At 40.7% G+C, this 72,089-nt stretch overlaps 2 protein-coding genes across 2 annotated transcripts; both read right to left on the reverse strand.

The window, feature by feature from the left end:
* Positions 1-22,577: 22,577 nt before the first annotated feature.
* Positions 22,578-41,910, reverse strand: CAV1 (caveolin 1). The gene is made up of 3 exons (XM_015629105.3): positions 41,781-41,910; positions 40,870-41,034; positions 22,578-24,918 (listed from the first exon to the last, which is right to left on the reverse strand). Exons 1-3 carry the CDS (start codon positions 41,808-41,810, stop codon positions 24,577-24,579), a joined length of 537 nt encoding a protein of 178 aa, XP_015484591.1. The 5' UTR covers positions 41,811-41,910; the 3' UTR covers positions 22,578-24,576.
* Positions 41,911-48,129: 6,219 nt separating this feature from the next.
* On the reverse strand, positions 48,130-57,964 carry CAV2 (caveolin 2). Its single transcript, XM_015629285.2, has 3 exons — positions 57,754-57,964; positions 57,440-57,627; positions 48,130-50,425 (listed from the first exon to the last, which is right to left on the reverse strand). Exons 1-3 carry the CDS (start codon positions 57,904-57,906, stop codon positions 50,275-50,277), a joined length of 492 nt encoding a protein of 163 aa, XP_015484771.1. The 5' UTR covers positions 57,907-57,964; the 3' UTR covers positions 48,130-50,274.
* Positions 57,965-72,089: the final 14,125 nt, after the last annotated feature.

The following is a 72,089-nucleotide window of genomic DNA, read 5'->3' on the forward strand; positions in this document are numbered from 1 at the left end:
GATTCCAGATGCAATAGATTGGGCAGTAGATTACCACTAACCCACTCCTATTTAAGCTCAGCTGACAGACTATTCTTTTCCATTAATATGTTGATTTTTTTTATGCAAACAACAGAAGATGGAATATGGGAAGAAATAAGGAGGTGGATGTGGAAGTGCATTTTCTTTCTATCTCCAGCTAATTCACCTTTTAAAACCTATGTACAATCAGCAGTGGCTCTGAATATGGATTTACAGCATCGTGATTCCTGCCTCACATTTTGTCTGTTTGAATGTATTTATATTTAATCAGGGTATTGTGTATTTTTCCAGATATTACCTTGCCTGCAGCTATGGCAGCAGCCTTTTAGAAGAGTCTTTTAAATTGTAATTAAATAAAATAAATAGAAACAGAAAAAGTGCAGAAACATTTAATGGAGGATAAGAGCATTCAGGATGCAAGAGGTGCTATTTTTCTCTAATAATTTGCATAAACCACCTGCCTTAGTTTATCCAACTGTTAAATTGTTATAAGAGCACATTTTCCCCCCACCCCAAGGGTTGTGGACAGAACTCATTAATGTTTCATAAACACTTTCAAATACTTATCTAAGATCATCCTATTCATAGTGTGTCACATTAATGAGATCTAGTAATGAAAGGTAAAAAACAAGTATTATTATAATATTATTTATTCAATTACAAACACAAATATTTTGACAGGGTACAATCATCATGGCATCTTTACAATAATAAATTTATCATAATTTTTAATTTAAGCATTATTTCTAATTAAAACCGCATTAATTCTATACCAATAAGGTTATTTTTTCCAATAACAAGCCAATCAAAACTCTGACATTCTGTAATTAAATTCTTTATAACACAGCTTTCCCTCTGATTTTTATCCATCTCGGTGCACAGGGCTGCCAGTAGATTCCCACAATGACCTGATGATTTCTGAGAGAGCAGCCATTTTCCTCTCTCAGCCACAAATAAGAAGGTTATCACCTATTTCCAGTGGCTCCTGAAGCGGTCCAGGCGCACCCGCGTGCGGCAGGTGCTGGCCAGGGGTGTTTTCCATCAGGCCCCTTGGCTCTGCAGGTGAGGCAGCTGTGTGCCTCTGGAAAAGCTGGAAGGGCAGCAGCAGCAGGCAGGTGTGCTCAGCTACACCTCCCTCACCAGGTAAAGCTGCTAGAGTTGTTAATGCACAGGCACACACAGCACCTGGAGTTTGTCCCCTTCAGAAGTGTGGAAATTATAAAGATTTGCTACATTACTTAAGTTTTCCAAAGACCTATCTGCATATTCAAAGGTGAGGTCTCTTCCAGACAGATTCAAATATTTTTTCGTAGGATACTCTCAACTCTTCTTGAAAATGATCCCTGAAGGTAGTGCTTAGTGCCTTGTGGAGGAATGCTCAGCCCTCCAAATCTGGGCATGAGGTGCAGGCTGAATCTGCTCAGATAAAATTTAAGGCTGCTTTGGTCAAAGCTGGTGGAGTTATGGCAACCAGTACTTCATAAATACACAAAAAATATTATGTACTGTTTTCCAGGGGTTTTTTTTGTTTGTTTGTTTGCAGTCCTAGGATTGCCTTATAGATCAATTTGTTTGTTGTTACACAAGGTTCTCCAAAGAAGTGCCTTATGGACACAGGGATCTGTGCAAAGATTTCCTTTCTATTCTACACATATTTAAATCCAGCTCTAAAGCCGGCTAGACAAGGTAAGTCCTGCTCTGTAGGAATTAATATATTCTGAGTTGACTGATCCTAGTGAAACATTTGAGAAGGCATGTTATATGAGACAGAAAAGCTGAAATGATAACAGTGAATTGTTTCAACAGAGTAGAGACTAATTTGCAACAAGATTTTTAATTTACAGTTCCAGTGAAATTAATAAGTTGCTACTGAATATTTTGGTTTATCTGAAACTCTGCTTCCAGCTGGAAAAATACAATAGCAATTGGAATACTGAATCCTCCTGTCAATTTTTGAGGCTATTTGATTTTGAACCACCTCTCTTTAAAATACCTTTTTCAAGGAGGTTTTTTTGGGTGTAGGTAATGCACACAGCAGTGCAGAAGGACAATTCAGCTTGGGTGCATAGCATTGTCCTCTACTGAGTCCTTCTGCCCCTGGCAGGGTGCCTAGGAAAGACAGCCTGTAAATGCAAGCACCCAAATCAGAGGCTGTAAGGCTCCTCTTTACATGTAAATAAAACACTTCACCGTGGATTTTTCTCAGCTTCACATAATCAGTTCTTGCAATAGGAAGGAGATGATAAGCAAAGAAGCAGAGGATATTGTGTAGCAGAAAGAGCGTTGTGATTACCCAGTAATGTTTTCTTCATTAATTGCTTGGAAAAAAAATAAATCTCATGTTTACAAAGGTAAACAGGTTTTACTGGGCTACCATGTAGCCACAGGATATAAATACTTGAAAGACAAAAAATAAGTTTTAATTGTAGATGCTTGATGTGCACTGGAAGCAAGCAAATAAAGTCCAGAAAGAAAACTTTATTTGCCAGGAGCCTATATGTGAAGCACTGTTGAAAAGCTGTTTTTTATCCAACTTGAATTACAAATCTGTTACCTGTTAACCTGAAATAGCTTTTGAGGGTTCTGAAAGTAATAAGTAACATGGATTTTACTGTTTTACTAAAATTATTTAGGTCCTTAGGGTCTATGTGCTTTGCTACTGACCTACTGAATTACATGAAATTTAAAAATGTGGGCACAGCTGGCCTTTTTTTTTTTTTTTTTCCTGAGAGAGAGGTTGAAGGCTGGGAATTTTTACTAAGATGACCAGAAGAAAGTAACTTCTGCTTAAAGAAGAAAGAATGTAAGGGACATCTACAGACTTACAGACTGTGGAATATTAAAATCAAATAACCCACTTCTTCCTAGCCAGTTATGGTGATGCCCATGATAAGGAACTTACAAAGTGGGCCTTCCTTTCCAAACTTCTCCTTCTCTTGTCTCTAAAGTACATATGTTTTTTTCCATCTACATGGATGACTTTCTGAATGTTCATCTTTTAATGAGGCACAGAAGCAAAATGCTCCTTTGCAAGTCCCATGGAAAGAAGCATTTCTTGCAAGTTTTCCACTTTGCCCAAAGTGTTTTGAAGGTCTGCCAGTTGCATAAACAACATTGGACTGTGTTTAACAGAAGATAAAAATATGATGTGCCAGTCCCAGAAACCATGATCACATTGTTGACCACAGCTATGGCACAATTGCAATGAAACATATTTCCTTTGGCTACAGGAGGTCCACAGCTCCTACTGACAGCAGGAAATGGAAGTACCATGGATGGTAGTACACAGACATTGATCCAGATGCAAGGACATATCCACCAGAGCAATTGAACCCTGCTCTAATGAAGAGATGTGATGAGACAGTGAAGGGCCTTGACCTTGCTCATGGCACCCACAGAGCCTGAGCTCCCCAGTGAGCTGGAAGCTGCTGACCTGGCAAAGCACTGACAACCACAAGCGACAGCCCCTCCTGTCACATCTCATCTTTGCAGCTCAAGGACCAAAAGTAAAAAGCTCACTGGAGAGAAGATCTAGAGAGATTGTCTTCTGAGTCTTTGACAGAGCCTGGCTATTTTATTGCTATTTTACCAATACACTATAGAGGACACTAATAACACTTTTATGTCATTGAAACAATTTGGAATTCAGTTCTTCAAAAAATTGGAGACATACAGGCAAGATTTTGGTTTTATTCAACACATTGTACTCTCATTGTACCAGAATAGCACCAATGGATTTAACTGTGTGGGGGAATGTGGGACTCTGCAGCTTCCAGCATTGCTCTCTGCTATTGTGCACTGCTGGTTGCACTGTTGAGCAGCCACCTGAACTGCAGGCTCTGAACCAGCAGGCACACCTGGATGTGCTAGAGGAAGTTTGCCCCAGGTCTATGCCTAGTCCTTCCCTCTTCAACATCCACATATTGTGCTAAGTTCTTCTGAGATGATTATATCTTATTACCCTAAGCCCTCATTTTTGCTTAGCTGGAATGCATCATTACACACCTGATGATTTGGAAGCTTCACTGTAACGTTTCCAAATCCCACTCCTAATTAACGAAGGAGCAAGCCCAGCACAGAACTACTTATCATGCCACTTTCTTCTGCCAGCGAGTCCAAAATGAGTCTTATCTGAAGCTTACAGATGTAGCTTTGGACTTAGGACTGGCTTTAAAATTAATCTGAAAAAAAATATATAAGAAGACATTAAAACTGGTATCTAGTCTCGTGTGAGAATACTGATGCTAATTCACACACACCTAGAAATGTGTGGGCTGAGTGTACAGTGTTTGCACTGAACACATCCCTGGTTTTATAACTGAATTAAATGAATAAAACAGAAAGTGTTTTCTCTCTGTGGCACCCACTTTGCAAATGTTTTTAGAATCACCAGAGTCTTAAAGCACCTGTGGAGTCTTCAGGGCCCCAGTTTGCTGGTGTTTCAAGCAGACCTCCTACAGACAACATCACTGAAATTCCTCTAAGCATGAACCCATCCTGAAAACTACAATTTGCATTGAATTGTTTCAGTTCTGATATTGCAGAACATCTTATACCTTGGGAAGGTGAGGACATTATGAACAAAAGGGCTGGTCACAAGCTGCAGGCTTCATTGTGAATCAGTGCTGATGACAACTATTTGTCAAATGTGTTTTACACCTAATAAGAAACAACATAACATCCCAAACTGTCTGCTCATAGCTCACTGATCTGAATTTATTTAGCTAAATATTTCCTGTGATTTCTTTCAACATGGCCTTTAGTGCAATTCTTATCAAAGGAATCAGGCTCTTATTTCTCCCAAGCAGATTGAGTTCTCCTAGTTAACTAGGAGATCCCTCCATTGCCTTGTATTAATACTTCCAAAATCCTGTCAATGTGGTTACCTAAACCCAGTAAACGTGTACTAAATAACAATGCTAACAATTTGACAATCTAGTTACAAGCAGAAAGTTACAAAAGAAGTCATCTCTGCCTTTCATTTATTTTCCCCTTAATGGTCTCATTAGTTTTTGTAGCTGGGCACAGCAGTTAATGGCCTCAACAATAAATCCTGCAAAGTGAGATTTTAAAACTTCAAGGTAGATCTGTGCTACTGGTTCGTCTTGTTATTTCCTATGTTGACCTCAGCTACCTTTATTTAGGTAATTTCCCCTTAACTTTAAACTGTTTCAGAGTCTAACAAGTGATATCTAATTCTGAAATATTAACTCTGGACCACACATATGCCAAATGAGTGCTCCAGGCTCTACAAAATGATGTAGCAAGACCTACCAGGATTACAGTAGCTTAAAATCAGAAGTATTTGAAAACAGTGACAGTGAAAACATAGTTCCTTTTTATTTGTGTCTTGAACTTCTGAACTTTATTATTCAGGTCCTTCCAGCAGCCCTGTGAGGGCCAGAAAGCCCCTTTTAAAAAATAACAACACAAAGCCAACAGTTTTTATTTAATCATATGACTCCAGCACCTGGGAGCTTAAGGAAGAGCAACAAGGAAAACAAAAATCACAATCAGAGCTCAAGGCTGGTAGCAACGTGCCTGACACAAAGCCGTTTTCGCGACTTTGGGATCAGTGTACCACGATAATAACCAGATTAGTGATAAAGATCATTGCATTCTGTGTTTCCTTTCTCTTGAGAGCTTTCATATCTGATTCACTAGGGTGCTTATTGAGTCCAGGGGTGTTCAGCCAGTGTACAACTGGAATAAAACAGCCATGAATCATGTCCTCAAAGTGCTCTTTACCGCAGCCGCTAACACTTTATAATGTTGACTAGAAATCCAAAAGAATGATTTAGTCAAACCACGGCTTCTATTTCATTTTTATTAAACCTGGCTCTCTGCCTAAACTCTTGGCATTTTGAACAGTGAATAAATTGCTTTATCCATAACATTTGTAACCTTCATTGATCCGCTCAGGTAAAAGCACCGAGTAAAAGTCCTTTATTATTGATGTGAAAAATATTACTTCTCTATTGCTTTTTGTCCACAAACGTCTGTCACTTTTCCCTGACAGATCTCCTTAAGTCTTCTTTGTTCTGGGCCTAGGAATCCCATCCGTGGTTATTTTGTGGGATGCAGTTGTTTTTCCATATAAATCATAGCATACTTTAGTTTGAAAGGGACTGTCCAAGGTCATCTGGTCTAACCCTGAGCAGGGACATCTCCAGGTTCAACCTGACCTTGGATGTTTCCCAGGATGGGGCACCTATCACCTCTCTGGGCAACCTGTGCCAGTGTTAATTGAACTTCAAATGGCTAAATCAACACTGGTTCACGGCACTTTCTCCACTCCTCAGCTTTGAGTACAATCATTTTGTGCAAACACAGCTTACTCTAGTCACTCATCTTCTCAGAACAAAGCGGTCTTTTCTTACAGCTTTGGGGACCCCTTGCCAGGGACCCCTTTAAATTCAGTGCAGCAGCACTACCCCGGGGTGAGCATCCTTCTTGAGAGCACAGCAGGTCTGCAGCCTGCCCCTCCCAGTCTGTGCATATTTTCCAGAGAAAAGTAAATTGTCAGCATAGCTGACAATGTTCAGCACAGCTTTGTTTTCTGATTTTATCACCCCTGGTTTTATTGCCCCCTGCCCCTCCTCTCCTGGTGCCACAGGAGCTTCCCAGCAGTGGGAAGCATAACACCTGTACCTACCCCAGGAGCTGTGGGCATAATATCATGGCTAATGAATTTTTTTTTTCCCTGCATGATGTTTCTAGTCCCTGTATGTGACAGTTCCAGCAGCGTAAGCAATAATTTTCCTACCTGTCACAAATCCCATGACCCAGCTGCAGCCTGGGGAAGGTTGCTCTGTGCCTCTGCCCTACCAGGGCTGCTATTCCAGCACCTTTTTTGCTTTTATGGCTTCTGAGGCAGAAGCAGCCTCCCAAGGTTTTCGGTCAGTGCATGCCTGTCATATTTCATTTTGCCTAATACACATCAAAGTGATACCTTTGACAAGTACATTCTCCTATGCCATTTGTTGATTCCTTCTCTATAATTCCACCTGCTGGGATCCAAAGTGTCACCACATCAGTCACCAGGGCACAGAAAATTTCACTGGCTATTTTCTTTGTCAGTGTACAGTTAGGGTTTATATTACTTTTTAGCATTTAAAATTATTATAGCTTATTATTTATATATGTGTCTTCAGTGTGTATGAGTATGCAGTCAGTATTTTTATTATTTGTTTATTCCCATCTGGGCTGCATGTTAACTTTGTGTATATCGATTTGCATATTGAGGATGATATCATTCATCCCTGTACAAGCACCCTGTGTGGGTCTGTATGCATGCAAGCAGTTTATTCATCTCTTCATGCATGTGCAGCATGTTTCTGTCTGTGTTACACAAAGATGAGCCAATGTTGTGGTTTTTCTTCTGCACGCAGCACATCTCTGTCTGCATGTTAATATTTCTCTGCACCCTGATGATTTAATCATGTATTAATGGTAAGGAAGTCAGCATTACTTCCCTGTGGAGAATATTTGCTTTAGGTTTCCATTTTCAGAAATTATTTCAGGATGATGCTCCACCATTATGAAAGGGAACAAAAAGTAGTCCACTTGACTAAGGTATTTACTTGTATTGGGAGAAGGATTATCCTCCCGTTGTGCTAAAGAACATCTCCGGATCCAGTGGGGATGGATCCACCTTACCTGCTGATGGCCATTGCAAAGTCAGGCTACTCCAAGCTCATCCTTATGGCTCCTTCTGTAGTCAGTGAAAAAAACATACAGATATATAGACTCCTTCTGTAGACAACCCATCCTGCAACAGATGTCTACAGCAGTGAGAGGATCACTGCCTAGGGACAGGGGTTTGTAGTAGCCCATCGAAACCTGCTGGGTTTGCATTGCTTACGTAGGAGGAGAACTTAACTCACTTCTTTATTTGATGAGGTGAATCCTGGGACTCCAGAAAAGCAAAACTAGCTGAACTGAATGTGTCAGTTTTTATATGTTTCATGACCACAGTTTTTCTTGCAAGCAGGTTTTTCAAGTTTAGACACGAGCCACATTGGATGAAAGGCATTAAAGGGAGTGGACTAGAATATGTAACCTATAAACAGCAAAGGCATTTAATAGCATAGATCCTGGAGGGAAGTTTCAGCAGAGGAACTGTGGATGCAAGACTAACCCCAAAGCCAATGAAAACCAAACTCCTTGAATTTATGAGCTGGAGTATCATCCCATAGGTGAATGATGATTATCTTGAAAATGTAGAAATCATCTGAATTTTAGTGAAAGGCAAGACCACCAGCTAATGTTTGTATTACACTGTAACTGCTGGTCAAACAGGTCATCAGTACTGCAGCACTGGTGAGCTTGACAAGAAATTTATAGTTGCTATCCCCAAAGAAGCTTGAAGATGCTGAGTAAAAACAGTACAATCCAGGCAATGAACAATTAATAACCAATTTTGGATGAATTCTATGGAAAGAAGAAAGATCTGGGGAAAGATCAAAATCCAAGGTGAAACCAGCTGCATTTTGTAGCTATTAAAACATAAAACAGACACAGATTTGAACCTATCAAAACTACAAGATGTCTGTTATGCAGTGGAACTGGAACATCAAAAGTGTCTTGGAAGTCTAATAACATACTCAAATTTGAACAAAATGGAAAGATATGAGCTTTCTCTTTTTTGGCTTTGATACTCTTGAGACATCAGTCATTTCATGGATCTAGGGAAGCACACATTTATAGAACAGAAAGGTTTTTTATGAGTATAAGGTTGCTGATATACATAAAAATTTACAGAAGTGGGCTTCTATGTTCCAAACCTCTCCTTTTAAGTGGGTCTTTTAATGTGTGACCTGTTTACAGCTTATCTCTATGGAGGGTCCCAGAGTGATACAATTTGAGGAAAAATAACTGCCAACACCTAGTTTAAAGGGATGAGAATTTATTAATCTTAGTTTATTTTTTTTTTTTTTTTAGAATGTAACTGGACTTGGGTGGAGCTGAATCCAACTGTTTTAACAAGAGTGTATTCATTTACTATTGTAAATGTAGAAATGTTTCAGGTTATTACTTTTTTCCAGGGCAGTAATGGTTGATTGATGTTAGACATGCCTTACAGCTGTAGCTTTTCATTATACTTTTTGTTCCTCCCCTCCTCCAATATCCCATGACCCATGATTCCTCAGTGTCCCTGTCTTCAGAGATCTATAGCACTATATTTCCTTCCTACTGAGCAGCTCAATCTTCTGCTCTTAGAGTTGGACCTGAGAGTGAAAAAACGAAAGTGAAGAAACATAACCTAACAATTCTCTCTCTTCTGTTCTTCAGTGTCAGCAGTACCTCTGCTCTCTCTTCTATATCTTATCTTTAATGCTGTCATGCCTCACTAAGAGGGCTTGACTCACAGGTTGGACACTACTGCTGTCAGTGATGACTTGTTACTTTTTTTTCTCCTTCTGTTTATCACGTCTGAGTGAACTCAACAGCATTCAGGCACTGCCAGATTGTCAACACTGGACCCAGACATTCCCTGTGTTCAGAACAAATGTGGTCATATCTTTCCAAGTACAGCATCTAAAACCTACTTCTCTGCTTCTTTCCTCTCTCCACCAAATATGCCTCAGTTTTTTCCTGGAGAGATGACACTGGCACTGGGAAGGGGGGATTTGGCTTCTTTACTCACTTGCCGCGCTTCTTTTCAGTTGAGATGCCAGCCTGGGAGTCTGCAGTGATGCTGGTGTTGGGATGTGGCTTACAGCAGAACTGGAATAGCTGTTTCCCATCTGGTTCAGAGCAGCTGTCAGAGACAACGAATGCCAGTATCCGACAGCAGGAGCCTGGTTTTGTTGTGTGTATGTGTTTGTGTTGTGCACGTGAAACTTCTTAACCACCTCTGTGCTGGGAAGCAGCTCTTCTCTGCTAATGGATGCTCATATAACTCCGTGCTGTGGTCTGCAAACCATAGATTGTATTGCTCTGGCTCATTAGCTAAAAGACCAAGTTAATATGTAAGTTTCAAAGTAATCTAATGAACTATTAACTGGAAGTACACGTTATTTATATTTTGCAAAAGGATCTGGGAGAGAAGGCAACTTGATGTCTTGATTAAGAATCCAAAAGGATTTTGATAAGTCCTTAGTTTAAAATATAACATGACCCAATGGCTAAAATATCAGCTATGATGTGTATAAATGTGTATAAATGTGTTATAAATGTGTTTACATAGGAAGAATGCAAGGGAATCAGGCCACCTGCAGGGTAGTCTTTTTGAAAGGATACCATATTTTCAAGCATTGTAGAAACATTCTAAAGCCTGTAGCAAACCTAAAAAATAGGAACAGGTTTAAGACTTTCCCTAACAGAACATTTTCAAATAAATACATGTCTCTGCAAAGCAGGTCAGTTTGGATCCCTGCCTAAGGAAAAGTGAGGACTATTTCAAAACTGATTATGGGGGAGCAAAAACCCTGAATTGGTGAATTTAATTAAAAACTAGCACTGCTTGTCTGGAATTCTGGACAAGTCTTCTGTGAAGTTTTAGTTACTCCAAGTAGTGACTGGGTAACAGGACCAGCCTTCCAGCAGTTGCTCTTGCCCATCTGGCTGAGGCGCTCTGTGTGCTTGGCCAGAGCCTGAAAGCTTTCAGGACTGCTGGTGTGTGGCATTTAACCAAGGGGAGCAGCTGCTCCTTGTTGGAGAGACAAGTTCTTGCCCAGTCCCCAACTGAGAGCTTGTCATATAACACAGCCCCATAACGGAGATAATAATGCTTGCCCTTCTTTAGAAATTACTTTGTGATCTGCCAAAGAAAAAGGCCTATTCAAATGCAAAGCCTGATGCTTTTATTTATTAATAGATATTGTGCCAGAGTCACCAATCTGCTCCTGGTGCCTAGTGTAGCTTTGAAAACAGAGGATCTGCTTGCTCGATTGAACCCAGCCGGTGACTTGAGGCCTAGGGCTGTTTTGTGATATTGGAAGGAGAATGAAACAGCCAGATGTTAACCAGCAACTACTCAAACTTAGTGTTTTCATGCCTTGCTGTTATTCCTCTAAACCTAGAGGAGACATGGGAGTACCTAAGCTCACCCGCTGGCAGCACCGCTGCTTCTGATGCAGGGGACCAGGCTTCTCAGAACACTGCTGTTTCCTTAAAGGATCTTCACATGCTTGCAAAAAATAGCAGTTACAGGTAAAAATATTATCTCCCCTGGGAAATACACTTTATCTACTCCACAGGATCCCATGGGAATCCTGTGCTGTAGCAGGCTCCTGGCAGGACCCGCCCTATGGAAAGAGGAGCCCGTGCTGGAGAAGGGGAAGAGTGTGAGGAGTCTTCTCAGCAGAGGAGGAAAGAGTTGCAGGGACAACATGTGATGGCCTGACCCCAGCTCTCATTCCCCATTTGCCTGTGGTGCTTGGGGATAGGATGTAGAGAATTCAAAAATTAAGTTTCACCCAAGAATATGAAGGGGTGGAAGAAATATATTTTAAAAATTGTTTTTATTTCTTACATTTCTGCTGTGATTTGACTGGTAAGAAATTCAGTTAATTTCCCCAAGCTGAGTTTGTTTTGCCCATGACAGTAATGGGTGATCTCTCCCTGTCCTTAACCTGACCCATGAGCCTTTGGTTGTATTTTCTCTCTCTGGTCTAGCAGAGGAGGGGAGTGGTGGAGAGGCTTTCAAGGGTACCTGGCAGCCAGCCAGGGTTAACCCCCTATAGACTAAGAAGCCAAGCACAGTATTAAAGGGTTCACCTGATGCATTATCTTTACTACAGCACTACCTGGCATCTCTGGAGCCTCTAGCTCAGTTCAATCCCAACAAAGATTTTCAGGAAAGACAGGCAGGAAAAAAAAAAAAAAAAGGAAGAAAGCTTTTTTCAGTCTTGCTCTAGATTTATCTTTCTACTGTGAATGATTAACAGGTGGGAAGTCACCTTGTCTAAATTTGTGCCTTTTTTGCTTTGTTTTTGGCTGCACTTTCCTAGAGTAGAACCCTGGTACTGATTTCTGTCAATCCATGGTTCACACCGCTCAATTCATTTTTGCTATCCTCAAGGGAGTATTTCCACAGAATCATAGAATCACAGAATATCTTAAGTCAGAAGAGACCTTAAAGATAATAGTTCCAACTCCCCTGCCATGGGTAGGGACATCTTCCATTAGACAAGGTTGCTCAAAGCCTCATCCAGTGAACACTGCCAGGGATAGGACATCCACCAGGGAGACCTGTTCCAGTGTCTCACCATCCTCACAGTAAGGAACTTTTCCTAATATCTGATCTGAACCTCCCCTCTTTCACTTTAAAGCATTCCCCCTTGTCCTGTCACTACATGGCCCTGTAAAAAGTCCCTCCCCAGCTCCCTTGCAGGCCTCCTTCATGTGCGGGAAGGCTGCTCTAAGGTGTCCATGGAGCCTTCTCTTCTCAGGGCAGAACATCTGTGAGTCTCTTGGCCTGTCTTCATAGGAGAGGTTCTCCAGCCCTCTGATTATCTTCATGGCCCTCCTCAGGTCTTGCATCAAAAGGTCCATGTGTTTCTTATGTTGGGTTTTTTTCCTATTACTTTCCCCTCTACGCCTGCAGTAACAGATGACTTTTTGAAACAGTCCCATTAAAATGAAAGCAGAGGTTATATTTCTACCCACAAAGTGGTTGACAAACTTTACCAGATAAAATATAAACATCAATAACTTCACTAATATGCTTTTACCAAGCAGTTTCCTAAAGCCGATACATCACTTTAATTATTTTGATTTCTCATATTTAGAATTTATTTCTCACATTAGGATTTTTCCTGCAGCCACTGAAACATCCCAGACACATTGTAAAGTGATGGATAATTTTAAACGCTTCCTTACCACCTCATAAAGCTCGAGAGAGCACAGTAGAGCCCAGCTGCTAGATGATGTACGCCGGGTGTTTTGATCAATAAAGGAAAGGCTTCAGCAGGACGGAGTGGTTCCGTCCGGGAGCTCCGCGGGCGGGGAGAGCCGGGAGGTGGCAGCCTCGGCTCGGCACAGCCGCCTCGGCTCCGGGCGCTCCCGGCTGGAGTGGAAATTCCCCCTCCTTGGACACAAAAATAAAACACTGCGTTGCCATGGATTTAGAGGCAAACCGAAGGGGTATTGTCAGGGAAAGGCTCTGCCTTGCTGCCCGGGCGGTTCCTGCGGCCGCTTTCGGGGAGAGCTGAGGGCCGTGAGGAAAGCGGGACAGCGGCCGGGGGACCCCGGCGGGAAACGCGCCGGGCTCGGGCAGCTCAGTGGGACGGGTGAGGGGCTAATTTTCATCCAGTGCACGTCAGTGTCATTCATAAATGTAAGAAGAAGAAGGACACTGGAGAAAATCAGGAGAGAAAAAGAGCAAGCATTAAAATCAGTCCTGTTTGCTTTGCTCTCCGATTGCTAACACCTTTTAATGATGTTCTCTCTCACTGTGGGGTGGATTTTCATTGGCTTACTTCACTTTCCATTGAAGTAACTCGGAAAATTCCAACAGCTTTGGTGGAAACAAATTCCCATAATCTGGGATTCTCTGAAGTGTCCTTCCTTTCCAAGAAATATAATCCTTCTGCGATAGAGAGAGCTCTATCATTTGAAGAACCTTAATGCATCACTTTCAATGCTGAAAATGCACTGCATCAGAAATAATGCCCAGTGCAAATGCAATTATCCACAGAGCTCCCTACTCAGATTAAATTGCACATTTTAGATATCTTGCATTATTATTATTTGGTCCTTAATTTCACTTTTTTTGTCTGACATTTGAAATATATTGCACAGTCCTAGTTACACTCTATTTAATTCACTGTCTTCAATGACTTGACTACCATAGGGATTTTGGTTGTCCACCTTCAAACAGAGATTTCTAGTTCTTATTAGCAAATTCCTGGAGCTGTAAATGCTTTTCTTAATTTTCATACCTCCACAGTGCTTCTGTGAATTGGTAGAATCACTCAGAAAGCAAAACTATTTTCGGGTGTCTCCCTGGTCAATATGGAAAAATGTTCCTCTTGCAAAAGAAAACTGTTTCTCTTCTGCATGAGTCATGACTCTGCTTGTATGCACAGAGCAAAAGATTTCCAGCTTTTCAGGCCTCACTGGCATTCGGGGTAGGATTCAGCCAGCCAAGATTCACATGTGGAAACTAAATATGGTCATAGGGTTACACTCCCATTTTTTGCCCATTACTCAGGCTTCGGCATGGTGTATTTCAGTGCCTACTCCCTTTCTTCCTCTGTATATCTCCCTCTGCAGTGATAGCATACTCTGTGGATACAGCTGGTAAGATCTTAGCACCAGTTACAAATATGTAGCACCTTTCATCTGCTTAGAGTACTACAGAAAGAGAACCTGTAGTAATCCTGGGAGGAAAGCTAAAAGCTCAACACCTTTATAAAACTTCAGGGTAGAGGGTGCAATCTTAAGTTTTACTTGAGCTTTCAGCTGTAATAATCACCACAGTTTTCATGGTAGAACTTGCCAAAAATAGATTAACAGGAGGGAAAGAACATGTTGTTTTTTTGAAAACAAAATAGCCCATGTATTTTCAGCAACAAGAAGTCAGAGAGACGTTTTTATAATTATATACAACATCAGAATGGTTATGATGTCATGGAATTCAGAAAAATACATCCTAAATTGTACCACACTTCACTATGGAGGTTAATCAGCATGACAATGCCATTTTTAGGTTCCACTAAGGATGTTCAGCCCCTGCTTGGGACTGGCCAACAAGTGTGGCTGTGGAGGCACAGTGAGCACAAGTTCCTGGGGTCTCAGCTGTGCACTGCTCTGACCCGGAGACACAGCTCTCAGCAAAGCACTGGCTCCCTTCCCATCAGCTCTCCCAGGGGGCCTCATTCCCACCCCACAGGTGCTTTACAGAGTTGTCTGTGACTAGCAAGGGGTTTGATCTTAGACTCTGGGCTCAGCTTTGACTTCCTTAAGAGCTCTATGCTCTCCTTTCATCTTCTGAGCTGTTCTGTGCTGCCTGGAGCCACAAACTGCAATACATCCACAGTGGAGAGATGATGTCTGTGCAGGTCCCACTTTCCACCTTCAATATCCATTCAGAATTCAGTACAGAATAGTAATAGCAACATGACCAAAGATTTCTATGAATTAGGCCAGTTTTCAGCAAAGCTTTTACATAGTGTCAAATTTATAAATTCTCCCAGGAAATTATATGGGACCAGACTTGATTAAAATAGAATTATGGTCATGCTGGATTACCATTTGGTCAGGAGCTATTTTGTTACCTGATGAATTACACTTACCCTGTATAACCTCTATGTGCCTTTGTGGCTTGCTGCAATATTTCTGCTAGAAACAAAACCCAATTATGTTTTACAATAGCTGTGGTGACCACATGGATTAGAACCATTGAACTAGGAGTATCTCATACAAATTTTTTCAGCCAAGCATTTAACGTTACACTTATGCTTTTCTGCATTTTGTTGTGTTTAACTACAAAATAGTTACCAGTAGAAGAAATGAAAGATAAATTACTCTAATTTTAATTAGTTAAATAGAGCTTATTTCCACAAGAAATACTACACAGTAGAGAACCACTAAGTTTAAATTCATGTCTGGCTATGCAAAAAATTCCTGCATCTTATTTCTTTACCATGAGAACCAGCCTTTTGAAGAGACATAGGATAGACAGTGCTGTAGGGCAATATGGAAGTGCTTCTACTTATCTCATGTGTACCAATATTTGTTCTGGAAACAGACAACTTCTTTTGTGAGAACTATTTCATTTCATGCCCCTTTCCAAGGTTATTGAACTGGCTTTAGAAATATTCAGACATGCCTTATGCCAAGTATTTGCACCTGTTACATTCTTTATGCAAAATTAAGTCACTGACTGTAAAGGTCCTAAGGGACTTATGTTCTGCCTCAGAAAATCATTGGGTGTTTATACATGTGAAATTTGATAGTGTGTGTCATGAAAATCAATCAGCATGACTGCTCATCTGGGCCTCAACTACCCACCTATCCTTGGTTGACAGATAAACTGGTGCTTCTATATTCATATAAGATAAAAGTATTACTTTTAAACAGATTTTCATAAATAACAGTGTTGGTTAACCCAGAACAGCTTAGTTTTGAGAAGCAATTTAAAACTTGCGTTGGATGTGAGTCTTGGAGCCATGGCAAGTAGCACCATATGCTGAATAAACTGGATCTAATCCATCATTATTTGATCACATAACCATTACCTGATTTGAATTTAGAAAAATAGTCTCAGAACTCAAGACAGAGCAATAGAATGGTTATCTGTTACTTTTTTAGTCACATATTATCTGGTTTCCTCAAAGAAATAAAGGCTGTTTGCTTCTACTTGGTGTTTGTAAATGGAGACAAAAAAGAATGCCATCTCCACCTATGAGAAGCTTATGAAGTATTATTAAACAGGGAGAAGAACACAGTGCTTTTATTACCCCTGTACGTGGCACTGGTGAGGCCACACCTCAAGTGTGCCTTCAGCTCTGAGCCCCTCATCACAGGAAGGACACTGAGGTGCTGGAAAAGAAGGGCAATGGGGCTGGGGAAGGATCTAGAGAGTGAGTCACATGAGGAACGGCTGAGGGAGCTGGGGTTGTTTATCTGGAGAAGAGAAGGCTCAGGGGGGACCTTACTGCTCCCTACAATCACCTGAAAGGAGGCTGTAGCCAGGTGGGATCGGCCTCTTCTCCCACCAGAGAACCAGAGACAGGACAAGAGGAAATGGCCTCAGGCTGGGCCAGGGGAAGTTCAGGTTCAACATTAGGAGGAATTTCTTCACTGAAAGGGTGGTCAAGCATTGGAACAGTCTGTCCAGGGAGGTGGGTTCACCATCCCTAGAAGAGTTCAAGAAATGACTGAATGTGGTACTTAGTGCTATAATTTGCTTGATATGGCGATGTGTGGTCAAAGGTTGGACTCGGTGATCCTTGAGGTTGTTTCCAGACTAATTGATTCTATAATTCTATTTGCATGAGCTTTCTGTCCAGAGTCACCTACATAACTGCTGGAGGCTCATGCTGAAATGGAGGCAGACTAGAACAGAGATTAGAACAGAAGCGGAGCAAGGACTTTTTTAAGACTCCTGCAAATTGTAGACCTCCTTCAAGATGGTGATGAGCAAATACAGAGGTAACTTTGGAGGGAAAGAAATACCTTGAGCTGAAGCTGCTGAACAGAGCAGCATGGCTCTGTGAATTCTCTGTAAGTGTCGTGAAACAAGTGGGGTAAGGCTGAGCGTTCCTATCAGCCAGCAACATGTCTGTGAGAATGAAGGAGTTCCCAGATGTTGGGGTGGTGTAACAGGTGAAGGTGATGGTGAAACAGGGAGAAGGGCTAGCTGGAATCACAAGAGTGACCACAAAATGGCAATAGCTGAAGGAAGAACCATGGTTGTAATGGCTGTGAAACTAAGTAAAATGTTTAGTGCAAAAAAATAAAGATAGAGCCTTTAATTGTTGTTGATACAAATATATGATTAATTTATCTTTGTTAATTGTGCCCAAGTTTGTTTTACTTTTTCTTGTATCTACACAGGCTTAGTGCTCTAAATGAGAAATTTTGCTTATCAAGAGAGCCAAGGTTCAGCATCTCTAAGCTGAGGATTCAGACTGAAGGCTTTTGCTATCACTAAGAGGAATCCCTCTACATTTTCCCTCTAGTTCTTGTTGCCATCAGCAACACAGTTTTTTTGAGTTTCAGTTCTCAATAATCCATAAAGCAACAGGTCATTGACAATGAAGTTTGGTGTTTGTTATTGTTGTTTTGGTTTTTTTTAAAATTAATACTGTCTGAGTATCCACCAGCATAGTTTAATTGTAAATTTTTTAGTCTCTCAGCCAGGAAGGAGTAAACTGATACATGGAGAAGTCCAAGTTCTTTTGAGAAGTCTGCAACAGAAAGGCTTTCCTCACTATACTGAAAAGCTGGCCAGTGCTAGCTTTAACCTCCCTCTGCTGAATACACTAAGACAACTCTGCAACCTAGAGAAGTAAATCTGTGTTTTCAGTGGCCTCCTTCAAAGGATATTTGTTAGACGCATACAAATGCATTTTTATAACTACAGATATGATGCTCTAAAGATGCTCAGGTTCAGACCAAAATCCTACTGAAATATGACAAACACTGTTCCAAATTTTTCATCTCTAAGCATCCTTATTTCATGGGTTTCTTTGGACTGTTTCAGAACAAAACAAATGAAACTGGCAGAATTCTAGATGCTTCTAAATCTAGTTGAATCATTAATCGTTGTCTAGCAGAGAGTAAGAACACCTGCTTTTGTTAAGACAGCTGAATTGACAAATGTCTGTACCATTTGAATGGGAGTATACACATCACGAAATAAGGAGATAAAATACTGTACAAGCCAGAATATTAAGTCAGGAGTTGGCAAAGTATGAACAAATGTCAAAGACACTTGTCTAAACCTTCAAGAACTCATATGGTCTATTCAGTTGCCAGTTCCTATTATTGGGATATTTACTGTCCTGCAAAGAATCTAGACTACAACAGAAGATTTCTGTCTCAGTGAGTAGTCTGGAAAGGCAGCAAAGATTTATCACAGGAAACACACAGTAGGGATCACCCATCAACACATTTGGATTGTGTTTGGAATTGCATGCAGAGGGTTTTCATACATGAGTCTGACTGCTGCTGACAGCTCAGGGTCCCTAGCTGATCCCTTCTCAAGGATGGAAAGCAGCCACCAGGCCTGGCTCGGGTGGCTCCCGTTGTGGGAATCTGATCATACATACTGCATGCAAGATAAGTTCTGATCTTACTTATCAGTGCATTAAACATAAATCTACCTGGCCACAGCTATTTTGATTCCCCTTCAAGGCAACTCACACTTAAGTGCGAGTTTGCACATCCTAATGGTACATTAATGCCTTGGTTATTGCTGCCTCTTGGTGCCTGCTACTGCACTGCTCATATTTGCTGTTCTGTATGGTTCTATTTTGGTTTAGAATTTATCTGCAAGAATTTACCTGAAAAAAGGTATGAAAAGTCATCCCATTCCTTTTTTTTCTTTCAGAAATTTCCATCCCTTTCAGATGGAAGTGTGTCTGCTGTGCACAGCTTTGCATCATTGAATGAATACGAGAGGCAGATCTGAAATCTCTCATCCACTTGTTCTTTGTATAGAATATACCTGCTCCTTTTGATGAGATGATTTTATTTTTTTTTTCCATAGCACCAACTTGCTCATTTCCCTGCCAGTTTTTTCACTTGGGATTTTCTGCCAATAGGGTTTCTGGCAACATGGACATCTGGGCAAGCTACATCTGGTGCTTTGGTTGCTGGAGATCAGCAGACTGAATGTTTTGATGACTAATAGTCACAGATAAATGCCTATATTCTGTTAGTTGCCAAAAGGTTATGCAACTCTAGAGTCCTTCATCCTTTAAGGTTACTCTGAGCAAATCCACTGGTGTAAAATAATTTCTAGCTCAGAATAAATAGCCAGGAAAAGACTGCCAGTGCCCAGATGCACTGCAGGGGTACTCCACATCCTGGATAAAGGTTCAGAGATATAATCAACCAAGGAGGTCACGGTTATGATAGGCTTATATCTAAGTTAGTCTCTGGGCTCCAACAAAACTCTTGAGAGCTTCTGTCAGTCTGCAGAAGAGTCTTCAGCCTAGATTGCTAGTGCTTCAAGCTGGAAAACAGAATTACCTCTGAAGTAATAGAACTGAAGACGATAATAACTTTATTCCCCTTTGATAACCACAGATAACCACTTGATAGAAGGGAAAAACTGAAGATTTTAGATCAACAATGGTGTCACACAGCTCAGGCAGGGCCTTTAAGGTGACCTGACTCCTGTTGGAAGCCATCATACCGCATCAGGTGTCTGTGGCTAGTTCCTGAAGAGCACACCATCAGTCTTATAAAAATTGGATTCAGAGCAGTCAGCAAACTGAGAGGTGAGCTGCTTAAATTTACATCTGGGAGTGCAGTGAGAGGAGTTTAAATCTCCTATCTCAAGGAGAGAGATGTTAGACTACAAGCCTCAGAAAGACATAATTTCTCAGAACTTGTTAGGGATTCCTGAGAGCATTTATCATCTCCAGCTCCTACAGGAGAAGGTGCTCATTAATACCTCCCTGCAGTATGTATGTATGTATAACCTGAGCACCCTTTCAGAGAGTTTTAATGACCATAATGGGCCAAGCAAATTCAGGTTCTCAAAACAAAAGCAAACCACCTACTAGAAGTGAGCCTAGGCACTGTGGATTGTGATTCGAATCAATACTAAAATGTGCTTTGGCTGTGAGAGAAGGCACAGGCTTGTAATGAGTCTAATTACTGTCTTCCCACTTGTGTTGTCCTTAGAATCACAGAATCATAAAAGTTGGAAAAGACATCAAGAATCATTTGAGTTCAGCCATTGACCAAACACCACCACATCAACCAAACCATAGCATTAAGTGCCACGCTGTCATTTCCTGAACACTTCCAAGGATGGTGACTCTACCATCTACTTGGGCAGCCTGTTCCAATGCTTGACCTCCCACTGAAGAACACTTCAGTGAAGAAATTCCTCCTATGTCCAACCTGAACCTCCCCTAGTGCAGCTTGAGACCATTTTTTCTTGTCCAGTCTCTGGTTGCCTGGGAGAAGAGGCTGAACCCACCTGGCCATAGCCTCCTTTCTGATGGCAGCTGCAGAGAGAGGTAAGGTCTCCCCTGAGCCTCCTTTTCTCCAGGATAAACAACCCCAGCTCCTTCAGCTGCTCCTCATAGGACTCACTCTCTAGGTGCTTCTCCAGCTTCTTGCTGGAGAAGGGCTGGATTGCCCTTCTCTGGACACACTACAGCCCCTCAATGTCTTTCATGCAATGAGGGACCCAAAACTGGCCACAGAACTCCAGCTGTGGCCTCACCAGTGCTGAGTACAGAGGGACAATCACTTCCCTAATCCTGCTGACCACGCTAATTTTTGTATAAAGACTGCTTAGTAATAGCAGTTATAAATTTAGTGAGAATACTGCGCATTTATATTTTCACAGTTATCAAATGTACATTTTACCACTGTGCCTTCAGAAGTCCCTGACAGAGAAAAGCATCTTGGAGACAGGATGTGCTAGTTGTACTATATGATTGAAATTTTAATTAAAAGTTCTACAGAAGAGATAGAATAAAAAAACCCATGTCACACGGTGTCCCAGTGTCTAATAACACGACATGAAAAAGCCAAGGTTTGAAAGACAAAAATGAGGATAACAAAGGTTTTCTACCTTAGCAAAGACTTTTATTCTGTGATTTTTTCCTCCTCCTCAGGACATGAGGAAACAAAAGGATGCAGCAGACACAAGGCAATGAAAGCAAACAAGTGAACATGAAATAGCTCCAGTTAGACCTAAGCGAGGGTTAAAAGGTAGTTTAGGGGCAGATATGGAAATTTTCCATCATTATTAAAAGTGTAAGGTTTGTCTTTATATTTTGTTGCAACTTCATTTCAGTAAGTATATTTAAAAAACATATTTTGTACTTAGTTCTCAGCTAAACTGAGATGGATCAACCCCATAGCCAGACAGTTCACATGCTTTCAGTACTTGGGTACTGCAACTTGTTTGAAGCGCCCAGCTCTGCCACACTTTCTCCCAGAAACACAGTTCAAACTACATGGCAAAAATCTAAGAACTGGTGACTCAGAGGATGAAAGGAGTGACCAATGATAGCCACAAAATTTTTTTGTAAGAGGAAAAACTACACTGAGCCCACCTGAATGCACATGTCTTGAGACAGTTTATGACTGATTTGTATCTATCAGAGTGAGGCTGTCTACGCCCCATTCACAGCCAAGCCAAGAAACTGCCTGGTGCCACTGTCCAACACCTAATCCTCTACTTGACAAACCTGGATTTTGCTACGGGGTGTATCTTGGCTATGGCCCTAGGTGTTGTGGCAGGAGCATGGATATGAGATCCAGCCACAGCCCCACGACCATGGATCAGGGAAGTGCCAGGAACAGTGCAATCATAGTGTGAGCCTGCACATCGCTCCCATGAAGAGTCTTGGAATCATGATACTATAAATAGTTAAGCCTGAAAATATCGGGCTCCTTGCAAAAGCAAGGTACTTGTGGATAACGAAGGTGTACTATTTGCTTTTCTTTCACATTAAAACCTGTCTTCTACTTTTAAAATAATTTACATTTTCTCTCAGTCCAATTCAATATACTATTTGCAACCACTGGCCTATTAAGTGCTACTAAATACACCATTGTCTTATTGGAAAATATATGATGAACCACATTTATTTGTTATCTGCCATTTGAACATTAAAATACAGTTAATAGATTTGTAGACCATTCATAATAACATGTTTTGTTGGGCTTTTGTGTAACAGTGTGACAGGTATTGTGCAACAAACCCATAGAAATGAACTGTCCTGTCACAAATTACATCTATAAATGGCTGAATAAAAGCAGTCATTCCCCTATTTCCATACATTAGATGCTAAGGCTAATGAACTTTTATTAGGAAAAATCCTGTTTCTACTGGACTGGTAAAGAAAGCTTTTTAACAATTTTTGTCCACATGACTTTCAAGGAAAAAGAAGTCAGACAGGATCTACCATTAAGCATCTTTTTATTGTAGTCTTTAATGTACATGCAGAATTTTAAAAAAGGTGTCAGTTATATCTGTAAGCTTATAACAATAATGTAAATGTTTGGATCAGTAATGTATTTGGGTTAGGGACTAAAAACTCTAAGTGAACAGACATCTTTCAGGATATACAGTTTATATGGTAAATCAAGAAGGTTTTCTTCTGAGTGATTTTCCTCATAAAAAGATAAAATATTTCTTGTTTACAATCTTGGTTGTTTTTAATACTGAAAAAAGTCTATAATAGTACACTCTTCATTATGTACATAGAAAAACATAAAACTATATCCATACCAGTGTCTGTTTTAAATGCAAATAGTAGTTAATAGCTTTGTAAATTTTTGTGCACCCTTTCCCCTTTTCCCTCCCCCACCCCCCATTTAAAAATGCAGCATTTCCTAGTTTTCAATGCTTTGGCAGAAACAGAATGGAAGGCACTTCCATGTTAGGTAAAGCAATATGTGAAATATCAGCGCTAAATAAAAATGCTGTAGGTGTACCAGACAGCTCCATGTTCATCCCAAGGGATAAATTTTGCACTTCTGCAGGTCAAGAACTGGTTTGCTAGAGATTCCAGCTGGAGCAGGCTCAGACCCCAGCTTGGTTTACAATAAAGCTGATTAGTCCCACAACTATTTTTACAAATGCTTCAAACAAACCAATGAGGATGCAGAGAGCATCTCTGAACACAGAACTATCATGAGGGCAAAAAGCTCTTGCAGGTCACAGCATCAGAACATGTCGCAAAGGCCCTGCTACTGAGGCCTTCCACTTTGCAACACGGTAGTTTCACACAACACCCTCTGTTTAAGACTTCCTGATGTGGCAGCTCAGCTAAAAACGAACAAAGCAACACACAAATGTGAAGATTCTAAAGCATCTCTTGTGATGGATAAATTTAGACTCAGCAAAGCATCCTGAAAACAATCTGTGTGCTAGTGGCAGGCTGACGTCTGCTGATAGGGAAATTTTGAAAGCTGTAGGAAAGTTTCTCGCAGGGGTACCTCCTCCCTGGCCTCCTGCAGCTTGTTTGTCACTCCTTCATTTTTCTTTTAACTCAGGATTATCTCTGGCACACCTGTGATATGCATTTATATTAATACTTTGCAAAAATACCCCAGATGCCAATGAGATAAACACCTAAATGTTTGCTAAGGGACGTGTCATAAGTCACAGTCAGGAAAATATTTCCTTAATGACCAGTTTTAGCTCACAACTGCAATTTATTTCTGCAATCCTAGAAAAGGTTGAGAAATGACTGGATACAAACTTCCAGGACAGAATGAGACGGAAAGGCACCGACCAAAGCTTTTACACGTCAATGTCTCCAGCCTGACAAAATGTTATATTTTCAGGACATACGCTAGTTCAGTTATATGTTTACTTAACTAATTTATTCATACTGCACAATATCTGACCATGACTGTAAATAGCTGCAGTCAACTGACAATCCAATTGAAAAAGAACATTCTGCTAAAACCTGCCAGCTGGTCACGTTCATTCTGCTGTGATAGCGCTGCGCTCTTTAGCCACAATAAAATGAATGGCTTTATAGTGTTGGAAAGCATTTTTGTCATTCTTCAGTATCACTGTGGATTTATCTCACAAGGAATGAAGGGGAAGATAAAAAGGCATCCAACAACACTTCAATCTCTGAATTGAACAGCCAGCAAAATAATATGCAGCTGGCATGGAAGAATAGCCCTTTAAGGTTAGTTTAAAATGCAGACCAAAGTGGGGAAAAAAAGGCAAAAGAAAGAAAAAAAAATAAAATAAAAAGGCAAGTAGTCCAGTAAGAATGAACAGTAGGAAAAGAAACTGAGCAAGTGATTCTTTGTTTTGGGCCAGTCCACCACCAGTTGCTGTATGTTGCTTTGGGAAACACAAAACTGGCACCAAAACACTCCAAAAAACACAAAACCTTCACCCCCTTCCTAGGCTGATGGCTCTCCTTGAATTGTCCCTCAGATCTCTTTCCGTACTGTGGCTCGGATGCTGCTGAACACTTTGCCTATGGCCTCAAAGAGCGGGTCGCAGAAGGTGTGGATGCAGATGGAATAGACACGGCTAATGCACTGGATCTCAATCAGGTAGCTCCTTATGCACGGCACCACCGCCCAGATGTGCAGGAATGACAAAATGGCAAAGTAGATGCCCCAGATGAGAGCCATAGGAATACCAAAGATTGCTGACAGTAAACGATAAAACCAGTATTTCGTTACAGTGAAGGTGGTAAAACTGGCCTTCCAAATCCCATCAAAGCTGTGTGTTCCCTCTGGCTCAGCAATCACATCTTCAAAATCGATCTGCAGCAAAGAACACAAAGTCGGATCAGTCAGACATTGGCATCAAGGGGGTATTCCAGAAACACCTGGAGGGCTATGGTCCCCTGCAAGAAAACATGAAGTACGTAATTCCTACATCCCCACATGATTCAACCTGTTATAACCCATGATTTAAGTCACAAATCTTCAGTAACCTTTACTCAGTGACTACCAGGGAGCCTCAATGATTAGCTCAAAATTAGACATCTAACTTCTAGATGGAGTTTTCTACAAAACTGAATATTTTCATCTCCTACAGCCCTAAGTTATGCCCTTACGGTCTACTTAAGGTACAAAACAGGTGAATAAAATCATATTTAATAGTTTTGACTATTCATAAATCATTCAAAAAGTCACCTAAGGAAGCAGTGCATTCCAACAGGCATATTTTAGCACTCTGTTGAAATACGGAGCTGTTCAGGAAGCTTAATTGTCATAACATTTCTATAAGAAAATTAACAGAATTGCAATGATGGTTCAGCTCCATGTCACACAGATGAGTTTGATATAACCCACAATACAGGATATTTAGTTTAGTCAGCACAACCAATTCTATAGGCACTGCAAACAACAGGAAAGAGAACATCACAACACTATTCCTCTGCAAGGAAATAAATGGCTGTTTAAGTCAGATGAAAGAAAAAAAAAATTTGCATTCCTGGGACTGGATCCCGAAGTGAGATAATAATGCTGCCAGATGTGAAGACTTACAGGAGCAAGGTAAGGATGACATGGGCCAGCAGCCTCAAAAACCTAGGCAATTGTACCTTAGCATGCTGGGAGAAGGTGAATATACATCTGAGTATATGATATGTATATATGTATGTATACTGAGTATACATATACCGAGTAAATACTGCTCATACTGTAAGAAAAGGCTCACAATCACTTCTTTTAATCTAAAATTTACATCACTATTGAAAACCACTCATACTTCTCTCCTGCTGAAACTTTTATCACCTTCAGATATAAGTAACTAACAAAGGAAAAAATCTTATAAAACCACTGGACTTTCCAGCTTCTTAAACAAAAAAAGATGATTACAAGCAAAAGTGTACAGTCTAGGTTCAACCTGTTTGAATGGCTGGAAAGTCCTTGAGAGGAAATTTCTGAATTATCTGTGATATCCAACACCTAGAATGCCTAACACCAGGCTGGCTTAATTGAACATATTCACATTACTGTCTCTCTGCCAGTGCTTCTCTCTAAACATCCTGCTATGCAAATTGCAAAGCTCCTCTTTTTCTGTTACTCTGAACTAGGTTCTAGTGATCTGAAAGTCATTCTTTGGGATAGATATTCATCATCATCATCATCATCATCATCACACCTAAAGGTAGCATTTGAGTTGAAACTTGATCTCCACAAAAACCTATGACAGACTGCGTTGGCAGTGTAGATTTTCTTTTTAGGATGCATAAGCAAGCATACTTATACAAACTGTTTCTTCAGCTCTTCAAAAACAAACTTTTAATTGTAGTCACATCCTATGTTAGCTCATTTTCAAAGCGAATGGGTGTTCTTTGCTTATTATCAACATTTTCCTTGAAATCAGATAATATAAATATCTATATGATGGCAAAATCCAGGATGATGACAGCAAAAGAAAGCTGCTTGTCATAAAAATTTTACTACATAAGGACTACGTGGTTCAGCATAGCCCTCTTATTCTAAAACTTTTGTCAATTTATTGCATGCTTCCCACCAGCTGATGCTGTAATCCTTGGCAAAGATAACACAGCTATCACAGAGGTTCAAGGCATCGAGTGCTAGTCAGTGTCATATCTAAAGTCTTTTTATTCAGTTTACTTGTAGTGGAGTCCATCTTGTATTATTTCAACTGGCTGATAAGGGAAATATTAGATCTCACAAGGAAAACAAGTTTGCATTGAGTTTCTTCAGCCTTTTCATGGCTGCGTTTTCATTTTAGACAAGTGAGACCTATTTTTATCAGAAATGCATTTTTTGGGCATGCAAAATGAAGACATAGTTTAATGTGAATTTTCTAGAGTTTTTAAAATATATAGTATATCATATATAGCAAGATTAGCCCATAATTTGATTACTTTCAAAACAATTCATTGTAATGAAATGGAAAATGGAAGCAAATAATCTCTCTGGTTTTCAAATTAAATAGTAAATTTCTCTAATTGTGATTCTCAGTAACTAATATTTTTAGCCCATTTTGTTCAAAAAAATGTCCATGCAGAGCTGTGGAGCTGACAGAAGAATCATGCCATATAACATTTCCAGATGGACAGCCCTGTCCTCATGCCAGGAGATGATGCTAATTTTAGAACATTTATGATATATGTATTTGGTCCCAGCTCAAGTCATACACAGTTGTCCTAAAAGTACTCAGGAATAAATCTGTCTGTGAGATAATAGTGATGCATTCATGACACCAGTAATTATCAAGAGTTAGTTTCTTGGAGCAATTTCAACAGCTCTCAGAATGCTTCCACCAATGCACAAAAGTAGAAAAGATGGCCCTGTAGGAATGATATCTGATGTCACAATACTGTGCCTTTCCCATTTCATTATTCCTCAAATTCCGTTTCACATTACTCCGGTTTGAGTAAGGGAACTTGTGAGTGAAAAGATAGAAAAATGGCCTGACAAACTACCAGCTGAATATAGTGTTAAAATGAAGCTGTTATCTTCCCAAAAGCCGTAAGAACATTATGAACATAAGAACATTATGTACATGCCAAGAAAGTCCAGCTACGTCTGGCACGTGAACCTCTGCTGTCCAAAACCAGACTTACCTGCAGCAGTGTCTAAAGAAAGACAGGCAGGGAGTTGAAGTTATCTGGGCTTTTCGATTCATCTAACAGACCACTGCCTGGGGAACACTATTATTTCACTCTTCAAGCAGTACAGGTAAGCTCTTATGCTGCAGGAACTGAGATATCGCTCAGATTCTTCCTGCGCTAAACCACTCCCATGAAGGATCATGATTTTAACTTGTAGGGATCTATTCTCCACAGGCTGCAGGAGGAACAGGTGACTGGATGCATTTTGCCTTGCTATGGATTACATTTACATCACTTGGATTACTCACTCCCTCCTCAGTCCCTCCAACTACTCTCCTCTGGTTTTTAGTTCAGTAGCACTCACTGATGGTGAGTGCCATCAGACTGATAAATGGTGTCCAGATGAAATAAGTAAAAATAGGACTGGCAGGAAAAAGAGAAGTGCCCAGAAATATGATCCTAGAGAAGAAAGATGCTGTCATTTCTGGTAATGACTCTAACTGTCTTGCAAGCATAAAACAATGTTTTTAGGGTGCAGTTCTCAAGGTCACTTTTGTCAAAGCATCATGTGCACATAGATCTGTGAACTCTCATTTTATCTACATAAAGGTTTTCTTAGGTTGTGTACAGGTCTTGTTTAGTAGATTGCATGTTCCTTGTGTAGTTTGCTCCTCCATAGCTGCCAGGATGTGCTGTGCAGTCACACTGAGGCAGTTGCCAAGCTAGTGAAAATACATGCATGTTCACCTGTGAGAGGAGAGAAGTCCAGGAAATTTGGTTTGACCCTCTAAAGGATGCTAATAACTTGCTCTAGCCTTCTGTTTCAGACTGAACTATTAAATACTATCAACTCCTGTTCCATGCCTACAATGCACTTCCTGACTTCAGCTATTCTTTGTTTCCTACTATTCAGTTTGGTAAAAGCCAGTTTTTACATTGCTTGAAGCTTTTGTCTGATTCTGCTATGAGAATTAATGCAGCTTCTTTTTCTCTGCACATGTTTATTAAACTTCTATCAGGAAACTGAGGAACCTGCTTTGATTCTAAAATAGATTTATTTACAAGAAAGGGAAATGGTATGGGATTTATTTACAAGATTTATTTACAAGGGAGGGAAAATGTCTGTTTAAAGATCAGAACTATTAATTAAAAAAGCTTAACAGTGTGAACTTATCATCTGACTCAATAATATATGCCACATGTATAAAATTAGTTGACCTGCTGACCTTGTCACTTCAAGTCCCTATGTATCAGAAGCTGGCCATCTGGAAAGGTATATTGAATGCCAAACTTAGATCACCTATTTTCCAACTGTGCTTCTCAAAAGGTTTGTAATATTCATTACATAGAAAAAATTGCTGTGCTTGGCCTGTCAGAAAAAAAATAAAAAATTATTAAGACCACCAGCATTAGGCTTTGACCTACATTTCTGTGATTGTAACTATCATGATTCATATCTTTGTGTGTGGTAGCTGCATGCTGCCACTGTGCTCACAGCTCACAGCCAGACACCACCCCTACTCTGCTCCAGAGGAACCCAAACAAGTGCTGATGCCCACATTTTGGCATGCTTTCAATATCTCTTGGAGTCAGTAAAAGGAGGCTTAGACCCTTACTGTATCGCTATTGATTGATCACTAATATGTCCAGTCAGGCAGAACATTTAAATATGCACACAGTATGAGAAATGTCCCACTGATGTCAGTATGCTTATGTCCTCTGCCAGACCAGGGCTAACTAAAGTCCAGGCTGAACATATACAGAAAAAAGTCATCAGCTAGTTTTCTTTACATTTTTATGCCTAGAGTGTGGAAACTGTCTTTACTGCTTTTACTACTGGGCTGGTTTTAAACAGGTTTTCCCTGATTCCAAGGCCATAAGTGTAATATTGTTTCGCTGTATTAAATCATGTCCTTGCAAGACATGAGGCAGATATGGTATTTTTTTTTCTGTTGTAATAAATGCAATTTGTAAAATTCCCAAATATATTCCATGTCCTTTAAAGAAACATTTAGCATAAGAAAATGTATAAAATATCACAAAACAACAAGCCTTTCTATGGCATGGGTTACATTTGGGAGGTGATGTTAAGGACAGATGCAACACTGTTCTTATGCTGGAAAAGGCTGTGGTATGTATTATTAAAAATAAAAATGAGATTATTATTACCTTAGCACTTCTATATACTATTTGGAACTTAAAAATTCCTAGTTACAGTGCCTGGAGCAGAAAGGCATCACAGCAGCTTAAAAAAAAAAGCAAAAAATGCACAACCTTTCTGTTAAATGACTGATGCCAGTTAGGCATTCATGCATTTCCTTGATCCTTTGGAATACCACATTACTACATATGCTGATACTTGTCCTGACTGCTAGTCAGTTTAATGGAAGATGATGAAAAAGTTTATACTCTTTCTACTGAATCTGCAGGAACGAGGCAGGGGAGTTGTTGGGACTTAAAGGAGAAAAGTTGCTCTTCTCCCTTCCCTTCCAGACACCCAAAAACTCATTCACTCTTTCAAGAGCACTGTGTTATCTCCATCTGGCAAGTGTTTACCTGTAGTTATGTAGAAAAGCTAGTACTTTGTTCCTGAACACACAGAGCTTCATGATTCCTATATGGTCTACTTCCTCACTAATCAGGTTTCAAACAGCAGGCATTAGGCGATCTCAGGTGTTTACTAAAGCAAAAATTCATTCTGTTCTGCAGTATTTATACAAGCATCAAGCTAAAGCATAGGTGACTACAAAACTTTGACATGTAGCAGTGTTATGTTTCCTCACAAGACAAGAAATCACCTTGAATCTTGGTATTGCTGGCAAGCATTTAACAAGGGAACCCCAAGAGTCCCTTGAGGCTGGGCTGCAGTATGATTAGGCTTTGACTGTCAACCTCCAACTCTGTCTTCAGAGCACACTGTTCTTCTGGGGACTGGCCAGATCACAAGGCACAACAGTTGCTCCTTTGCAAAAAACAACAAAAAAAACCCCAAACAAACAAACAAAAAAAGATGGCATGACTGCAGATGGCTAGGACCAGAGCTGTTGTGTAAGGTTGGTTGAGTGCAGAAGAATTATAAACAAGTATTTCCAAAGTGAATGAAAGCCTAAACAAGCAAGCAGAACTGTTGCACCCCAGTTACTTGCACAAAACAGCCAATGAATTTGCTTTACCTTTCCAGTCTCCCTGTGCCTGCTTTCCACAATATGGCAAGAGAAGTATTCTCCTGGCAGATCTCTTAATGGAAACAGTGAATCTTTCCTGAGTGCTAGAGAGTATGCCAGAAAAGCAAACAATGCTTTAACAAACAAGGATATTCATATTGGAAAGTAGAATTGAAAGACTGCACTCTTCTAGCCAGAGAAGAAAACCAGTCTGGTCGGGAATGACTCCTACTGCACGCAAAACAAATGCTCAAATTCATGATGAAAATGTGTAAATGACGCCATGACTTAGAAAAAGGGATGATCGCAGATCACCCTTTCACAAACTGAAAATAGTAGGAAAAAGCAAAAAAAAAATTTGTTTCTAATGACTGAGGGAACAAGCTCCTGCTCCTTGCCCATGCTGACTCCATACCAGAAAAGCCCTGCTGATGGTCTTTGTTTCATCAGATGGGCAGGCTCACCAAAATCTGCGGAAGTACTTGTGAGCAAAACACAATTGATGCCAATGGGTCGGCACTGTAGCAACCAGCTGTTCTCCAGGGATCTCTTCCTGAAGCACTTGCCTGTCCTGTTCCAATACAGGCTGGCAGAAGGAAAGACAAGCAGTTTCAAGGAAAGATCTGCACTATGCAACACAGCAAAACTTCCTGTGCAGGTGAGGATACCGTGTCAGCAAGTTTATTGACAAATGTCTTGATGTTTTTGGAGTAAGCAGTCAGAAAATAAAATTACTGTGTTCCTCCCTGGAAACTGGGCAGCTGGGAGATTATTGCAGCTTTCCCCAGGAGAAATCCTTAAGAAGCTTGCTTTATTTTTATTATTTGGCTCGTGTGCCACAGTTCCTTGTTTGATACAGCTATTTTAACAAAGAACCCTAATACATGTAAATATATCCATAGCCCTCTGTCCAACTTTATGTTTAAAAAGGTATATTTATGAACATAAATGCCAGTGTGAAGTTTTGACAACACTAAACATAACAAGATTTTTTTCTTGTATTTCAGTGGTACCTGGAATTCAGCTGAATATAAAAACCTTAATAAAAGGAAAGACATAATGTAAACTGATTTTATATTTTAAATTATATTTAATAAAATATAAACATGACAGATTTATATTTTATTATTGTATGCTTATATGTTATTAAGGTAATAAACTGCTATTAAATATAACTTTTTGGAACTTGGGCTAGCTTTATCACTCCTAAATTTAGCATTAATGGGAAGCGGAAATGTGACCTGACTCTTTAGTAGTGTATGCGGAGACAGGGACCATTGGAGATTGGTTTAGATCTGGAAACCACTCTTTTCTCTTTGTAGTTTGTAAAGGGAGTCCAAGGAGAGGAGGCTCTTGATTATGTATACTATCAATAAACACACTTCTGTTAGCTGCTGCAATTATTTTTTTGGAAATCTGTATAACTTTTCACATTTTCCCCTCATTTCTATCTGAACCATGCTTATTGCTGACACTGAGTGTGCAGTGATGCCCATCTGCCTCTCCTTTTATTTAAAAAAAAACCCTGCATTTGTAGTCAGAAGGTTGTCTTTCTTATGGAAGAGCTTAAGTTACTGATCCTTAAATATAAGGTATTTAGTATTTCATATAGATCAAGATATTATATAGTTCTGCTCTTGTTATAAACTGCATGAGAACAGCAATGGGATTGAGTGCAAGTTTGCTGATGACACAAGTTGTGTGGTGAGGGTGAACGTTGGAGGAAAGGGATGCCTTGACAAGCTTGAGAGTTGGGCACCACATGAACCACATGAAGCTCAACAAGGCCAAGTGAAAGGTCCTACCCATGGGCCAAGGCAGTCCCAAGCACAAATACAGGCTGGGTAGTAACTAGATTGAGAGCAGCCCTGCAGAGAAGGATTTGGGGATGTAGGCTGGTGAGCAGCTCAATACGATCTGGCTTGCAGCCCAGAAAGCTGACAGCATCCTGGACTGCATCAAAAGAAATAGGCTGAGGAAGGTGATTCTCTCACTCTGCTCTCATGAGACCCCACCTGGAGGCCTGGGGCCAGCTCTGGGGCCCCCAAGATAAGAATATGGGCCTGTTGGAGCAAGTCCAGATGAGAGCCAAGAAGATGATTAGAGTGCTGGAGCACACCCTCTGAGAAGACAGGCTGAGACACTTGTTCAGTCTGGAAAAGAGAAGGCTCTTAGAGCAGTAAATAAAGTAGGCTATAGAGGGACTTTAGCATGCAGTGACAGAACAAGGGAGAATGGCTTTAAACTGAAAGAGAGTAGGTTTAGATTAGATATTAGGAAGAAGTTCCTAAGACAGGCAGTTAGAATGGGTTTCCCAGAGAAGCTGCAGATGCCCCATCCCTGGAAGCGGTCAAGGCTAGGCTGATGGGGCTTTGAGCAAGCTGATCCAGTGAGTGGCATCCCAGCCCATGGAGGGGGCTGGAACTGGATCATCTTCAAGGTCCCTTCCAACCCAGACCTTTCTATGATGCATGAACTTGGATTTCATTAAATAGTTGATGATTTTATGGCTAAGCTCTACAGAAGATAGATCCCTGATCTTGAGGGAAAACTGATTATTTTTTGTAGCATCTGTTTGAATTCCAAGCAGGGCTTTCAAAGTTGAAAGAGGAAATGTTGCAATCCATCTACAAGACTCCCTTAGGCTTTTTTGGAAGTCAGAATATAAATTCAGCACAGCAGGAGTTTGGATTGAGAATGTGATGCTTTCACCTTCAGCTGTGAGAATGTCTTCTCACTTCTTATCTATGAAGCTGAATTTATCAGTTTCTATTTGTTTAACTACAAACAAACTCCACCCTCGTACACCCCACTAACATCTAGAGCACAGCTCCTACATCTTGAATGAAATCATATTTTATCAATTCATGAGCTCATAAAAAGGGGACAGTGGCACTGAAATTAATTTTTCTTTGACAGCTAATTTGATAGCATTTTCTGACATGAATGATATTGCATAATGTCCAAATTTTTCTTTGAAACTATCAAAAGATTTTTCCTAAGAAATCTGTCAAGAAAATATAAAAAGACTAATGGGGTAAAACCTGCCTCCCCAGTAAATCTAATGAAATTAAATGGCATAATTTCTCTTTCATGTTCCAAATTCCTCTTTCATATTCAAAATAACCAACCTTTTTAGAGTTCAAGATGGGTTTTATTACTGCCATTTGTCTAGAAAATAAATATGGTAACTCTGGATCAAAAAGCTTAGAAAATCAATTACTGATGTAGACTTCATCCTACTGTCTATGAGAAGGGGATTTGAGAGCTGCGGGAAATACAAACTTATCTTAGTTTAAAACTATATTTTTCTTCAGTTTTCCAGAGATTACAAGTGTTACAGAATCACCCAAGTTCATTTGTATTTTTTTCTTTCTGTTGCCTAAAATACAACCAAGATCAAATTTCCTCACTGGGGACCCCATTGGCAGACCATTCTACTGTACATAATTATCCCTTTTTCCCTTGGGGAGTTCTGCATTTCAATATTTTTGTTTGTTTTTTTTTTTTAGATATCTATATTCTATGCAACAGAAGACAGTGTTTCTATCCTCATAGTGGTCTAAAAATTCTACAGTCAATTAAAATTGTTCTTAATATTTTCTAATATATGATCTAAATTCTGTTGAAGTTATCAGAATTGAAAAGTATTTTCCTCTTTTGAATCTGAGATAGTGTGTAATAAATTCTAACAAAAGAAACAGCCACGCTGAATCATTTGTTCTGTCCCCATAGCCATCAAATGAACATTTTCTATGGACTTATGAGTCATGTTCATCATGCCAAGCAAGGAGGCTGTGCATAAGGCTTTAATAATACCATGAGTTTAAATGGAAGCACATTTTTTTGAGAAAGAAGCTTTCATTAGAACAGATGCCATTATTAGCTGTAATCTTACGGACATTCAGAAATCCCATGTCTGAAAACTCCTAATTAAGGTGCAAGATGCAAGGCTATTTTTCAGAACTCTTAAAACCTTGCTCAGACTTCGTATAAACTGGCATTCATAATGACACAAGTTTTTAATCTCCTACTCCTAGACTAGCCTTGGAAGAAATATTTGAAACAGAATTGGATCATGTGGGTAGTCAAAGTCAAGCATTTGAATTTTCTTGCATTTTAAATCTAAACCCCACAGCTTGTTAATAGGACACAGCATTACAGAACTACTTCATTAAACTGGTTGTTATGCACAAGTAAAGTGTCATGTCTAGGCTACAAGTACCAGCAATTGAGACAAATATGCCCTCTGAGAGCTGCTTTTCCTGTCCTGTGGTTAGGGTTAATGCCGCGATGTGAATCTGCCTCCAGAGGCATGTCACGTTGGTCACTGCCAAGAGCAAGAGCCCAGATGACAAGTTTGGATTAGAACACATAAACACACATATATTCATGTATCTATATTTTTATATGGATGCTTTTAAACTTAAACATTTATCTATGTTCTCATGACCTTTAACAATTTCTAAAAATGAAGAAAAAGGGTCTGAATTAAATTTCACTTAATTCCTTATTTCAGAAATAGCACCTGATTGATCTCTGCTTTTCTCTCATTTTACTATGTTGAAGAGCAGAACTGCATTCCTCTCAGGTTGACCCTCATTGTCACATCTGACAGCCCATCCCTTAGGTCTCCCTTTCAAAAAGAGCACGGGGTGACACCTGCTTTCCTTCCTAGAAGTTCTCAGGTGTGGGGATGGGAAGTGCTCTGTCATCTCTCTGTGCATCTTACACTGTGCTCAGTACAGAAGGGAGGGACCTCAACCATGAAAGATCACATAAAATGTAAACTGCTTTTGAAAAAAACCCTCTCTTTTTATTACAAGGCAGGAATTGTAAATAGTTTTAAAAACATGCCTGAGTAATACTTTCCTCCCTAATGAGTACATAAGGGTATTAGAGTATTTGTCACCATCTGACTAAAATTTCCAGACTTTTTCTTGCAGTAAGCTGAATTGCCCTCAATTGCATTAGTTTTAAGTGGAAGGCATGAATAAGTAACTTTTTGAAACTTGGTACAAAAGCTCTGCATCCTCACATCTGTAGCCAAGTATTGGATTTTTTTTTTTTTTCCCAGAACAAAAAGGAATCCTATACAGCAAATAGCAGATAGACACCACTTGTCTAAAACAACATAATAATTACATTCTGGATGGTAGATCAGGTACAGGCCTTTCTTCCTGGCACATCGCTGTAGGAAAAAAACTAAGCTGCTGCAGATGTGATTGCACAGTTGGTCCTCACTAGTCTCAAAGGATTAGACTTTGCAGTCTTGGCAACCTGCAAAGTCCAACCCCATTCTCAGCAAGGAGCAAAGACGTTAGCAAGAAGAGCAATCTGTAGGAGAATTGGCTTCCTCCTCTGTGCTTTCCAAATTCAGTAAACTCTGTGCAGACGTGACCACAGGTATGTTGAGAAAGTTTGAACTCTAGAACTGGAAGGCTGCAATTTAGCCGTACTCTGACAAACACAAATACTGTGTTGGGAAACAAGAAGAGCAAAGCCTGAACTTCAGGCACCTTCATGTGAGTCCTGGGTCACTGGGGAATGAATGGGAGAAAAAAGCAATAAGCTTTCCACTCTGATTGTTGTGTCTCATCACACATAAAACCTGCGGGACACAAGTCCAAAAGCAGAGCTGTCTGGTGAAGGACTTACGAAACAGATAAAACTATGGCAAACCACCTGTATAATCACCAGCATGACTCCTGGAGAGCTCCCACATGCACAGAGGCTGTTTCTCCCTTGCTAGATTCCCTCCTTGCCTCCTGCCTGACAGCCACCTTCACAAGCCAGTGCCTGAAATAATGGATCCACTAGTGCACGCTCTCCTGCTTTCTAAGTGATGTATGAGGACAGTTGTGTGAGGAAAAAAATGCTTTCTTTCTGGTCTCCACCAAAAAAACTGGATAAAAAGGAACTTCTGGTGATTTTTACTAGATTGTGCTTCCTCTAGTTCAGAGCTGCCACTTCCATGTCTGCATACCTCAGGTTCCACAAGGCCTTGTTCACATCCCTCCCTGAACAGAAATTCAGTCATTTGCCCCATTTTTCTGGAATCCTCCCAGCACGAAGCTTACACTTGGTAGTTAATTCAAAGACAAGCCATAAGCAAAGTCACCAACAGCTTTGATGCAAAGCTGCTCCATGTGTCTAGTTTTCATAAAAGGATCTTGACTGGGTTTCTGCCCCTTGCCTGGATCCCAACCCTAATGCTGCCTGCACCACACATCTGCTGCAGGGGAAGCTGGGCAGATGCAAATCAAGGGAACGTGTCTCTTGCTTCTCACAAGAGAAGGTTATTTTTAAAATGTGCTATGGGAAGTATTTGAATACAGACAACACTGAGGCCTTTTAGAGAGCTGCTTACAGAGCAGATTCCTCATTCTCTGTCTAATCATTTCTATTTCATGGCTGACCGATTTGTCCCCAGTTTCCATGCTGTTGTGCCTCATAGTCAAGTGGCAAGAAATGCATAAAATAGAGGGTAAAAAGCAGAAAGTTCTGAATCTAGAAAAATGCAATGGCTCTAAACAAAATTGAGCACAGTCTGAGCCATACTTCTGGCATTACAGGACTCCTACACATTTTTTTTTCTCTGACTTTCAGTACCTAAGACTGGGGTCTCCTTCAGTCAGTTTTACACTCTGCCTGGATGTTTTACAGCCAAAGTAAGAATGGCAGATGCATGTCAGAAGGGGGCTACAGACTGATGGCTAAGGCAGGAACTGAATCTGTGTATTTTCACCCCAATCCAAGCCTGTCCCCTAGGTACTGGGTGTGAATTTTATTGCTACGTCTAATAGGCTGAATTTGAACACAGGGTCCATATAAATGCAAATTGTGGTAAAATTCCTCTCTCTACTCTGAAGGTTGGACAATCTATGGAATACTTAAAATAAAAGTTAGTCTTATTTATCCTTGTAACAAAACAGAAAATGTTAATTTACAATGCTATTTTGTACAAATACTGATATGTTTATGATGTAAAATGGATCCAGTCTGGTTAACATCAAATTCATTTTGGTGTATTCCTATGTCTTGATGTGACTATGTTCACTGCCAGGAGCACACTTGCTGACATAGAGGCAGTATTCTGGCTGTTTGTTGTTTTTCAGTGAATGTGTTGGTCCATAATTATTTCACAAGGACAAACTGAAAAACTCATTTTTTCCATTCCTATAACTACTATTCTCCAAGTTTATTTTAAAAGACAGAATTTAACAAACTTCCTTAATCCTTGCCTCTGTGGGAGGCAGAGAGGGCAGGATAGGCTTTGTAGGTTTCAGCTTCTTTTAAATCCATTATGTTTTTTTTTTTCCTGTCAGTGGTCTCACTCTTTTCCCAGCAGGGTCTTTCTTTCATTAGGTTAGGTTTGTGCACACCAGGATTCTGACTTGTTTGGGGGCTATGACTCATCCTCAAAAAGTTTGGTTGCTTTGGGGACTTCTCCTGTTGACACACACAATTAACTGTCATGCAACACTGTTCATGAGCCCTGGCATTCCCCATCTACTCAGCTGCTCCTCCATGGGTAGAACAAAAAAAATAATTGCTCTTTCTTTTTTAAAATCATCCATTTCAAAGGCAGTTTTGTACCATTAGGTACCTAGATGATTTTTTTTCTAAACAAATAACAATTTTATGCCTTTTCATTTTTATATGGATCCTTACAGGTACAGGCTGCTGTGAAGGATAATTCTTAGCATGGATCCAGCAATATGACCATGGCTTGTCATATTCAGCACCTTCAAATTGTGTTGAAATCTGGAATTTGAATTTACTCATGACCTTGTTAAACTGTCTGCACATAGCATGACTCATTTTACAGATACACATTCAGGAACCAGCGTTCACCCTCTTGATTCTCTGGAAACAATACAGTATTTTTCTTTTTCAATAATGGGTCTTCATTACAACAAACATGGTGAAGTGCACACACTCTAGCACTGCTGGCCACAAAGCAAGCCAGTTAGTGGCTTAGTTACCCACTATGACTGGGCAGCTTCCACTTCTCCTGGGGTCTGACAAACCCAGATGACTGCACCCTCAATTTTCACATTGCAGTGATGCATTCCCTCTCCTTATTTCCAGGCTGCAGTGTGATCTGAGAAATGTTCATTAGGCCTTGGCTTTGAAAACACCACCTGGGCTCAGCTCTTTTTGAGCTTATCAGAAACACTGTCTGCTTCCAGGAATTGCTAAAAAGCTGCTGTTTTCCTTATGACCACCTTTGGAAAATATTCCTCCTGCCTGAATGGCATAACATTCCCGTTGTCACACTTTCAGAGAAAGTGCCGACCCAAACTGTGGCCAGGATGAAACATTTGTTATGCCTAAAGCCCACTGTTTTGCAACCCTATAAACAGCAGTCCAAAATGGGGCCCTTTGAGCTCTCCTGGACTGCAGCAAACTACAACCAGAAACCTCCCCCTGAGCGGGATGCCTCTCAGAGCCTCGTGTATGGAGGATCACCAAAACAAGCGGTATCCTGGGCCAATCCACACATTCCTCAAGGCCCAATCTTTTGCCCACTGGGAGATGCAAAAGCATCCAAAGTGAGTATTGGCCTCTGGGGAGAATTTTTCACAGGTACCTTGCTTGCACTGAGGGTTCCTGTCTGTGTGCATGCCCCTGTGCATATGCTACAGCAAATCTGAGAGAAATACTGCTTCCTTAGATGTCTAAGTATCTTGGATATCTAAGTAAGTTAGGCTTGTGAGTAAGTTTTAGTTATAGACTTACTTAAATGCTGTTAAGTATTGCTCTTTCGCTAAATTGTTAAATATAAGCTATAAGTTAAGTGTTGCTAAGTGTTGCTCTTCTGCTGAATTGCTAAATATAACTTCAAAGTTATAAGTTAGGTTAAATGCTCTTTAGTGTTATTCTCTGTATAAGCTTAAGGTATAAGTTAAGTTCTGTTAAGATGGAGTGTAGTTAAGCTTTTAGGTCCTGATCCTTTTTATCCTTGCCTGCACTGTCTTTTGTCACACACACACCTAAGAGCAGGCACACACACCTCTAGATAGTTCTCGGTTCATTTCTGCTTTGATTGCCCGGATATTGTTTTGTTTTGTGGTTGTTTGTTTTCCCTTGTCGTGCCTTGGCAGTCCTGTAAGTAGTAGAGTAAATCTTGTCAATGAACTTGTCATGTTTTGCTGCTTAATATTAAGTCTGACTTTTGCTCATACCCTTGCCAATGATTTTTTAAGTGATCTCTAACACTCTCATTCGTAACACACATGCATTGTATAAATTTGTCTGTATAATTTTTTTTTTCTAATACAAAACCTATTTCTGCAACATTTCTGACCAAAGTGACTTCAAGCAAAAAATCTCTGTGGACCTTGACTTGTCAAAACAGTCAAACCGATTTATAAACCCAAACAAAAAAATCTAAGCAAGGGCACAGTTAGATTTTGCTTAGCTTGCTTATCATCTCTTGAAGGAAGGAAAAACACCAAAACAGATCAAGGACACAAATCCAATCGCCATCAGAATCTCTGATTTTGCACCCGCCAGGCTTAGGGAGGGCTATCTGGTTTGTGACATCTCCCCGCCCTGCCTCCGTGCGTGCCTCGGGGAAGGAAAATCCTTCCGACGGTGTTACACAAGGTCACGCAACTCATCGCCCCGCTCCCCCGGCCCCGGGCGGGACGTCCCGGCTCAGATCTGGCTGCCGGCACACCGCGCTCCGGGACCCCCGCGGCCCCCGGCCGCCTGCGGCGAGCCCAGCCCGGCGCCGCCCCGCGGGACAGCGCGGCCAGCCCGACACAGGGCCAGCCCCGCTCCGCACCGAGGCTGGGCTGCCCTGGCCGCTGCTCGCCTCTCTCCTGCCCACTCCGCCTTTTCTTTAAAAAAAAACCCCAAAACGATCATCCCCTAGCCCGTTCCCTCCTGCAGCAGGTGGAGGGATGAGGTTCGAGGGCTTCAGCCGCCCTGACAGTGCCCGCGTATCCTGCCACGGCAGGACTTGGTATCGCCCCCCGAGACGTCCCGCCTCGGCCCCTCACCTTAACCACGTCGTCGTTGAGGTGCTTGGGGTCTCGGTTGACCAGGTCGATCTCTTTGGTGTGCACGTCGTGCACCGCCTTTTCGCTCAGCTCATCTGCCATCATCTTGTTGTTGGGCTTGTAGATGTTGCCCTGCTCCCGGACGGGCGCCGTGTAGAGAAAGCCCTGCGGGGAGCAGAGGGAGCGCGGGCGGGACGGGAGAGCCCAGATGAGGCGGGGAGGGCAGGGCAGGGCCGGTCGCAGGAGGGCGGGCTGGGGGAGGCGGCCCCGGCTGCCGCGGGCAGCGGGATCCAGGCTGCGGGGCGGCCCTGTCCCGGCTATTTAACCGCGGCCGCGGGGCGCACACCACACCCCCGCCGTGCCAGCCGCCGGCTCCCGCTCCCGCCGCCAGGCGGCCCCGGGCCCAAGGAGTTGCCCCAGGGCGGAGTGAGTGGCCCCTCGGCGGGGTGGGCGCTGGCGTGGCCCCCCGGGCACGGCAGGGAGCGCCCGGGGCTCCCCGGGAAGCGCCCTCCCCGTAACGCCCTCCCCACGCTGCCTTCGCCCTACCGCCCCCGCTGCGCTGACCTGAGCACGGCGCTCTGTCCTCACCATACTGCCCCCCCTGTACTACCCTTCATTGCAGGGCCATCACCGTACCCTCTCCATCCCGGGGCTCTCGCTGTAGTGCTCTCCATGTACCGCTCCTCCCGCACGGCCGCCAGCAGCCCCCTTCCCGCGCCCCGCCCGGGACGAGCGCCCCGGCTCCCCCTGCCCCGCTGTCCCTGCCCGCAGGTGCCCGGCTGTCCGCCCTCCTGCCGCAGAGCCGGCCCCGGGCCCCGCTCCTCCGGCAGGTCAGGGAGCCTGGGGGGCCGCGCCGCTGCAGGTACTCGGCGGCGGGGCAGCATCCCCGCCCCACGCCCCGGCGGTCCTACCTCCGAGTCTACGTATTTGGTGCCGGACATGCTGCCGCGGGCTGCTGACGGCTCTGCCGCGAGTTACTCTGCCCTGTGACTTGTAGGACCGGAGGCAGGAGGATTCCGCTCTGCGGAGCGGCCGGCCGGGGGAGGTAGCTGCGAGGAGAGGGCTGGCCGCTGGCCAGGGCGGCTCCCTGCCTCCGGCTGGGGTGGATGACAGCGGCGGTACGGCCCCGCACATGGCAGAGCGGCCGGGAGCCGCCGGGGGTGGGAGGGGAAAAATAGCCCTGCCCCGGCAACCTGGGATCTGGGGAACCGGTCCCTGCTTGGGCCACGCCGTGCGGTGACAGGGGCTCGACAGGGACAGGGTCCCCTCCGCGTCGGCCGCCCTGCCCCGGCCGCCCACGACCCCCGAGAGCGGGGTCCTGCCGCTGGGTGCCGGGGCAACAGCGGCTGCGTGCGGCAGAGCCACCTGGGCAAGATGTGGGGGGGGGCGGGGAAGGAAGCAAAGAGGAGATGGAAAACTTTAGTTGTGTTTAGCGTCCAGAGAGAGCTAAAGAAGCCAGAGGCGTTTGCCGGGCTCCCCCCTCCCGGCATTGACAATAGTTTACACAGAAGCATCGCTGCTCCAGGAACAGTCGTGGAAACTTGGACATCCTTGGGATGAAGAAAAGAGATTCTTCTCAACTGGTTCATTTCAAAACTATGAAAATATTTAACAGTTCTGCACTTTAACACTGCTGTATTTTTCCCTAGAGGAGATTGATCTATGCATCTCTGCCATGCATATTAACCACTGGGATTAACTTTCAAGGGCAATGGTGCAACACTGTTTTGCCATGCTCTGTTCTCAGGGCTTTTTGTAAGCTCAAGGGCACTATGTAGGCGTAAATGCTATAAATATAAACATCCATCACCGTACTCAAGATCACTCAGGTTAGGGTTGTAACATCACTATACATCTAAAAAATGAATTTAATTTCACTTCTTTGTGTTTGTGTCCATGTTTGCAGCCATTAGTTTTGTGTTAGGAAACCAGACTATGGTGAAAGAGTTATAACATTAACAGAAAAATTATGATCTTAGTGATCTTAGTGTTATGCCATTTAGCACACAATTGCAGCAACAGAAGTAGAAAATTCCTAACTACAGTATATTTGGCTTTGGCACTTCAACAAATGGCCTCGAAGAAGCCCTTGGCTAAGATGGATGTAGGCACCAGAGATGTAAATAACTGGATCTGTTGAAAATGCAGTCTACATGGGTATGTGCTGCTGATACATCAGTTAGCAGTCAACTTTAGTTTATATTGCTCATAAACTTTAGAACAAATGCCTTGGATGGAAGTTTTCCAACTTTCCGAGTAGTTGTAATTTTAAAAAGTAACTTTTTTATTTGTGCAATAATTCACTTAAGCCATCATCAGAATATTTTTGTCTGTCCAAGCTTTAGAGTGTGACTATAGAGTCAAACAACTGTATTAAAGGACATAGACTCTGTAATTTTTCTATCCATCTGAAAAAAAACTGCAAGACAGTTCTTTGTTTTCATATCTAGAAAAAATTTTCATTTAGTCATTGTCCTGCACATGAATCAGAACATTTTGATCCATCATTCAGTATTACTGTGTATCTCAAGGATGACTGAAAAAAATGAGAAAAAAGAGAGATACTTGCTAATGTGAAATGCTGAATTGATCCTGGAACAGTTTTTTCAGAACCACAGTCCCCTTTAAAAATATTTCTGAATCACACAACACTACTGCAGCTAGAAGAATATTACAAACTAGTGGAATTTATAAGTTTTATGAGTTGAATTCCACAATAGGCTGCATACAAAGTGGAATGAACCATCACATTAGCGGTGCTTTCTTGACCTGGAATAACAAGAAGACAGCCTACTCAGAAAAAGGCATGGGCACTACCAAGCAGTAGGAGTGAGCAAGTTACATCTGCAGAGATGGAGAGGGATGGAGCCATGGCCCATTGCCTCTAGCACTGCTGTAAGAGAAGTGCACACACACTCAGCAGCCAGAGACCTGGATGCACACAGGAGCTCTGCAAGGATCTCCTGTTACACTCAGAGAAAGAGTAATGGCTCAGTGGGAAAGGACCCAGTAAAGGCCTGCAGAAATCTTCTGAAAGTGCAAAGGCTCCATTGCCTTTCTCAATTGCTATGAATGGATTATCCAGGGGTGGCTAGAAATTACCAGAAATTGTAGACACTCAAGCTGGCCTTGGAAATGCCACCCAGTCTTCTAACGGAGCTTTGCTGTGTCTTTGGTAGTCCAGGGCACTTGCTAAACAGAACTACATGTCACCTTGGTTGGCCACCTCACTGCCTTTCTTCATCACACCAGCCTTAGCCATTTCATACCTAATTTTAAAAAGTTTTTATTGCTCCAAAATCTTGCTTGAACTGAAATTTCAAACTTCGGTATTACCTTAGTTAGTTACCTTAGCCCTAAACCTGGAACAAAGCATGTGCAATTTATGATTGATTTTTTCCTTTTTGAGGGGAGGAAAGGTTTTGTTATGGGTAGGACTCCCAGTGGAGGGGGGAAAGGATTGGACAAAATCCCTCAAAAACTATCAGTAAAATTAATCATGGAACTGAACTGAATGTGATGACTGCTCACTGAGTGTCTTTTTCTGGTGTCAAACACTACTTCTTCCTTCACTCCTCACCCCCCTTTTCATTTGAAGCTTGTGTAGTTATTCTAGTTATGGTATTAGCAATACTCCTGATATATTCCAATGTCAGCAAGATCAAAATCAGCCCTTGGAAACTGTTTTCTTTATATACAGTTTCAACAGCAACAAGACTGTCAGGTAACAGAGGCTGTCCATGAGCAGCCTGCCTTATGCAGAGCACTTAAAAACCTGAGTCTCAGGAGTGAAAGATCATTGCTTTTCTGTGTGTCTTCTGTTCAACTGCTTAACCACATCATTTTAAGTGCAGTTTTGTATGTTTTGCTGCTGCCAGAACTGTTGGTAGTGAACTTTCAGCAGTCATGCTACTGTTCTCACCCTGTTGCATGATAACAAACATTAGGATAGATTTAACATGCAGGGCAAAATTTTCCTCATTCCATGACTTGTAGTTCTGAAGAATTCACGTCATCCTGTCCCCACTCTCTTGAGGGTTTCTGTATTTTAAAATATAGGTCACTGGATCAGAACCTTTCCAGAGAGATGGGTTCCCCTTGCCCTGCAGAATACAGGGCTGCAGGTTTATGTATGCATTTGGTATTTGGCCTGTTTGTGCCTTGAATCCAAGGATTAGTTATACCAGGAGACATGGGTAGCTCTTCTCACATTCCTTCCTTCTCACAACCTCTACCAAGGAGAGATTTCATTTTATGTGAAAGTGATGCTGCCATAAAACATTTCACAATAGCCTAAGGGCTAGAAGACTCAAATCAACACCTGAGAAACCTGAAATCAATTTTTGCCTGAGGTGTGCCACTGCATTTGGACTCACTCCTGGAAAAGCGTATTTCGGGAAGTACCTTATTCTGCTGATGTCCAGTTAAGTATATTTTAAGGAGTCTAAGACACACCTTTCTTTTGGGGTTCTGACAGGGTTTAGGTATGAGTAAGATGCCAAGTTGCTTAAATAAAGGCAGTTCTGGGCATGACAAAGGTAAAACTGTAGGTATTGTGGGGGGTTAGGGAAAGGGTGGTGCCTTCTGAGTTCAGACATGTTCCTAGTTGGGTGGCAGCTGGGCAGGGATTACAGTTTTGGATCAAAATGCATTGCTTTTTCTCATCCCAATCCTATAGTAGGTGTGTACATCTTTTATTAGAGTTGGCCCCTGTAGGTCTTTAGCAAGATAGCTTATAACTGCCTTGACTAGAGAGGGAAATAGATTGAAAGCCTTAATTCTTAATTCACAAGGCAAGACCTTGTGCAAACCAAGTCCCTCTTCTCAACCCTTTGCAGTATCAAAAACCTTGAAAACTACTGAGCTGGACCATGAACAGTGGTCTGTGTCAACACTGTTCTGTACCATTCTTCTAGTTGTACTGTATTATTAAATGTTTTATAGAAAATGACAGCCTATGGGAACTAGTCTCATTAATGGGACCTAAATACCCACTCCTTAAGGGCTTTTGGTCACTGCTTCTCTACCTAAGCATTGCCTGGTAAACCCTAGCTGTATCATTGTGATAGTTCTAATAGTGTAAAATAAAAAAGCAAGATCAGGCACATGGGATGAAAAGGCAGCTCTTACTGAGCTGAGGCAGTTAGAAAAATAGACAAACTTTCCTCAAGGTTTGAAATTAAAGTGAATCTCTGTATTTTATCCCATATGAGTGTCTTAAGTAGGATCTGATTCAGTGCTATGTGAAGGGGTCTGTCTTTCTCCCACTTGCAGTTGGAAGTGGAAGCTATATAACAACCAAAACTGAAAGTCTAACACAGGTGACACTCACCCCTGGCATCAAGTTGAACCTGCCTCACTACTTTTATGAAACTCTATTTGCTTCCATTGGCCTTCCCAATTTCTGCAGCAAATACATCTTTTTATGTAGCAGAGCAAAGAAGCCAAGCCAAGCCCAGCCCAATATTTTGCATTAATCAGTACAGACTATTTTCTCTGGAGGATGATTCAAAGCAGGAACCTATCTCAGTTCCTCTGAATTGCCTCTCAGAAGACATTTTCCTTTTGTTGCAATAAGCTTAGGAAGATTAGTGCCACCAAGCTACAATTAGCCTTTATTAATTAGCCTAATTTGTAAATCCTTGCATGAAGAAATAACCTGTAATTTTAATGCCTAACTGGTGGTTCAGTATCTCTAGAGGCATTCAACTCTAATTTTTATGAGCATAGACATCAGACAACACTGGTAAAGTGTCTGGTGTTTGACCTTGTTCCATTTGCATTTTTATTTTAAAAAAACAACCCAAACAGATGTATTTTTCCATTTTTTTTTAAGAGTTAATAAGACCAATAGTTTTATCTCTGCAGGTGGGGGAATGATCACACCCTGTGAAAATAAAGGACTTACCATTCTTTGGCTTCCACTTAATAGAAGTGTGTGGTCTGAGGTCCCAGAGCTGCAGGGATGTTCTGAACTTTTTAGTCAGTGAATGCTTAAGTGAACTTTTTGGATAGGTGGGAACAGGCTTCCCCTTTACTAATACATCAAAGTTTCCATTAAGAATTTATTTAAATTTATATGGTGAACCACTAGGGTGGTGAAAGATAAGATACAATTATAAAAGTTCCAGAATCAGATTAGTAGCATTTTAGGAAACAGCTCTCATAAGGAGGCAGGTTAAACTTCTCTGTGAATTAAAATTAAGAAGACCATAAACACAAATCCAGGGTGAGTTCTGTGTGTTATGATCTTCATGAAAAACAATATCTTGCAGGTCAGAACTGAGTTTCCAGCAGATGGTTGTAGACCTAATGTCTACAGTAACAAGAGACAGACTGGAATCAGAACATCTCACACTTATTATATGTAATAGCTCTACCATGATGATGGAAAGTCTACTCTTGTTATGAGCAGTAACAGTTTCCCCATTCCACAGACATGAAAATGCATCAAAGTAATCTGAATTGGGTGTAAATTTTTTCCTACATTTGTTGCAGACAATGAGACTCAGTTTCTGGACTCCCTTGCCTAAATTCTCATTTTTAAGTTGCTTTTAAGGGATCAGCTGGGACAGTTTGTACTCATTTCAAACAAATTTGAGACAGACCTGCTCCTACATCATGAGCCCAGCTCAGTGCCAGTTCCCATTCAGTCCCTGTTGTCCAACAGTGCTGTGAGGTATTCACAGTATATGCTGTTCCAGACCTTCAGGATGTATGTCAGAACCATAAAATCCTGAGAATACTTGCCAGCCAGAGTTGCCTGGGGCAAATTCACACCTGAGTATTGGAGAGTCTGTAAATATTTATAGTTCCTTCCACTCCTTTCAGGGACAAAGTAAGAGTATTTGCCAAGCATCTAATATTTTACCCAAAGTCTAAGAGTGCACTTTGTATTTTCTTAGAGTATAGGCACACCTGTTCCAGAGAAAGGTATTGCTATAAATAGCTAAGAAACTGAGAGCTTTAATTACAAGCTTGCTTGAGTCTTGTAGCAGCTAGAGAAATGGTGAAAAGAACTAATCAATGAAAAGCCTGAATCAAAATAAGAACTAACCAAACCATTCTACTTAATTGTCTGTGGTAGCTAGAGCCAGCTGACTTCAGTAAGCTATTTAGAATGCACATATCCAGGAATGCATACCATAAAATGATATATCTTTCTCTGGAGAATGGCCTCATTCTCCAAACTTAAAATCCAGACTTGGGTTCCTTCAAAGCTTAGGCTTTTATAGGGCTCCTTTGAGACACAAGAACTGGTATTGATTGATTTACTTTATTTTTCTCTTTTAAATTAATTCATCAAATGGATATTTTTCAGTGGAAAATATCTTTGTAAAACTCCTTGGATGCTGTAAAAGAAAATAACTCTCAAAAGAGTTCAAGCCTACCCTGGCCAATTTTTATTTTCAAAAGAGTTATTTCCATTTTTAACACAAGAAAGGTATTTTGAAGAACACATCTGAAAAACAAGCTAACTTCTTGCAGAATAAAAAAGAACAAGAGAAGTTTCCATGGACACTAATCATTAAGATCCAGTTTTTTTAAAGCCATATGAATCCCTTTCTAAATGACACAAATGCTAAAAATACTTTTAATATACAAAGATGTTCTTAATATACAAAGAATATACAGTGTTAGGTAGCTTTAATAGGCCAACAGACAAGAAAAGGAAAATTTTGCAGCTCATCTGTAAATAAAGCATGTGCCTGTAAAAATATTAAGCATTATTTTGAATGTTGAAATTCTGCAGAGAGACCTACTTCAGAGAAAGCAATCATTCTGTATGGGCTTAACTGCCAAAAGATATGCAATTTTCTACTATAAATACGTTAAATGCAGTTGATAATAGTGGAACTGTATTGATACTCATTCATTTCTTTACCTCTCATGTATTTTGGAAGAACTGCATAGTATTCTATGCTGTTTGGCATTTTAAGAGTCTGTTTAAAAGCTGACAAACCTGAAAAGAAATGAAGTTGAAAATGGGAAACAGCTGATATTTATTATTTTATTAGATACCTCTTGTTTGATAAGAAATTTGAAACATCACTTTAGAAAATAACATTCTAAATCATACAAATATTTTACAATTGGAACTTACCATCTGTATTTAAATAAAACAGCAGCATAAGCCCACCAGAAGGCCAATGTAATTTTAATGTACCTCTGCACATATTCTGTTATTCTGGCTTAAAAATTCATATTAGGTGCATCAAAATTAGAAGGTGTATTAGAAGAAAGGAAGTGTCTTTTTCAGGGGTTAAGCTTTGAAATAGTAAATAAGCAATATAGGGAGTCAAGTCAATCGGTTAGGAGAATTAGACAAGGATACTGAGTACACTCGCCTTCTATGAGAGCTTGCTACCTAGTTAAAGTGCTAGGATAGGGTCTATTGTTTTAAATATCACAATGTTCACCCTAATAATATACAGAAATAGGCAGGGTAGCATTTATTACACACAATTTTTAATAAAAACCATTTCTCATAAACAGATATTTCCAAGTCTTTTGCATAATTGTGTATGAAAACACTCATAATCTTTGCTTTTACACACTATCATATATAATTAATATATTAGAATTGCACAGCAACACTCAAAATCTACTTAATTTAGAAAAGGAAATTTAAGTTATCTAAAGTAATTTTTGCACTGTCTCACTCTTGATGCTTAATAAGTTGGTTAGAATTCAAATACTAGAGAACCTATGCTTCATAAAAACCTCATCAACTGTCATTTACAAAGGTACAAAATATACAGCAAAGTTAATCTCTCATTAAATAAAATATACAGATTAGCTAATGTTACAGATCATTAGCTAACACCTTATTTTAAGGGATAAATTTCTAGGGAGCTTCTCCCCCAGTATGGGAGGATTACACAACAGTTCCTTTCCCTGTATGTTTATGCAGTGAGTCACATTCACTTTAACTGCTGATAACAGAGGACTGGGTTTATCATTCTGCATAGCAAGGCCAAAAATGATCCCTGGTGGAACAGCAGTGAAGTCAATGTGAAACCCTAGAGATCAGTTTTGTGTAAGGTATCACAGACTATTCATTGATTTATTTATAGTAGTAACACCAGTCATTATCACTGTGGTGGCTTTTAATCCTCCATGAGAATTCTCCTGTAATCTACCAATCAACCTACCATTAAAATAAAGTGTTGCCAATATACTCCACAATCACTCTGCTGTTAAAATAGTGAGCTATGAAAACTGTCTACTAATTCTTAAATGGATCTCCCTGATAATAAATGAATTTTAATAAAAACAGCATGTTCCCACTTAAACCAGCCATTGTAATTTAACAGTTTGGAATGAATTGTAAGTACTTGAATGTTAGGTTAGCAAAGAAGTATAACACCAGCTACAGCTACAGCAGTGTCACATCTCTGATGTTTACTCTTGGTCCAGGCGTATATTAACCATGGCAAAGCACCGGCCTAGACTCTGAAAGAATGGTACAACAAAAACATCTGTCAGGCTCTTCCATACAGTTTGCACTGAAGGCAGGACCATGAGACAGGTTTTCACAAAAGGCACCACAACCCTGTAAAAGAGAAAACAAAAGATTTGAAGATTGGTGCTGCAGTATAGGGAAATCAGGATAATGAAACACAAGTGTGACATCTTATGGAAGAGAAGTGGTTCTTTAATTTTTATAACTTTAAAATATAAATATAAATATGTAAGCAAGTTTACTCACTTGCAGTCATTTTCCATCAACTTTGTTTTGCTCAAGGCCTCTCACCTGTATATGCATGTGGTCCTCTGGCCATAATCATTTATATACAACATGAGAGTGTAGACACCAGCTTTCTTTCAATGTATCTCTGCTTGCTAACTGGCAATTTCTTTACATACCATTTAGAATTATGAACTTTTGCTGTCTCTCCCTGCTCCTGGCAGGACTGGTGTACATGATCTGTTGAAGCCCTGCTGCCACCAGCCGTGGCCAAAGAGCAGTCATCTCCTAAAGGACTTGTGTGCTGTGCACATAGCTGAATGTGGGTCCTTAAGGGTTGACAGAAACACCATGTTCTCCAGTTTGATTTACTGGAAACAACACCCTTTACAATCTGTCCTTGCTCTGCTGCCTCTTCTGGTGTTTCCTGTATTTGTCTGTCTTGCAGGCACACACAGGTGCACAGGCACACATGCACATCACACCATAGGTGTCTCATTCCTACCTATCCCTGCTACAAGATGCTACAGTAAAACAGAAAAAGGAAGGCAATATCCAGTTGCATCATATTATTACAATACAGGTACACGGCATGTCAGAAAAATGGGCTGATCCTGTAAAGTTCTTAATTTGTGGGTCAGATATTAACATTAGAGTATGGTCAGAACTCTTCATCAGCAGAAAAGATCTTTTCATTCACTCAGGGTGCATACTAGAAAGCATTGTGCTTTCATCTCCTGAGCATTGGCAAGCATCTGGGGATTGCTTTCCATGGGTACCAATTCCAAAGCAATGCCATTACTGGTGGCTTGAGCCAAGCATGCTAACAGTGGAGGAGTGCCAGAAGTGCACATATGGGCAGCTCAGGAGGGCCAGTAGATATGTGATAACTGACCACACTATTTTAAGTTATTCTCCTTCCTTAATCATTTACTGGCCTAAACCTCTGGTCATTTCACTAAGCTGTTCTTACTTGGGGGCAGACAAACTAAATGTATACATAAATAATACTGAAGTTCTACTAGTGCAAGGTTTTAGAAAAATCTCTCTGCCATACTGAACATATTTGCTTTCTAAATTAGGTAAAAGAAGCTACATATTCCTTTGACAAAGATAATAAACTCTGTTTTACTTTACTGTTGCATTCAGAATTCAAGTTCCAAATCTTGCATTTACATTATTCCACTGCAGAACTTTCACTGACTTTTATTGGAATGACAGAAAATACATAATTTAATATTTCATTGTAAATATGGAAAAAAAGGTGCTGTGTATTTACAGTGCATACTCCTCAGATTAACAAAGTAGAAGAAATCTACCTCATTTAAAAAATGTTGAAGGTTACAAATGTACAGTATCAAAATTAATTACTTTCAGTGTTTGGCTAACAGCTTTTGTCATACAAAGCAAGCCATATACTAGAACGTCAATGCTCTACTCAAAGCTAGCCCAGATGGATTTAAACAAGAATAGTTTTTCTAAAACCTTCTCTTTTGTCTCTGCTGAAACACCCCATATAGGACTGTGAGCATTACTGGAATAGTGTGCCTCTAGTTTTAAACTGAACCCTGTAAACTATGTGTTTATAACCTCCTATGATACCACTGCATATAGAATAGCTGGTTATTATAGAGTAAAAAATTAGGCCTTAACCTGTTAGAATTCAGCTGATAAACATCAATAATTAAAGGAAAAAAAAAATAAATGCTATTTTTCAAAGCAACACAGGGAAAGTTCCAGAAATGGCTATTCTGTTTGTGCTTAATTCACCTCTTTTTCCATTTCAGATAGTTTATAAGGAGTATGTAATTGCTCTTTGCTACCATCTATAATTCACTTGGCCAGTTTTTTAAAAAAAATTTAACTGAACTGGAAAGAAGCAGAAAAGACAATTTCTTTTGAATCCTCTGTTGACAGGATCACACAAAACACAAACTAAACAAATACCACAGTATGCAGAAGATTCACAGAAAGATGTAGAAGGCTGGAGAAGCAGTGATCATAATATTTGAAATTGGTGTAGAGGTCATTCACACAGTACTGGAACTCAACCTATTTTGATAATTTTCAGCAAAAGGGACAGTAAAATGTTTTGGTAATGTTTTATAAACTTTTAGCACTGGTGATAATTTTTTTTTTTACTTATGGTAAATGCATGCAAAATCCAATGTAGGCTAAATCCATAGGAGGATACATGAGACATGATTAGCAACTAAAGCTAATTAATGTAAATTTCAATTTTAAAATAAAAGTTCATCTACTTATAGAACAATTACTCAAACATCTTTCCTCAGAGGAGAAAATCCTTAACACCAAGGAGAATCATAAAAGGTATTTTCTAAGTTTTAGATTATGTGAGTGTGTGTACATACATATGTATTTACATGTGTACAAGTCTGCATCCTGTTCTGCACAGGATATCTTATCCAACAGTGTGATATTTCCAGGTTACCAGAGGGTGCAGTGTGCTTTCTGTGGAGTGACCACTCACACTTAAAAATAAATAATCAAACGCCATTAGAAGCCATGTGTTTGTTTTTGTGACCTGACAAATATAACATACCCATCCTTTGCTGTGTTTTTATCCTGATCTGCACTTTTGTTCACAGACATGGCAACTACCTTACATGACATTGAGTAATGTCTAACAGTAAAATTAAAGTAGCATATCCCAAGGATATCAACACTGATGCCATATTGGTACTACTACTAGTTTTACCATGTAGTACAGCACTGGGAAGAAAATTAAAGGTCTGTTGAATTTGTCATCTAAACTGAAGACAGCTACCTGTATGACCTCTCATTGAATCTTGCTACATATATATTTTATAAAATACTTTTCCTTTGACCAAGTGGCATGAATTGTGTCTTTTGGGAACTGTTGAATTGAAAAGTGCAAATTACCCCATTTTTTCCCCCCTCCTATTCTATTTTCTCTTTATTCTGTTCAAGGCATGATACCGACAAAATTATACCTCTCAAAGTTTCTCACTTTTGTGAGAAACTAACTCATATTAGTTTTTCTTCTTGCTAAGCCCTGAACAAACATTGTCAAGAACCAAACACCTCTTGGAAATGGCAGAGCAGAGTTTAATTCCCACTAATAATGAGAATCAACTTTTCACAGACTTGGGCAACAATGTTGGAACAGTCATGCACCGTTAATTCAGATTCCAGCTTCAAAGTGAAGAATCACACCTTCTCCTGTAATGTTTTTCAAAATGTAATCTCAGACATGTCATAATGCTATTTTTCAAATGCTCTATGTTTCTGTGCTTAATTTACCTAATTCCATGTACCACATCATGATTGTGAAAAGTCTTGTATAGCTCTACAGTACAAAAAGTGAAAAGATGGCTAAAAATTACCTAGTAGATGTACAGATTCTTGTTGCATGCTTTTAAATATGTCCTCAGATTGTAGCTCTTAAGGTTATTGATTTTTGAACATGGATAGAACACTTCTGGTTTTTCAGGGGACTCAGGCAGAATTGTTATATTTCTTGTAGATCAGCGACTGATTCTTGGGACAGAATTGGGACATTCCGACATAAGCATTGGGACAAGTGAGACAATGGCTAACCACCAAAGCCTTTCATGACTCATACACAGTATTTGAAGTGCATTAAAATTAAATATTATGTGTTCCAGGACCTGGGTAGACTGGAAAAGGTAAAACAACTACAGAAGAAGCAAGACGACATCCACATACTTCCTTTTCCTAAACCAAGGGATATGTACTGGACATCAAAGAAGAAGAACCAAGGCAGCACCACCAGACTACAAGGTAGGCCTTCCTACCTGTAGTGTAATTTATTTTGATTTCAAGCAGTCAGTAGGGACATATGGTTGAATATGATAGCAGTTATGTAAATGAAGTTGTGGAATACAAAAAGGTAAGAAATAATGTATGTCCATATCTACTTTTCATGTAAATCTGTGGCTCTATCTTAGCACTGTGAATGGAAGCTCAAGAGGAGAAGTGCTGTGAATACCTACTGCTTTAGCTGATGATGACTAGAGAACTGAGTGAGCCCATCTCAGATCCAAGACTCAAGTCGTGGATCGCTGATTCTTAGTGTAAATATGCAATGTACCAGAACACTATTCTGATAAGACTACAAAAACGCATATATGAAATTCAAGTGTTCATTTCCAAGAGGTGGCAAACATGTGGCTTGGAACAAGAATCCATGGCTGATCTACAGGAAATATAACAATATTTAATGAGCGTCCTGAAAGAAGTGTTCTATTCATATTCAAAAATCGATAACCTTAAGAGCTACAATCTGAGGACATATTTAAAAGCTTGCTAATTTCACAGAAAGAGGTTACAACTCAGTGTGGCCTGTATACTCTGTAGTGAGAATGACAGTCATCAGTAAAGGAAAAATGTGAAGTTGACTTCCTTGAACTGGCTTGTATGTAGACCACCAGCCCTCTTGCTGGCCCTGTTTCAGCCCATCATTTCAGCCAGTTTGGGAACATAGTATGCTTCATCTTTATGGTTAAAAATGAAAATTAAGTGTATTACTATATATTTCATACTCAGCTTTCTTTTTTGCAGGTGAAAGACAACATTTACTATCAGGTGTAATGGGGGAAATTCACAAGGTGCCCTTGACCATAGAAATGCTGAGTAAGGCTTATGTAGATTTTTAACATGCTGATGAAACTGCAACATGTGTGGCATCAACAGCTTTCTGCTTGAGCACCTCCAGAAGTTGTTGAAACACTTTTGAATTTTGCCCCAGGAAAGGCTCCTTTACAACACATCAACATCATTTCCTCACTGGTTTGGATGATAAAAGTGAAGCACAGAGACTCTGTGTGGCAGACTTCTGGGAGGGCTTGCCCCAGGGATTTCCCATGACATTTAAACAGCTGAAGACAGAGTTATAATGGAATTCCCTTTCCTTGGTGTACAAAACAATGAGTTACTCTTGGTTTTTTGTTTTTTTTCCAGACCCAATGGGCCTACAAGGGAACTAGGACCCTATGTTTAGGGCCTCTAAACATGCACTGCTTTTGCAATGCCCTTTCAAATGCAGAAATGTTGAACTCCTCACTCGTGTGATATTTGGAACATGATGGCAGAGATGCCAGCTTAGTCTCAGTGTGTTCCACCTTTGTGTTGGAACAAATCCAGCTTGAGTCTGTGGGAATATGAGGCTTTATTGCCTTTGGATGGTGACACTGGATGGAGTCCAAGGGGATGCAGATACCACTACTGAGTTACATGGTTCTTTCACATCCATCCCAGGTGCAAGGAAGATCAAAACAAAAAGATCAATTCTATGTTGACAGTGAACCTGGGCAAAGAAAATGATTTGTTGGGGAAGCAAGTGTGTTCACAGAAGGTTGAGAGAAACTTTTAAAATAAAGTGCTACATTCAGACAGTCCTATTTCACATGTACTGGGAACCCACAGTTCCTGAGATAGTCACTAGGGACTACGTGCATAAATAGCAACTGACCTCTGAGTCCTGGATCAGTGAAACTCAGTATCCATTCTGTGAAATCCAGACACAAGATCCTTCTGAAGCACAAAAAAAGTACTACAGTTTTGATGAATTTGGCATTGATGAATTTTTTCACAGATATTTCACTGCTGTAAAACTATATATACTCACCATATCCTTTTGCAGTCACACTGCACACAATGGCACAGTGACAGCTGACAGATCTAAAAATCTGGGCAATGCTATGCCTATGCACTGCTTGTTTGTAACAATTTGGGAACAAGAGATGTAACAAGTGGGCATCTCTAAACTGCACTGCAACTCCTCTGGATATTATGTAAACACTATGCTCCAAAATTCAAGTTAATCAGTTTAAAAAGTGGCCTGACAAACATCACCAACACAAGCTTCCATCGCACTTTCAAAAACTGAAATCTGCACCCATGAGATTGCTACCACAGGTTCAGATAATCAGTGTATTCCTAGGGTTTTGAGTTCACTTCCAGTTTCTGTATTCTGTTTTCCTTGACAAACCCCAAACTCATGTATACAGACAACCCTGCTTTGCAGAAATAATGTCAATAAACTGCATTCACCCCTTCCTCTACAGCCTTTTGGATTGTCAAGTTTTTTTTCAACCTCATTATTCTCCCTGCCTTTCTTCCTTCTGCACCATCATCTCCCTTTCTGGTCTCAGAGTACTCCTCCTGATATTCTGTGAGTATATTATGCTTAAAGTGCACAGGTTTGGTGTGACATGGATGGCCAGTGTATTTGCCTACGAACTTTTGCCATGGCCAGAAGCAGCCTTTCCCGAGATCAGCAGGGTATTTTGCTTAGGTGGAAGGATCTTGGAGCACTGCATCTAGAGATAGCTATGTACCAGGTGCAAGGTACTGGCACTATATTTTATGGCAGTAACATAGAGGCAGATGGGCCCTCAAAAGCTTTCTTCAGTCTGTGAGGGAAAAAATGAGAGGTAACAGTACTAAGAAGTTAGTAATAACTTCAGGTGTTAGTAATACTTCTGCCTAGATAATTCATTTAAAGTACACGTTTGAACCAATTCTGCACTTCAGTTTAAAAAACAAATTCAGTCACTATTATCACTCCAGAAGCCAGCCAAAGCTGGAATGCATTGCTGTAGGTACCATCCAAGCGGGAATACAGGCTCTCTGCCCCAAAGAGCTTACACAGTCATGACAGACCGCTGGTAAAGCCAAGGCAGGGAACTGAGTCACAGAAAAAACACTGTTTCCCTTTCTGTCCCCTTAGAAATAAAGTAGTTAATATTAGCTGATCTGACTACCGGTGTAAGGTCGGCGATGGGCGGCTGGGCAGTAATGAGTGCTAGAGTAGAGGAGTTCTGCGGAGCTGTCGGCAGAGCCCAGGCTCCGCCGGACACAGCAGGCGCTTACCAGATGTGGAGGCAGCTGAGCGTCGCGAAGACGATCCCCACAACCAGGGCCAGCGGTATGGCGAGGACCAGAGTCAGGACCTTGTAGATCACGTACTTGCTGAGCTCAAACAGAGCGTGGCTGCAGATCCAGACCTTGTCGAAGGAGTGGGTGAGCTCGGGCTCCGCGATCACATCCTCGAACCCCAGCTGGAACAAGAGGAGGCTCTACCGTCACGGGGAGCTGAGGCGCGGGGAGCCCGCCGGGGACGCCCCTCTCCGAGGACCCGAGCCCCGGCCCCGGCCCCGCCCGCCCCGGCCCGGCCCGGCCCGCACCTGCAGGTGGGAGTTCAGCCCGTGGGGGTCGCGGTCCAGCTCGTCCTCCGCGCACTTCTCTGCCTCCGACAGCGCGGGGCCGCCGCTCCGCGGGAAGTTGTCGTCGTCGTCCATGAAGATGCGGGTGTCCACCTTCTCCGTCTCCAGCCCCATGGCGCTGCCGCCGCTGCGCGGCTCCGGCCCTGCCCCGTCCGCCGCCGCCGCCGCTGCCCCGCCGGGCCGGGCCAGGCCGGGGCGGAGCGGGGCTGCCGGGGACACGCCCCGCGGGCCGCGCCGGGGTCGGCAGCGGCAGCTCCGTCGAGCCCAGGGAGCCGCGGGCCGGGCTCAGGGTGCTCCTCGCCTTGTCAGCCGCTTAGCGGGCTCTGAACCACCCCCGGCGGGCCCTGAACCACCCCCGGCGGGCCCTGAACCCTCCCGCCGGGCCCTGAGCCCTCCCGCCGGGCCCTGAGCTATCCCGGCAGGCTGCCCCGGCCGCGCTGGGTTTCCCCGTTCGCCTGCGGTACCCGGCTGTCACCACGGCCTCCCGCCCCACTGGCCTTTGTCAGCGTTTGTGGCATCGCAACAGCAGAAACAAAAAGCGGAGGGGATTGTCCTCCGGGCCATGCTGGGCCGTGTCTGTGCCCCGTTTGCAGCTGTAGGGGAAACAGGGAAAGAAGGGGGGAGGAGAGGTGAGTCGCCACTGCCCACCGAGGTTCCCGTGTCCGGCCTCACTGGCCCGTCACACTCCAGCGGAATTTACTTGACTCGTGCTGCTTAAATTGCCTAATTTTTGCTGCAATAAAATACTGCATCTGTCATTACAAGTATTTTCATGCTTTCTTTGGGTTTTAGCTTCAGTCCGTACAAATGATTTCCTCTGTTTTATTCGAGAACATGTTTTAAACCAAAGAGTGATCTGTGTGAAGTCACTAAATTATTGTAATGACTGCTAAAAGTACCTGATAATACTGATACGCAGAGTGATCCCATGAGCTGCCAGGAGTTAATTCTTGCTGCATTCAATAACCACAGTTGCCTGTCAGTCTCGGAGAGAAGTGATATTATTAATCAATCATCCAGGCCTGTTAAATTAAAGAGGAAGTTGCTAATTTTAATTTCCTTTAACTTTCACCACTACCTTAAGCTAAAGAGACCTTTAAGCTTTAAAAAGGTCACAAGAAAATGATATAAAAACAACTATACAAAATTTGCATAGGAAATCACCTATTACAATGCTCTGTTCATACTCCATTGCTATTGTTGGAAACTTCTGCAGGAAAGTTTTGCAACTTTTATGTGGTGTAACTCGTATTGATGGGGTTTTTCTCCAATTCTAGTCAGCTTAGTGATACTGACCTCACATAAATGTTTTGGACTAGGTCTAGAAAGCCTGCAAATACGAGTTTACAATAGGTTCAAAGGCAAGCAAAGAAACAGCGTGATGACTCAAGACATACTTATGAGCTGCATTTCTACCCTGCTTCCCCTCACCCCTCCTGCCTTCCTCCATCCCTCTTTGCTCCATGAGTGAGAAGAATAATAAAAAAAAAAAATTAGAGTTGAGGTTCAGCCCTACGCTTCAGGGTGCTTCTGTCCAGAAACTGTTATTTTTTTGGTCTACTGATACAGGGACCTGGATGCCGTCCAAAGGCATTTGTCAGGTTTCTCATAGCTGCTTGGGTTAGGCATAAAAATTTGCATTTGGTGCTCCTGAAAAGCTGTGCCATGGGCATCCTAAAAAGGAAGCAAGGCTGTGGTAGGCTCAGTAGTTTTATTACTGTTTTTATACACATTATTGGAAAAGGACTTTTAGGAACTAGTTTGGAGTAGGATTATGAAAATACACCTTGCAACTCCTCTGAGGTGTGAAGTGCAGCATAAGGGGAAACATCTCAGTTCACAAACAGATTTTTGGAGAGCAAAAACTTGGCAAAAATGTTTTCATATCTGTCTTTGAAAAAAAAAAGTTACATTTAGTCTCTAACTAATGTGTATTTTTATTGAAAAATGTGGTGTCCATTTAATTCTATATTTGTGTTATAAGGCTGTTCCTGTTTAAGCTTTGAGTATTACTTTGATTACTGTACCATTTTATTTACAGATACATACTGTCTTTCTTGATGAAGGCAGTCTTGTCAGTTATGTATCTTTTGGCAAAAGCTTTCCCAATTTTACTTAGCATTTGAGAAAGTGCCTCTGTCTTTGCAACAAGACAACAGACAATGGCCAGTTGGGCCTCGTCCATTCTGTTTTGCTTGTCAGGATGAGTTCAGCTCTCAGGGTGTCCTTTTCCTGTTTTATCTGTTTTCCCTTAAAAAATATTTATAGTTTAATCTAAAAGTACCATATAATAATTATAATACAAATAACACTTCACATTTTCAAAGAGATAAATTAAAAGACAAGGAGTCGTATTAACTTCTCTTGTAATCTTATTGGGGTTTTAATGGATGTGTACCTCAAATATTATTTTCTTTACAAGATCATTATTGAAAATCTTAATGATTTTGGAGGAGCTGTAAAATAATCTTTTATTTTACCCTCATATCTCTGTGACATACCTGGGGAGTTTTTGTTACCACCATTTCACACATAGGCAGTATACTGGGATAGGAAAGGTCAGATGGGCTCTCAATATTTGTTTACATTAGAAGTGAGGTGTAAAAACTGTGGCTGCAGCTGTCCTCTGGCCTTGCAGCATGGGTGGAAGGGAGAGGCATCTGCACTGCTAATATTTCACAAAGTGAACCAGGCAGTGTTAATGGACAAGTTGCAACTTCTTTTCCCAGTTTTTCTTCTGATAAATTTATGGCTGGATGCAAATCCATTTGAAGGAAGCAGTTGTAGACAACTAAGAAATTTGTGTGTCATTCAGGGACATGTGAGATGTGTTAAAATGAAACCAACCCTGAAGGGCCTTGCAGATTAAAGATATGGATTAGAAGCTACATTTTCTTATTTACACAGTGGGCAGTTTAAATATTCAGATTTGACACAGAGGGTTTTAAACTGCAAATGCTAATGCATTGCCTTGATATAGCCATAAGCTAAAAAAAAGAGTTAAATAAATTGCATGTTTGAGGAGTTTTCATAGGAAAACTTGATGGGAAACTTCTGCAAAAAGTGTGTACATCATATGTATCCTACTTTGTCACCACTGAAGCAGTGACCTTTGACTCGTTCCATTAAAAAGGATAATGAGATCCTGTCTCTGTGTATGGAAACTCCCTTGTGCTCCATCACTTTTCTTGTCATTTTTTGTCCTGTGGAGTGTAAAATTCACTCTTTTCAGTGGACAGTCAATGCAAATAAATGTAAGCCTTGGCTAAGAATTTATATTTAATTTGCTGAATTATATCCATTGCTGCTAAATTTAGCCAAATGCTTCTATGAAGATTGGTTTTGTATATGCTGACGTGAAGCTGCTCCGAGAGTCAGAATAGGGGTGACATGATAAATATGTTCAGGCCAAAAAATGGTTGTGGAAATGATTTTAGGACTTTCTGGATCTCTTTTAGCCGAGCTAAGTTATGGTAATAGAGATGTTTATAGTAGCTTTCAGCATAGCCTCTGATTTCTTATATGAGAAAGGAAGAAAGTAAGTACTCCCATGAGGTCTCCTGAGCTGCTGTTTTGATGACATAATAGTGCTCAAATAGTCTCCACTGAAGGATGAGAGAGTTTGCTGTTTAATACCAACACGGGGAATATAGTTCATTGTGAGCAGATAGAGAGGAAAAGGGCTGGGCTCAGACATTTTTACATACTTGTTTTCCTTTTCTCCCACCAATAGAAGTTTGGAAATGTTTTTAGTGTGTTTTCATAATTAATTCTTGTGAGCTTTCAATTTTTTTAAAATTTTGCTTCTACCAGCAGTTTACAGGATGTATCACCAGAGATGTTATTAATATGTCAGCATATGTTACAGGGTAAAACTCATGATGGTTCACTGATACTTGGATTTGAATGCTGGAATAAGTGGTGATCTAGTGAAAAGTTCCCAGCTTGGGATTTGGAGGCTCTCTGTATGCATGATATATATTAAATTATAGAATCATAGAATCATTACAGTTGCAAAAGACCTCCAAGATCGAGTTCAGCCTTTGACTGACCACCACCATGTTAACCACATCATAGCACTTAGAGTCTTTTCTTGAACACTTGAGGGATGGTAGTTCCACCACCTCCCAGGGTAGCCTGTTCCAGTGCTGGACCACATCTTCAGGGAAGAAATTCTTCCTGATGTCCAATGTGAGCCTCTCTTGGTGCAGCTTGAGGCCATTTGCCCTTGTTCTGTCTCTGGTTGCCTGGCAGAAGAGACCTATCCCACCTGGCCACAGCTTCCTTTCTGATGGTTGCAGAGTGCACCCAAATCCCTCAACTGCTCCTCATAGGACTAACTCTCAAGATGTCTCACCACTATCACTTGTTTTCCTTCTCTGGACATCTTCCAGCTCCTCAATGTCCTTCTTGTAATGAAGGGCCCAGAACTAGACACAGAACTTGAGGTGTGGCCTCACCAGTGCTGAGTACAGGACAATCACTTCCCCAGTCCTGCTGGCCACTTCAGTGTTTACAGCAGTGCAGAGGCGGATATAATCAATGTTTCCTGTGTGTTTCAGCATGTTAAAGATTATAAGACACCCTAATGGGGTTCCTGCTCAGTGGGCCAGCTGCACCTTATAAAAGGTTGAGAAAGGGAGGTAGGATATGGAAAGCTACCAAGCACTGAACCTATTCATGGCCCAGCCCTACCAGAGCTGGGGAGCAGAGCTGTCTGCTTTAGCCTTGCAGCACGGTGGTCCAACAGCTGCTACTGTTCAGCTGACTGGTGGTAGTTTGTTAAAATGTGTAATCCCAGTGTTTATGGCTGTTTATTTATATTAGCAGAAGAAAGAAAGACATTAAACCAGTGTAGCATGAAACTAGAACCTGAAAGTTCATCAGAGCTTGGTCTCTTTGCCCACTGAAATGGAAAAGGGATATTGTGGAGAAAATATGGAAACAGCTTGGGTGCTCATGGGATTTGCAGAAAGGACCAAGTAATTTCTCTATGAGCATCCAAGTTAAACCAGATTCTGATGAAAAATCATGAAAGCACTAACCCTTCTTAGATGGCTTTTGTTGCAAACATTCTGTCATTAGTTGTCAGTGATGGAGGATCCTTTACCTTGGACCACACCATATTTTTTTTGGAAACTGCTGAATTTTCTGTTTTAATTAGGACTCTGCTAATGGTTATTTTATTCTTCTATTGATGAAGTGTTGCTTTGCAGGAAGCTATGTCTGGTGGGAAGCAGGTAATGACTGGGGATGTGAAGCAGTGTGCTGTCATTGATGGGTGGCTTCTACAAAGATGAAAATCAAACTCTCAAACTCTTGAATAGTTATGACAAGCCAAAGTGCTTTGGGTTCTAAAAAACCCCAAACCTGATAACCTGATAATTAGTTTTTTCGGTTTTTTTTCTGAAGATGCAGATTTCTATCCATTCAGCAGCTGGATCAAGTACTTCTCAGATCTGTTTTTAAGAGCCATCCATAAAATGTGGAAAATGTGACAGACAGCTGAGACTAGAATTGCTTAGTTTTCATTTTTAAACTACTTCAGGGGGTTTGCTGCCACTGAATTTTCCAGATGTCTTCTGAAACTTGCTGTTTAACAACTCTCTATGTGAAAATCTCTGATTTTTTTCACCATTTTCTGTTCTTTTCATTCTTTTTGTATGGAAGAGGAATACTGAACATGTTATACTTGAATTATATTATTCTTTTCTGCAGATCCTTTACAAAAATACTTAGGGTCCGATAAACTACTTTTGCTAAGAATGCATTTTTAGTCTGTTTGCAGTATGTTAATGACCCAGAAAATCTCTGAGGTGTTTAGTATATTCTCATCCATAAAGTAATTCAACCTTAGACAACAAAACTTTTCATTTCTTATTCCTAAAATATAGAAAAAATATTTTACATTCTTATTCATCATATAGTTTTCAAATGGCTTACTGAAAATCCAGAAATATGTATAAGTCAGCTGTACACAGAATGATGAGTTTTTCTTTTCCAAGACTTTGGCCATTCCTACACTTTGGGCTTGTAAATGTCTGACTTTTACTTGTCCAGAATGCTTCACATACACTATTCTTTGGACTTTTTTTCTTAAACTTAACTTTATTATCTTTTAATAGTCTGTTGGTTTGGTTAAATCTTGACATCTTTAGGTAAGTAAAGTAATTTCTGAGGTAAAACCCTTTCTTTTTGGAAAAGGATGCTCTTTTGAGAAAAGTGTTATTTACAGAATACTTTTTCAAAGGGCATACAATTTTAAAAATTCCTACTTTGTGAACTCCACTGAGAAGAGATGACAACAGAACACAAATGTCCTTGTGAGCAACTGATATTTTTTCTAATTATTTTGAGTCAAAGAAGTGTAGTTGAAGAATATACCATTCTTGGAGGTGCATTTGAGTTGCATTCCTTCTCTTTGTAGGACTTTTCTGGTATGACTTGGCCTGCCCCAGTGGTGTCTGCAACTGGTCCATTTATTACAACACGTGTATATATAATATATATGCACATTATGTGTATGGATGTATGTTACAGTGTTTGCTCTGTCCAGGTCATCCAAAGAAAGGATATTGGAGCAGATAGAATGCAAAGTTACTTTCTAGAGAGGAGGTACATTATCAGTAGTCAAAATCTAGCAAATTGTGATTAACCTTCAATTGGCTGCTTCTGGGGTTTTTCTCTCCAGGCCACTCCCTCCCAAGGCTATATGATCTTCTTCTTTCTGACTGAGTTTTATTAAATCCAGATGGAATAGGGAAATTCTTGTCTAAAGAGTTAGCAGCAGCCAGTGAGTTTGACATGTGCTGAAAGCAAGTATGCTAGCATCTTAAAATTTCCTTCAGTTTGTGTTTGTGATAGCAGACATAGCAGAGAACAGGGTTAGGGATTGTTTTTTTCTCAAAAATTTTTGATCAGAGCTAGATTTTTATTGAATAAAATTCTAGCTACTACTCTGCCATAATAAAGTAAATGTTCTTAGTAAAGAACACTGAACTGCAGATGAATTAATAAGAACAGGAAAAAGAAATTTTTAAGAGGGCTACTGTAGACAGGTCTAGGAGAAGAGAACATTGTTAGTCCTAGACTAGCTTTTACACATCCCATGCTTGGAAGAACAGTTCAGTCTACTTTGGAAATCCAGAATGCTTTTTTTTTTTTTCTTATTCAGTTTCCCTTCCTTTTTTCCCATAAAAGTCCCTCTCTTTCTGTATTCATGCCTTTCAGACTGTAGATTGCTGTATCTCTTTAATTGTCATACAGCCAATGTCTTAAAAATTCAGTTCTATTTTAGTCACTCACCACGTATGAGTCTCTCCACCTCTCTGGTCATTTTTGCTGTTTTCTGGACTCCCTGGGCTCCTTCCATTTTCTCACTCAGTCTTTTTGATAGTTAGACAGCTATAACTACATGTGAAATTCCTGGCATGCACAGAGGGAATAAAGATTTTTAGCTTTCTTTTTTTTTTCTTGTGTTCATGAAAACAGCTCAGAACTGTTTTATTTCTACTGCAAACAATGCATTTATTTTATTAATGCATGTTCCCTCATTCATTATAGCTTTAAGATTAATCATCCCTTTTGTTTATACTCCTATTCCTTCTGTCTACCCCTTTTGTTTTCTGTTGTCTGCTTCAATTTATAGCTGCTTTAATTTTGTATGTGTGCCTGTGCGTTCATGTTCGTTCATTGATTCTATTTATAATTTCTCTATGACTCTTTCTATGATTCTCTTCTTTTTCTCTTTGAGAAAGAATTCCATGTAAGGACCTTTATCCTTCAGATAGAAACCTGTAGATAATGCAGCTGAAATAAGTCAGAGCTCCACCTTTTCTAATAGAGCTTTGGGGAATAAGGGAAAAATCAGAGGCTTGAATGTCAAAGTATTTAAAGACTGTATCCTGGCTATATATGGTAAAACAGCCCAGGCAATACTCTGAATTCTAGGCCACTCCTGAGACTTAGTCCACTCTTGCCCTTTGAGGCAGTTTTCCCTCTACATGAGCTCTGGTTCCTCGAAAATCTTGCTCATACTGGGACAAGAAATGTTCTGAGAATGTTCTTGGGGCCCTTCTAAGGAAACACCCAGGAAGCCTGGACAACAAATGTCCTAGCAAAACACAAGAACAAAGGTGCATATATATCTATGCTTTGTTTTCATGTTGGTAATTGTCTAAAACATATGCTGGGCACTGTGAATGTTTAAATATCTGGTTTATTAAAGACTATTGGCATATACTGAGAGAATGACAAGCCCAAGCCATTTCTTGGACTGTGACTCATTCTGTTTTCCATTTCAGCAGCTCCAGGTTTATTTTGGTGCCTTAACTAAAGACTTCAGATTTGTTTAACTCTTTTAATTATAGGCTTTCTAGTTTACTTCAAATGTTTTTGTAAAAGCGAAGTAAAAGACTAGAGAACACATCTCTTTTCTGACATAAATACTGAAGTATCGCTATGGTTGTCTGAACACTGAAACCTGATAGACCAGTGTTGTTTTTCTCTCTATATAACTTCTGGCAGATAACTGGGCTTTTTGTGCTGTATTGTCTTAATCTGTCTAACTCATTGCCTTTTTTTGTTGTTGTTTTTTGTTTTGGGTTTTTTTTTTTGTTGTGTGTGGGAATGAAATGCAATTTTGTCAAGCTCATGTTTATTAATCCTGTGAAGCATATCAGGGAACTCATTTGCCTTTATAAGTGCCCAGTGTACCATTGAAAATCTGGTTAGCATGTGCTGCACAATATTGTATACATCACTCCCAGCTGTATCATGAAAATTCAAAACTTTTTGATAGATTCTCTTTTTCTCTCAAATTAATTTTATAGACCACATCCTGGTGACATTATATGAGTATCCAAATTCTCAGGAACAGTAAATGAAATCTTTTAAGCCACTTAGTTTGCTTCTTGGACGGCTGTGTAATAAGGAAAAGCACTGTTCAGCATATTTGGTAGGAAAAGTTATGAAAAGTATGAAAGCTGTTTTAAATAGACTCTGCCTGTTGCATGTGATGAAATAGATGCAACCTGCATTTTCACAGTGTTTGAAAATACAGTACAGACTGAGCTTTGGGATCACCACAGTGTCTCATGAAAAAGCAGTATGCCAGGATGTTTATTGCTCCTTCTCTTGCTCCAGTAGAGAGATATTTTGCCCAGTCCTTGATTTTCAGTTGATCAGGTCAATGGTAAAGGTAGGGTCAAAAAACCCACCATGCTTTTCCTAGCTTGTTGCCTGCCCATCCCATTGATAGAAGCAGATGAGTGGTTTCAGTGCTGAGTTGTTTCCTACAATGACTGTTAATGCTGAAAGGAAAGCTGATCTGTAAAGGGACATGGAAAAGTCCATTACTATCCACAATGAGTGCACAGGATAAAGCACAAGCCTGCCGAGAAAACTGTTACAAGTAGAAATAGAGGTGCAACCCTTAGGGCCAGGAATTCTGCAGATTGACTGGAATGTATTTCATTAAAAATGCTCAGTCTGCATCAGAAGGCCTCTTATGATAGGCTGACAAGGAGGGATCTTTAAAAAATGAATAAGAATGCAGTTGCAGAACAAGGGCTGTGCAGTCTAACTGTCCCTCTAATAGGTGTGAGAAGGAAAAGAAGTTCACTTTTGCCTGTTATACAGAGGATTATTCTGATATTTTTAAAAATACCATTTTGAGACAGGCCTGTGAGAAAATGTATTTTCTTTCCATTTTGTTCCATTCACTGACATTATTTCCAGATCACTGTGACATGAAAGAGAATGTGTTTACACAGTAGTACAGAGTGCCTCTGACAGAACATAGCTGAGGGCAATGTAACATGGAGAAAGATGCCTCATAAATTCCATCCCATTTCATGACCCATCCAGAAGAGGTGGTTTTGTTCAGACACTGATCAAAAACCAGCTGTCATCATGTAGGCAAGAATGATTAACAATAGACAATGAGAGCATTTACCCAGAGCTCACCAAGGAGTGGGTGGTGGGCAAAAAACTAAAGAAAATTTAGGAACAGAGCTGAAGCCTGACATGATTAACAAAAGCATGTTTTTGTAATTAGCATGCCCTTAATAGCCAAAATAATTTGCTGCTTAGTAAGTGCTCTATACATGCCAATCGGGCAGTGGGTAACAGCGCTCAAACATTCCTGGTTTGCAGGGAAGTGCCACATGCCTTCTCTGAGTGCAATGTCTGAAGATGTTGCAAAGTTATTGTCCCTGTAATGTCTGCAAACCATGACTAACAAATAAAGAATCAGAAGAGTACAGTGCTGGCTATGCCACTCTTCCCACCAACAAGCTCACTCTCTCTTATCAGCCCTGGCAGCATCTGTGCTCTGGGCATCCAAGTCTTGATGGCTGCAAGAAAGCTGACGGTATAGCAAAAGAAGGAAAGCAGCACAACACAGGCTGGAGTGGTAGAGAATGGGTAAGAAGGAAAGACAGGGAAGGAAAAAAGCCTCATATCAAAGCAGTGTTGTTTTTTTCTTTTGAACATTATACAAATCTCCATTAAAAACCTCTGCTGGTTTTTTTGCAGGAATTTATAGAACACTATCTCAATGGAGAGGAGTTTTGCCACTTGTGTACTCTGTCTCCAGTGGCTTTTATACACAATGTCCAAAAGAAGTTGAGTGCTGCCCAAGTTTCATGTTTCCCAGGTACAGAAGTTACAGGAACTATGAATCTTATCTGTGTTTTTATCTCAGCAAGCTTGGCAGAGAGAAGGGGGCTTGGCCTTTGGAGTCTGCACATAGCTAAGCCAAATACTTCATGTCAGCTCAAGTTCAGGGAAAGAAAAGAGAGACATTCAGCACAAATAAATTGTTTGCATTCTGGGGCTGACCTTTTGCAGGTGGAGGTCAGGGAGGCTCATTCTTTTGAAAACCTGAGGAATGGAGAGGTTGAAAGGCTGATAGTACCTATCCTTATTCTTTGCTATGTGAGACTTATTTGGTCTGATTTCTCTGTGAGGAGGATTTTGAAGATACTGAAGTAGAGATCCATATGGTTAAAGGCTTTTCATGAAAGAGTTGTTTGTGGTTTATTAGTTGGATAATGCAGTAATTGAGGTTAACTACTGAACCAATATTTGTTCCTCTGTTAATAGTCAAAGAGTTTGGTAGTGAAAAAAAGCTCTTAAAATCATTGTTTAAAGTTCCTTATATTCACACTGACTTTCAAAGCAGGGTGTCAGTTCTGCCAGCACATCAATTACAGCCACTGAATACCTGCTCCTGTGCAGCACCTCTTTACAATTTGAATGGAGAAGAACCAGGGAGACATGTATGGTAACTAAAGCAGAAACTCGAGCCCAGATTGTTGCTGTGCACAGGACAGCAGTGAAGTCTGGCATTACAAGAGAAACTGTAACTGTTTGTACTGTCCAAAACCAGAACCCTGTCACTGGGTTCTGGTTTTGGACAGTAGGAGAAAGGAAAAAAAGCATTAAGAACTTTTTCCATCAAAATGTGCCTAAGTGTGCCCACCTAGGTTAATAGTCTAGTAGATGGATTTTGGAATTAGTGATCTACTAAAGCCCAATTCCCTTGCTACTAACCATTCTTACTGCTAAGGAATACTGGTGGTTTTTCAAGACCTCTGGAAGTGGAGCTCAGGTGAGGTAACAATTATGCTAACATCTGTCTGGGTGGTTGGTTAAGCATTTCAAATCCATTCACAGATCAGAATTCAAGATTGAGAGCTCAATCCATTCATTCAGGAAAGCTGGTCTCTCTGTCTAAGGACCCCATGTACCAGCTCAGCTTTGCAACTGTGATAGAAACCCTTTTGTGTCTCTAGAAATGCACTGCACACTTTTGTGACAGACAGGTAATTGCTTTGGGTATGCCAATAGATAAAATTTAACAATTTATGACCAGATAAGGGAGATGTAAACACTGTTGGATGGGAGCTGGCCAAGTGCTGACCTGCAGCATGGTTATTAATTAAGATTAACTCCAAGGATTTAACAGAAATGTTCGGCCACTGCCAGGAAATCAGAATGTCAGATTCAGGGGTGGCTGTTGTGGTTCCTGGTTCCTCTGCACTTATTTAAAGGATCCCTTATTTTTTTTGTGGTGGGGATAAAGTGTAATTTTGTGGAATGTAAGAATGTTTGGTTTTTTTTTTCATGTAGTTGTGTGACACCATTCACACCTAAATTATATTTTTTTTTTTTATGTGGGGTTTGATAGATTGCTGTACTCACAGGCTTCTTGGATGTTGGTTTCTTGTTAACTCCAGTTGCTTTTATTTGGCTGAGCCATTTTGGGTGAAAAATCATCATCTTATATACTTTTGATAAAACTAGGAATTTTAAAATTTTCAGCGAGGTGGTAACAACAAGATTATTTGCTTTGTGTGCCAGTAAAAACCACAGTATCCTGTTCTTTCCATGTGTTGGCTGGGTAGTGTATTTCCCTGTGATTTTCAGACTTTAATTTCCAGCCTGAGGCTGAAAAAGCCAAGAACACAAAACCCACAACTTGTTAATAGAGTGGTTCTGCTAACCACAGTGGCATTGTGCAAAGGTAGGCAGCACTGCAGGCTGTTCTAGTCTCAGAATTATTAATATATATTGACTGCAAGGATATCTACCTTGCAAATTGTGGATATTTTAGCTGGATATATACCAGCTCAGCTAAAGAGATAATAGTATTTTTGAGTGAGAATAAATGAATAGGAGAAGCTAGATACCAAAAGTATTCTAATAATACAGTGCATCATTTTATCTTACAGAGGCAGCTTACTGTACTTTTTATTTAAAAAATTAGCTGGATTGACTGGGAATTTGTCATCCTGCTGAGAAACAAGAGAGACAAACTATGCTCAGCTCTTATGTGAAACATCTTCAGAAACAATGATAATTAAAAAAATGAACTAAACCAAATATATGTTCAAAATACTGCCTTTCACAGTATCAGTAGAGTTGTCAGTACTATGGCTTTTACACCTGGGTGCCAACATTTTCTCTTGGCCAGGTTCTTAGTATCTGGTTTTAGAGCCTTTTTGTCACCATGCAAGGAAAAAGAGAAAGTTTATTGTCCCTAATTCCTTGTTAGAAGGAAGAAAATGTAATTGTCTTTACTAGGCTTTCCCTCTATTTCATTGCAGAACATCAATCTAGAACTTGGTTGTTTCACAGCAAAAAAAATATATTATATGTGTTTCATTTTGTTTTCCAGATTTATAAAGTGGAGATACATGAAGTGTATTTTAGGGCAGCCTTTAAAAAGTGACTTTTTTTTTTTTTTTTTCTTAAGTAGTCAAGCCAGTAAATCATAACTGGAAATGGATTTCTATAGGTACAAAGCATGCCAAATACTAATGCCTAGTCTGATTTTGTATTTCTGTTTACTTTATCACTGGCATGCCACTGTTCTTTTAAATTATCTTGTGTCCTGCAGGATAAGATAGTAGCATACTTCCCTTTGGCTTTCAAGATGTAATTAAATTTGGCTTAGTTTACCATTTTAATTAGGAGAATTCCCTTCACAATTCTCTGTATCATGAATAAACATTGATTCCTGTTTATTCATATGGAGAGATCTGTTAGCATTTTATTATACTAACATCTGTACCTTGAAACAAAGAGCACCCGTTTTAAAAAATCTGTGAATGGATAGATGTGTAGTTGGGTTTATGGAAGAAACCAATGAAAACCTCAAGGGTAAACAACCAGTGAAAGCCACCTGAGCTTATCTAATTAACACTCCAAAAAACACGAACATGTCAGGAGAAGTACTCCTGTATGTTTTGACACATTTCTTTGTTCTTCTACCCATCAAGATACAATCCCTACACAATAGAAGTCTGGGTGTTGTTTAATGTCTGGGTAACTGAGAATAGAATAAGGGCTGTACTGCCCTTATATTCTGTTTATATGTTTTATATCTTGGATCTCTCAGGAATGTGCTGCAACCCCTATCTAGTCAGCTTAGGTAGGCTGCCTTCCCGTGGGAGCAGCATTGTGATGGGAGGGACAGGGCAGCCACATCATCCTCCTGAGAGGGGACTGGGTGTGTGGATCCTGCAGCTTAGAAGCTCTTCGTGCTCCCATGGATGAAACAACCCTTGTGAGGCTGGACACAACAGGACTTTGTGTGGGAGGCACTGCTGATGCAGACAGTGAAGATGTTTCCATCTTGTATAGAAGCCAACAAGAGGAATGGTTTGAATTGCAGTTCTAGCATTGAAATGAAGCCAGGGACTATTCCCTGTTAATTTAAAGTAATATGCTTGTGTTAAAATTCAGAAGAAAAAGTGCATGGCTTCATGAAATGTCCTGTGCCAGAACTA

This window comes from Parus major, chromosome 1A (assembly GCF_001522545.3).
Source record: "Parus major isolate Abel chromosome 1A, Parus_major1.1, whole genome shotgun sequence".
Classification (NCBI taxonomy): domain Eukaryota; kingdom Metazoa; phylum Chordata; class Aves; order Passeriformes; family Paridae; genus Parus; species Parus major.

Excerpts from the sequence above, each read along its gene's own strand:
- CAV1 (XM_015629105.3), bottom strand. The coding sequence starts at position 41,810 with ATGTCCGGCACCAAATACGTAGACTCGGAG. Across the intron at positions 41,035-41,780 it reads CCAAATACGTAGACTCGGAG|GGCTTTCTCTACACGGCGCC; the intron begins GTAGGACCGCCG and ends TGCTCCCCGCAG. Across the intron at positions 24,919-40,869 it reads TCAACGACGACGTGGTTAAG|ATCGATTTTGAAGATGTGAT; the intron begins GTGAGGGGCCGA and ends TCTTTGCTGCAG.
- CAV2 (XM_015629285.2), bottom strand. The coding sequence starts at position 57,906 with ATGGGGCTGGAGACGGAGAAGGTGGACACCCGCATCTTCATGGACGAC. Across the intron at positions 57,628-57,753 it reads GGCTGAACTCCCACCTGCAG|CTGGGGTTCGAGGATGTGAT; the intron begins GTGCGGGCCGGG and ends CTCTTGTTCCAG. Across the intron at positions 50,426-57,439 it reads CTCAGCTGCCTCCACATCTG|GGTTGTGGTGCCTTTTGTGA; the intron begins GTAAGCGCCTGC and ends TCTCTTTTACAG.